General features: G+C 40.4%; 1 protein-coding gene and 1 long non-coding RNA gene across 3 annotated transcripts; one reads left to right on the plus strand and one right to left on the minus strand.

Annotated features, from left to right (window-relative positions):
• Window positions 1-11,639: 11,639 nt before the first annotated feature.
• On the minus strand, window positions 11,640-58,382 carry GPRC6A (G protein-coupled receptor class C group 6 member A). 2 transcript variants are annotated; one of them, XM_075202966.1, is made up of 7 exons: window positions 58,182-58,382; window positions 48,335-48,638; window positions 40,699-41,526; window positions 38,955-39,170; window positions 31,781-31,904; window positions 16,375-16,679; window positions 11,640-11,976 (listed from the first exon to the last, which is right to left on the minus strand). In XM_075202966.1, exons 1-7 carry the CDS (start codon window positions 58,373-58,375, stop codon window positions 11,839-11,841), a joined length of 2,109 nt encoding a protein of 702 aa, XP_075059067.1. In that variant the 5' UTR covers window positions 58,376-58,382; the 3' UTR covers window positions 11,640-11,838. The 2 variants fall into 2 exon arrangements, with proteins under 2 accessions (XP_075059067.1, XP_075059066.1); XM_075202965.1 differs by lacking the exon at window positions 11,640-11,976 and having other exon boundaries at window positions 13,096-16,679.
• Window positions 21,813-48,648, plus strand: LOC142144305 (uncharacterized). The gene is made up of 4 exons (XR_012689681.1): window positions 21,813-21,999; window positions 31,871-31,924; window positions 42,110-42,209; window positions 48,312-48,648. It is a non-coding gene; the product is annotated as an uncharacterized LOC142144305 (long non-coding RNA).
• Window positions 58,383-72,089: the final 13,707 nt, after the last annotated feature.

Below are 72,089 nucleotides of genomic sequence, written 5' to 3' on the forward strand. Positions count from 1 at the left end.
TTAATTTACAATTTCTGTCTACTTATTGTGGTTGAAATTTGAACTTAGCCATGGGCACAATTTGTACCTTCACACCCTACCCATAGAGCTACACTGAACTTCGGAAAAGGGGGTGGGGGGCTTTATTTACTTTAGGTTGCGGCTTGGCGCAGTCATGTCGGCCATGATTATGCTCAAGCTGCCACGATAATTAAAATGTCCCTGCTCTACGGGGTACTACAATTGTAATGTGCGAGGTGGGGGGAATATATGTTGCTTGTTGAATGAACCAGTCACATTTGCTAGTATGCACTAAGCATTTATTTTTCCTTATGATGTTGTATACCTGTTGCATTGACTATGTTCCTTTCTGATGTGATTATTTTCTAAACTAATTGAGATATGCAAAATGGGACAAGAAGAGGGATCCGCTACAAAATAAATAGGCCAGCAGATCTGTTATGTCTCTTCTGTGTATTATGTAGAGCAGTAGACTGAGCCTGTATCTGGTAGCTCACTCTATATGCCAGACATCAGGCAGAGCAGAAACAGAACGGACACTTATAATGCTTAGGCCAAATACATGGGTGCTGTAACGAGCAGCATTTAAAATCTCTACATTGCAGTATTGGGAAGGTGGTGGCAGGCTGATTCTTTTAAATGGGAAAAGTACAAGACTTTATGTTAGATAGTACAATTGCATTCATATTATACCTAATTTAAGATCTCAACTGATAATAATCAAGAAGGGAGTTATATATAGACTAGGGTTAAAGAAAATCCAGCATGTTAGCTAGTTAGCAGTAAATCACTTGGCCTACTGTGCTTTTGGTTGTGGTGTAAAATAGCTGTAGGCCATTTCTTCTATTTCTGTGTGTTTATAAATGATAGAAAGGTAAACAGTTTTGGGTTTTTTGCCTTGCTATGCAGTTGGTCCTCATCTTATCTGTAAATGTGGTTAATCAGTCTCTGTGACTACACTAACTTTAAACCCATATTAAGGAGTACATATTACTGTATTTTTACTTTCATAGAAAAGATGCAAATACAGTTGCTCCCTGAAAGAGAAATCCAATTTAGCATTTTTAAAAATGTGACAAGGCACAAGAAGTCCTTACTAACCAGTAACTTGTATTAGCTGTGTTAATGAACACTGATTAATATGAAGTGCATTTACAGTATGCAAATATCTTCCTTTACTAATTAATGTTATTCTATATATAAAAATGTACCTATACTTCTCTTGGGATGCAACTCTGCATACCTTGGCAGACATGATAGTAAATAGCTTGACTTCAACTTCTTCATGCAACATCATTTTGTTGTAAGGGACATCATCATTTGTTCCCTTAGGCATACATGTACTTAATTTCATTTGACCCTCTGTCCACATGCCTGAGTAGTATATACGACCTGAGTCACTTGCTGGACATGCTGTTTGTTCTGCATGCACACGTGCTGAGGAGTTGAGGCCGCAAAAAGCCAGTGTAGCTGGACCAAGCAGCAACATCACCATCTAATTTTGACACACATATGACCAAGCGGTTTTGGGTCACACATGCTGCAATATCAAGCCAGGTGCCTGATATAATTTACAGTATTGCAATATTGCAGAGTGTGTGACCATATTAATATATTGCTTAGCTTACAGAAAAGTTTATGCAACTATTGATAACATTCACACATATACAGTTATAGTAGTTACAGTATAGTGCAAAACCAGAAAAGGTAAAGGAAAATTATTGTTACTACTCAAGGATGATGTCATAGACACAGACATGATCAATGCCTCCAGCTACCGTTACCATATTATTATTATTATTACCATTTATTTGTTAGGCGCCACAAGATTTCCAAAGCGCCGTACACAGTACAAAAAGTAGACTATACAGGGTGAAACAGTACAGAACAATAAACAAAAATATCAATACTTCAGAAACTCCAGGCAGGCTGCTGCAATAAGCACAGAGCAGAAGAACAGGTGAGGAGACAGGAGGGAAGAGGGCCCTGCTCATGTGAGCTTACATCCTAAAGGAGGGTAGACAGAACCAGGCACAAGGGGAGCCAGAAGAGAGAAGGGAGAGAGAGTGAAGGAGGTGAGGTGGTTAAGTAGATGGTTGGTAGCCCATAAGGAGCACTTATTTAAAGGGAAAATTGCAGGGGTGTGTGAGAAACACAAAAGGGATTTTTAAATGTAATTTGTATATTGAATTCCTATATCCAGCATGCTGTTTAGCGGTAAATCACTTAGCTTACTGAATATTTGGCTGTGGCTGCAAAGTAGGTATTTTCCTGAGTTTTTTTGGTGATTACAGAGAAACAGTAGGTAGACAGTTTTTTGTTTATTTTGGCTATATAATTGGTCCTCTTCTGGCCCTCTCCTGTGAATAAGGATAATCAATCTCTGTAACCGCATAAAATTGAAACCCGTTCAAATTATACTAAATCCCGATCAATAAACTTTAGATCTCGATAAAAGTAGATCACACACGTGAAATATATGAAATGAAGACAGAAATAAGCTTATTTTACATTTGTTGTGTGTTATAGGCATATAGTTTCTCTAATTTCACCTATTAACATGTCTCTATGAAGTTAGCCATTTTCTGGGCCAGTAAAAAGACTCACTGCTTTGATAACAGCAAAAGGCTCTCCCACGAAGCATTAGTTATAGGGATGCGTATACTTTTGCAGCCAGGGTATCAGGTTTTTTACTTTCACTTATTTTCCTAAAAATGTTTTTTTTTTACTTGAAGTATGTTGGTTGCAGGGTCGCATTAAAGGTGAAATAAGTTCTGACATGATTTATATTGATTTCAGGCTTTACGTCACAAACACCTGCAATTTTTTTATATCCACTGTATATAATTATAATGCAATTATAATGTTGTAAATATTTCTTTAAATCAGGCTGTGCCATTAATGTTACATTTTTCAAAAACCTCTTGGTTTTACTAACCTTGGTTAGTAAATCAGGCAACATGTGTCCCAGGACACAACCCCCGATTAGCATTAAACGCTGCCCCTATGAAGACCATCCCATTTCATGTTGCTTAAAAACCTGTGTTCTGAAAGAACAAAGGGTCAGCTTCTTGGGGATCAATCTAATTGAAGGACTGTCCATCTTTTCTGCCTGCCCCAGGCATACAGATTATTATATGTAAGTAATTCTCTGTACTTTCATCCCATTTATTTTTTATTTGTATGTCAAATCTTTATCTAATTGTTTTTATTATCTGTAAGCATTGTACTTTTTGTATATTAAATCTAAAATTTAATAGTTCTGTCCTTATTGCTCTAAACGAATCCATTGCCTGTTTAGACAGATTGCTTGGATGGAATAATTCTTTAGATACCAAAGTGAGAAGAGTTAACTATTTAGCTACCAGTGCACAGTGGGTGCGCAATTGGGTGATTAAGTCATAGGCTTGCTACGGGCCTTATTTGTAGCTGGTGGCAGTTGCTGAGAGGTGTAAAGCCTGCATTTGTGTTGGGACGGGACCAGCGAAATCTGTAGCCTTAGAGAAAGAGGTGAGTGTTAGATTTGGGTCTGGAATCCTGTGTTCCCTTACAGTAAGCTTCCAAGTCACAAATGCGCAGAGTGCGGTTTGTGACTGATAAAGGGGTTCAGGAGCGGTTTCCTGACAGAATAGAGGTAATATATTGTATGACTGTTAGAATATAAGATAAGATATCTAATCAGGGAGTAGCTAGAGGGCTTATCCCTGACACCTCATGACATACTTTAATCTTGTACCACATCGGATGGTAAACATTAGTGTATAAATGTGAGAGAACATGCTTTCACAACATTACTTCATCCTCATTATATATTTATTTATATAGTGCCACTTATTCCGTAGCACTGCACAAAGAACTCTTTCACATCAGCCTCTGCCCCATTGGAGCTTACAATCTAAATCCCTTAACATACACAGACCGAGAGAGACTACAGGCAATTTAATAGCAGCCAATTAACCTACCAGTATGTTTTTGGAGTGTGGGAGGAAACCAGAGCACCCGGAGGAAACCCACGCAAACACAGGGAAGAACATACAAACTCCACACAGATAAGGCCATGGTCGGGAATTGAACTCATGACCCCAGTGCTGTGAGGCAGAAATGCTAACCACTAAGCCACCGTGCTGCCCACACACTGTAATATCTCTTATCCTTTTAAAAGGGTAATCCAAAGTGTTCTGCGCTTTATACGAAGGTAAATTAACTTGCAGGATTTATTAAACCTGTTGGTTATAATATACATTATAATACATTCAGGACCTTATGTAGAGTTGGACACAATTTCTCTCTAAAAGACAGGCGTAAATTGCGTCAGAAAAAAGACACATTCTATTTGCTATGCTGAGTCGGACGCATTTCAAGATGCGTCCAGGTCTGAATCACTTGTATATGCTTGGTTTACGTCTAAAGTAGGTAAAAACATATATATCTGCTCTATTTACAGGGTTACAAGCCTGCAGAAAAAGTGCAGAGATTGAACTTGACAGTGTTAGTATTAAATGCATTAGCATGTTTGTACACATAACACATTATATAGCAGCCACAGTAATGCTTTGTATTCAGACAGTGGGAAGGGTAAAAATGCATTAAGACAATCAGACATGCCAGACGATCGTCATCACCATCATTTTGTATCTTACACCAAGGGTAGAGCACCTGCAACAAATACGTTTCCTGACAGGCGTCTGCTTCTGTACTCGGCATAGAAATATATGTCACCAAACTTGACCGACTTGCTCCAGCACATACACAAACGTAAAGTGCCCATATTCTGGCACAAAATATATTTAACAACCTTCCCCTTCCTTTTAGTCTGTATGGGCATCATAATTTGTGATGAACACACATAACTATGCCTATTTGTTTATTTAAATGTTGCATGAGTACCTGTAAAGTATTATTGAGTTGTTGCTGCTATACTGTAGCAAAAGAAAAATAACAGAGTCCACATAAATGAAGGGAAAATAAATGTTTTCTCTCATATATTGTGTACATTTAGATACATACATTCTGTTATTAATGAATAAATTAGCATGTATATTACACAGTGACGGTTCTAGACCCAGGGTAAAAAATACTCTGTAAACAGGACACTGTTTTCAGTGTTCTAGTTATTATGTGTATTATGTATTGTAGTTCTAAACCCATACAATGACATCAAAATTCAAGTTTTAGGAGCAGCACATCCGCTTAAGGTTTCATCAACACTACTAATTGCAGTGCTATTAGTGCTTGCGGGGGAGAATGTTATGCTGTTTAGGGAAGCACTTGGGATTTCCCCAGGATTCCCCCTAGAGCCCAGGTACCAATGCAATTACCAGCTATGATGAAACAATAGGCAGAATATCCTGAGAGGAACAAGCTTGATTGACAGCAGGGGCATAGCAGTAAGATGACGAAACACAGCACCTGCATTAATGCCAGCACCTGTATTAAGTGCCTGAACGGAAAACAACGTTTTGTACCCTAAAATGTCTGTTTAATTGTTTTGTTTGAACCAGTGCCAGAAGTGAAGGTGAGAAAAAAGTAAAAAAATAACAAACTTCACATAAACCAAAAAAAAAAGTGCACATATCTTAATTAACAGTTGACCACAGTGTGTTTTATGTTACACAAATTATACCAACATATAAAATGGCCACACATAGTGAACAAAATGACAGTGAGGTAAAATTAAAAAATGTTAGCTTACAAGGGGGGAAACCTAACTTTCCCTAATCTGATCATACAGTCCTACATATCCTGTCCAGAGTATTATAATTATTATTTGTGTTTTTATAGCAGCATCATTTGGATAACACTAGTCTACACTTGTATTATCAAAATGGCCAGGGAGCTTAATGAATTTAATTTCTGTTAGAAGAAAAAGCGATCCAGTTCAAGGAAATAGGAGCCTATTTATCATATATAGTCCCTTTGTGGCGATATGTACGTTTTTTTTATCTCCAATTATAATTATAATTCCTTATAGTCGCAATTTTTAAAATAAAATATCACAGAGGCAGCTTAGCAATAATCAGCTGTCCTGTAGCGGTAATTGTTGTATGCATGCATGAGCTGGCCTGCCTGATTTGGGCTTTTGTGGACATTTTGTTTAAAAACTTTTAAAAATAGATCAACTTTCTAAGAATTTTTTTTTTTCTAAACCATTATACCTTAAAAAAAAAGGTTTTATTCAAAGTATCTGTTAAAAGAACCCTATGATGCCATAAACAGAACCAATATTATGATGTTATCGCTAGCGGTAACCCTTTCATATATATGGCAAAATGATATCAAGAGAAAATTCCAATCTCCCCTGATAATATAGTTTTTCGTCCTTTTATCAATCTGCCTCTTACTGCATGCAGTGTCTCAAAAGCCTATTAACGCGTGTGCTTGTGGCGTTTTGACCTCGATGAATAGGTATGTAATGTATATAAAAAGTTTACTTTTTAGTCAGTCAGCAAAAATTATTAAGATCAGAAGATTGTGCTTATCTGTCATCCTCAGGTTCAGCTATGTGGTATTGGACACGGCTGTGCCTCCGTTTGTCCACGTCGCTTCTGATCTGCAGCCATCAAGGCTGCATCATGAACTTTAGCAGAAGAGGAGGAAGGTATGGTGTGATAAAGGGACAAGTAGAAGAAGAAGAAGGGGGAGGCAGGACATTGAATTAGGCCCCTTATCTGTAAATGGGGTTAATCAGTCTCTGTGACTACACTAACTTCAAATCCATATTAAGGAGTACAGATTACTGTTTTTTACTTTCATAGAAAAGATTAGAATGCAGTTGTTCCTGGAAAGGGAAATCCAATCTAGCAGTTTTAAATCAGCAACTTGTATTAGCTGTGTTAATGAACACTGATTAATATGATTAATATGAAGTGCATTTAGAGTATGCAAATATCTTCCTTTACTAATTTATGTTATTCTATAAATAAATATTTACCTATACTTCTCTTGGGATGCAACTCTGCATAACTTGGCAGACATGTTAGTAAATTGCTAGACTTCAACTTCTTCATCCAAAATCATTTTGTTGTAAGGTACATCAGCATCTATGTGCCACATTTGTTCCCTTGGGCATACACGTACTTATTTTCATTTGGCCCTCTGTCCACATGCTTGAGTAGTATATACGACCTGAGTCACTTGCTGGACATGCTGTTTCTTCTGCATGCACACGTGCTGAGGAGTTGAGGCCGCACAAAGCCAGTGTTGCTGGACCAAGCAGTAAGATCACCATCCAATTTTGACACACATATGAACAAGCGATTTTGGGCCACACATGCTGCAATATCAAGCCAGGTGTCTGATATAATTTGCAGTATTGCAATATTGCAGAGTGTGTGACCATTTAAATATATTGCTTAACTTACAGAAAAGTTTATGTAACTATTGATAAGATTCACACATATACAGTTATAGTATAGTGAGAAACCAGAAAATGCAAAGGAAAATGATTGTTGCTATTTAAAGGTGATGTCATAGACACAGACATGATCAATGCCTCCTGCTACCGTTACCATAAGGAGCACTACTAAACTTATTTAAAGGGAAAATTCCAGGGGTGTGTGAGAAGCCTATGATGCCATAAACAGAACCAATATTATGATGTTATCACTAGCGGTAACCATTTTTATATATATGGCAATATGAAATCAAGAGAAAATTCCAATCTCCCCTGTTAATATAGTTTTTCGCCCTTTTATCAATCTGCCTCTTACTGCATGCAGTGTCTCAGAAGCCTATTAACGTGTGTGCTTGTGGCGTTTTGACCTTGATGAATAGGTATGTAATGTATAAAAAGTTTACTTTTTAGTCAGTCAGCAAAAATTATTAAGATCAGAAGATTGTGCTTATCTGCCATCCTCAGGTTCACTTATGAGGTATTGGACACGGCTGTGCCTCCGTTTGTCCACGTCGCTTCTGATCTGCAGCCATCAAGGCTGCATCATAAACTTTAGCAGAAGAGGAGGAAGGTAGGGTGTGAAAAAGGGACAAGTGGAAGAAGAAGAAGAAGAAGGGGGAGGCAGGACATGGGGCAGGGCAAGAGAAAAAGTTTGGAGGTGCACAGAGTAAAAGGTGGGGGCAAATGGTAGAATAAGGTGAAGGGACAGATATCATCAGAGGGGTTAAGAGAGACAAAGAAAAATACAAAGGGGAAGAAAGAAAGGAGAGACATCCACTATTATGGAGACAGATACAGAAGGGAGTGAGCAAAGGCTGACAAATGAGAAGACAGAGGTACACATACAGGGGAGGGCTGACAATTTTTGGCCCGGGGGAAAGACCCGACAGCCTATTTTAAAGTAAAAAAATGCAGGTGGCCCAGTGACCTAGCCCAAGGTAGCCCACTATTGGACCATCCCGGGGGGCAGATGCCCCCCAGCCCAACCAACCCCTGATGTCAATGTCCTTGGTCATTGTTAATGATATGTCTGCATGAGTTTTCTGTATTTCACATAATTTTATCTATATTGTTTGTGTTGTATATAGTGTCTTGTCTGAGTTACAATGGTAATGACATCTTTTCAAAAGCAGTGACTTTAATAAGGCGGACCTTGGCTAAAAAATGACATGGAACTTGCTGTCATTCTGATTTTTTTTATAAATATGGGTGACATAAATCTTTATTAAGTATATTAATCAAAGTGAGACGTTAAAACTTCTCATCCCACATCACCTCTCCTCCAGGAGAGAAAAAAAAGTTGTCAAGTATATACTATCCTAGTCCAACTGTGGGAAATGTATACATTGTAGATACCCACTTAGGGGCAAAAATATGCTGTCATACCCCATCCACACTATAGAATTACACTTTTTTTTCATTGCATTTTACATTTCAAGGTCTTGTAAAAAAAATTCATTGATGTCCACTATGCTTCTTCATCCCCTTCACACACTATTTATGATAATGAAACATAAATAGAGAGTTAAGTTACTTTGAGATTTCAAATATGGTCCAATATTTATTTTGTAATCTAGCGATAAAGAATCTATAGGATAACATACCCCAGCATTTTGGTATAGTTCTCTAACCACTTGAGTTTGATTTTTAATCATTATACTTTTTCCTATTTATAGAGCTCAAACATATCCTTCATAGCTGTATATTTAGTGCATTTTATTCAGGCATTTGACTATAATGAGCGCAAGAATATTGTAGTGATGAAAATGCTTTGCCTTGATTTATTCACATAAAAATGTAAACAGGAATACAGAGTTAGCTGCTGCATACTTTGTGGATAACAGTTGTCTATGCAATGATTAAATTGAGCTTCTACTAAAGGCGTCCATACACAGTGCAATTCAACTGAAAGGTCAGATCTTTGATCATCGTTCAGATCTGACAGGACATCATAAGTTTTCTGCATCTGCGAATACATATAGGTCTGCGTCAGATGCTGATTCGGTTTCGCAATCTTATACTCATACACGCAGTGACTTGTAATTAGGTCTAAAATTGCCTTATTGGCCATGAAAATCACAGTATATTCAGCCACTTTAAGGATGTGGAATGACCTTTTACAGAAATATGTTACCACTCATTTTCTGGTTAACCAAATCTGTTCTTACATATAAGGAAAGTTTACAGAATGTAATTCACCTGCCACTATAACATATCTAAATAGTGTTTCAGGTTTAATTTGTATACCAGACATGCAAACATCCACCTGGGTCTTTTAAGTCCGAAGCTAAGTAACGCTCTAGTATGTCTTTGGACTGTCGGAGAGAAGTGGAGTACCCAGGGGAAATCCTTGTGACCACAGGATAAACATACAAACCTAGTAGGCAGAGCTTACCTGTTTTTCTAGTGCTACATTGTGGTTAATATATAACATAATCATTTTCACATACATGCTCTGAAAATCTTTAAATGGATTTCAGATTATCTAAATGCACAGATAAAACCTAGATGGATACCTAATCCAGAACTATCAACACTATAAATCTATCAGCACTTCAGCAGTACCAGGTCATCTCAGGAGGTCTATTAAACCTTACAATTTCAGGTCTGAGGTTAATTGTTTCCACTAGAAGTTGTAGCCACCTTGTAGCTGCACCAGGGCCAGCGGAACACGGTAAGCAAGGTGGGGGCATGGCTGAAAGAGACGCACCGCTCCGCCAGCCCTCTTTTCCAGTATACCTGCTATGTAAAGAAAATATTTCTGGCTACATTCGCCTCCGATGGTGGCTCCCACCCTCCTCCCATCTCACTGTCTATCAGCGTTATGTCATATAGGTCATAGGTAAGTAAGGAAAGGAGGGGGAGCAGTGTGATGATGGGGGCACAGTGTGACGGAGTGGGGCACAGTGCGATGGAGGGGGCACAGTGTGATTAAGAAGGGGGGCAGTGTGATGAAAGGGGTACATTGTGATGAAAGAGGGTACAGTGTGATTGAGGGGACACAGTTGGATGAACGGGGCAGTTTGATAAAGGTGGCACAGTGTAATAAAGGGGAAAGAGTGTAATGGAGGAGCAAAGGTGTGATGAAGGAGGGGGCACAGTGTGATGAAGGAGGGGTAGATTAGGATTAAGGGGCAAAAGTGGGATCAACCAGGGCACAGTATGATTAAGGGGGTTCACTATGATGAAGGGGCCACAGTGTGATGAAGGAGGGGCACAGTGTGATAAAGGAGCGTAAAGTGTGATGAAGGGGAGTACAGTGTGATGAAGTGGCACAAGTGTGAAGAAGGAGAGCACAGTGTAATTAAGGAGGGGCATTTTTCTCTTCTATACTTCTCACCAACCAACAACTAATTTGCCAAAAATATAACATTTTAGTACAAATAATATATATTCTTTATTTATATTTTTCATATAGCAATAAATGTTTTACTGTATTTATATGTATTAGAACTTCCCTTCATCAGAACTTCCCCTAATCTGTCCAGTTTCAAACAGGCTTTAAAAACCCTCCTTTTTCTTAAAGCCTTCCAGTCTCCCACTTAACTTCCTACCTTTTCTTCTTCTTCCCCTCTTTCCCCTTCCCTTATCCTCCTTCTCTCCCCCGTGTCTTTCTGTCTGTCTACCCCACCCCTTAGATTGTACGCTCCTTTGAGCAGGGCCATCTCTTCTCCTGTCTTCACCACTTTTAACTCTGCTCTCCAGCTTCCTAGCCCTCCTCCTCGAGGACCCTCTTCCCCCCCCCCCGTCCCCTCTCACTCCTTCCTCTCCCCTCTGGGGGTCTCCCTGTCTTCCATGCCCTCCCTCTTGGACTTCGTCATTGGCAGACCTTCCCCTCTCCCCTTCCCCAGCCCCTTTAGCTGTGCCTTGAGCTTACTGAGTTACTGTGCTTATTGTTTACTGTACTGTGCTGTCTCACCTCGTATTGTAATTTTGTTTGTCCCTATACGGCGCTACGGACACCTAGTGGTGCCCTATAAATAAAAATTATTAATAATAATAATATTACTCTCTATAATAAAGTGTATGATATGATTTGTATTAAAAGAAGAAAAGCTTTAAAGAATGAACAAATAATTTAGAAAAGGGGAGGGCACAAATTTATTTTTTGCAGGAGTTTGAATTACATGCTAGCACTGGCCCTGGCTGCACCAATCTACGTAGAAGAAATTTAAAGCTCAGTAATGTCACTTCCTGAAAAAGGTGGATTGGAAATCTACATACAATAAATAAATCAGTTGCAAATTATTCCAGCTCAAGGCTTTAAATATTGCTATACATAAATAATTATCTCAGGAAACGTGTAATCTCTTCCTCTTTTTTAAAAACCCAGGAACATTTATTGTAAATTAGGTCATTGTGCTATCCGGAAAGGTACTTGAGATTTAATTTGTTGACAAAACAAAACACTGTTTAATGTGATGACATTCAAGTTTATGGACACTTTAGTTTGCATAAAGTTCATGTCGACATAACAAGTTGTTTCTATAACAATCATGGTGATTTAGAAACCAATATAACTCCACTGCTTTGGATATTCTACGCTCCCTCCTCAGACACCTGGAACATTTTTGTGTAGCTTCCTTATTGTGGAAAAAAATCAAATACAAACAGAATCAGATATAAAGATAAACAAGACATGAAAAACAAAAAGTAGACAATCCAGTTGAAAATACAGTGTATAAAATAGTAAACCAGAATATGTCAAAAGGCAGAATATCATGTTTATTCACACATTGTTATTAACATTTTCATTTTTGTAGGTCAGGGAGAAAAGGAAAGAAGTGGGGGATGACTGATCTTCCTGGAATTTTTTTTTAAAGCAGTTGTTAGTTTAACGTACACAACCAGACAAGAGTACGTTTTACCCTTAACATTAAAATAGAGTTCACGTATTGTTATATACTATGGGGCAGCACAGTGGCTTGGTGGTTAGCATTAAGCCACTGTGCTTAGTGGGATTCCCCTGGATCCCCACTCTAGAGCTACGAAAAAGATCACTTAACTTGCTCAATTTGAGGATCCTATATGGTTTTGCCATGCTTTTCAGAAAGTCATTGTTTATGTTTCTTTCCTTTTCCATGCAGTGCATCTCTACTCACTTTTGTCCATTCATTTATCCTAATTAATATTATTATAAATAATAGAAAAAAAAATAGAAAACCAAATCAAACTTGCAATATGCATTAATGATTTTTAAGGTTAATTTGTTAGGTTCTCCAGATGTTAGCAAATTCTACTGTACTGAGAAAGCGACACTTATCATATGCCTGTTTATTTCATGTATCATACACTTTACACTGGTTTGTTTGTGATATTTTGCTCAGAGCACTTCAAAGTCAAGGAAATACCAATGTGTAAACAACTAAGGACACAGAATGTAAACACTGCATACCATGTTCTTTTCTCATCACAACTAGTAATACTTTGCTGTTAATTGGGATATACTACTAAAGTATATTTCACTTTAAACCCACTGCCAGGAGGTATACTTTTCTGCAGATAGAAATGATTATATTTATAGTATACATTTCAGAACTTACAGTCTAACAGTGTTAAGAGCTGCAATGCTTGACCCTCCAAGATAGCTTCATTGGAGTGATCAAGGCCCTCTCTTCATGTGACACTACTAGATTTTAAGCAAGTCTGAGCTATGCTGACATCTACAAGTGCTGACTGGCTATCAGTCTAGAGGGAATTACAATAAACACTATGTTTTGCACTGTGAATGAAAATGTATCGTCTACATATATGGAAGGGAGACATTATACATTATCATATATGTGTGAGCTGGTTTTCATATGTGTCCATCCATCAATGGAGTGAATTTGAAAAGTAAATTTAGCTTGCAGATGCAATAGTACTTACTAATTTAACCTCCTAGTGCAGGGTGTATACCACATGTGGTCCACCGGTTGATTATGGTCCCCAATGACAATCTAACTGGTCCACTGGGTCAAATGAAGAACACTTAAGAGGCTGGCTCTTTGGCATATCCACTACCCTGCCTTGGGTCCACCAGAAGTAATCTTCCTGACGCTCACTGCTAGCCTTTTGCTTGCTGTGACAAGCATTCGCTTTCTAAGATGTGCACCAGAAAGATGAATGTCCCAAGATTATTACATGGTGTCTCTTTAGGTTCTGGAGACAATAAGGGGAGTGCATAGGAATCTCTTTGTAATATATGGCCAAAAATTTGGGGTAGTGGGAACTCTGCACAATATATGGCCTCCACATGTAGGGATCTTTGTATAATGTATATTTTTGTTGTTTGATATTACAAATAACACCACAAAACAACTTGTTGGATTCTTAAGTGAAAGCAGCAAAAACATTGGCAACCATTCACTATGTGGCACATTTTGGATCCCTTTGCAATCCAGATCTGAGTTGTGCACCTCAGTCCTAGTACAGGATTTGTGATATATTTCTCATAATGTTATGCTGGTGTCTGAGTTTGTTTAGACATATAAGAACTTGTTGTCCTAAATAATTCTTATTTCTTCATCAATCAGTACCACAAATCCTACAAAATTGAGACACTGTAAGAACCTAATGAATACAGAGGAAATAAAGACATACAGGCAACAAAAGTTGAATGAATTTTTGACAGAACAATATTGCTGTAGCAGTGTGGCGGGTGCTTGTATCATTGCCCTGTGCTAATGAAGAATCAGTCTATACCTCCGTTACCAATGCAGGATATGGAAACTTTCTCTCACCATAGTCAAAGTACCTTAAAAAAGTCACTACAAAATCTATTTAAAGTTCAGATTTTAATATTGTTTTCATAATTTATTTGTTTACATTTACCCTTTTAAAGACAACTCTGGTAACAATTTAAATATTTTTATTTAAATAAGTTAACTATTATTGTACTGCAAAACAATTATTAAAGAAATCAGAAATTGTGTACAACATTATTAGCACCACAGGAAATTAAGTAAACATTATAAGGACATCTGCGTTAGTTTAACATTGAACCCCTCAAACTGTAATGTTTTTCTTGTTGATGTAGATTTTTATTCAGACAGTGGAAAGTTTATTGCAATTGTCTACAATGGTTGTGAGTCTTCTATAGTGGAATGTGTTCACACTCCTCAGTGGCATAGACAAACACAGGAAAGGATCACAGGACCACCACCACTGTTTAAAATATGATAAATGCTCATTTACAGCACTGCACAGCCCCCTGACCTGTCCTCATGTTTTCCTAACTTTATATTCTATATGTATCATTTGTAGATTATTTATACACAGAATATTCTGACTCTGAACTGGCTCCATTAGCCTAACTTTGGCTCAAAGCTCGCCTCTCAAGCTGTACCAGGAATCCCTGCTCCAGCTCCTGAGCTACTGTAGAGCAGTTTCACACAGGTGCAGCAGCTATTTTTGACAAATTCCAGTTCTGTAGGAATTAATATTATTTTTGTAGTTTAGAGTCAATTTTAAGTAACTCTCTTGCATTTCATTTTACAATTTTAATTTAGCAGAATGAAGAGCAGCTGCAGAAGCTGTGTTCCAGCTCCAAGCTCTGAAGCCCTACTTTTTTCTGACTACACTTATGCTCCAGCTCCAAGCTCTGGCGTCCTACTCTATTCTGAATTCATCTGTGCTCCAGCACTAAGTTCTGAAACCCTACTCTATTTTGACTTCTTCTGTGCTCCAGCCTCAAGCTCTGGAGCCCTACTCTAGGTTCTGTGTTCTGTGTTTACAGGTTATTAGTGGCATATCTTGCTCTGTGGGCAATCCAAGCTATAGAAAGGGGTGTCCCTCAATCTCCTACACCTGCACCTTACAGTGCTATCTCCTGATGACCACCGTGCCACATTAATCACACATTTCCATGATCACAATACTAGTCCAGCATTTTTTTTCTTCAAGATCACACATTGGGTGAAATGACCATGCTTTGGCCAAACAAGCATAACCTATAAGTCTGAAAGACTCCATTACTTACATGGATTCAGCATGCACATCTCTAAAAACTTTGCAGATTTCCTCTCTTGTTGGGATAACAGATTTGGAAGCTATATACTTACACCACTAGAGATGTATGGGGGCGGTTATAGACCCATACAATTTTCACATCTGGGACACTGCACCAACCATCCTATTATAATCCACAGTTTTATGTTGTTTATATTTTATTATCGATTTCCTCATCAAATACTTGCTAACCTTTTCCTTGTGAGGGCTCTGATTTTTGTGGGGGTTATATCTGCTGCCGTAAGTCTCTCATGAAAAGAAAAGGTGTTACTTATACAACTGACAGATGTCTTTCCCGGTCTGCCAGGTATATCTGGTACAGGATCCCTGCTCTCAGTTAATGGGAGGGAATTGGATGAAGTCTGACTTATGGTAAGAGTGCTGGCACTTTTGGATGAATATTTATAGATCATTTTGAGGAAAGCAGATTTTGTATTGGTGTCTTGTTTATATAAGATAATGTAGCATTTTGGTAAGAATGTGCATGACAGAATACCATAATTTGATATTAGTATTACTATAATTTCAACAGCTGGTAAATATATACCAAAAGTTGTAGCATATATTGGAATAAACGTTATCCATGCTATGAAATAAATCAGCATACCAAATGTAATAAATTTGGCTTCATTGTAGTTTTCTGGCAGTTTCCTACCCCTAAATGCAAAAATGAAACATATAAATGCCAGGATAGCGATATATCCTAGTACAATACTGAATGCCACAGTGGAACCTTCGTCACACTCCATTATAATTGTCTGTGGAAGAGAGAAATTCTCCTTGATGAAGGGAGACCAGAATACCAACCATGTAGTGCAAATAATAACCTGAATCCCACTACATGCAAAAACTAAAGTAAATGGTTTGTAGAGACACTTTAAAATCCTATGCACTTTTGGCTCAAAAGTAAAAGCTAGCAATATTTTGATTGACTTTAGTAAAATGCATGCCACCACCACTGTAAAACTAATACCAAACATAGTTTGCCTTACTTTGCACTTGAAGTGTAATGGCTCCCCAATGAAGAACACAGCACTCACAAAACTGAAAAGTATGGAGAGGAGAATGACATAACACAGTATGCCTCCAGATGCCTTGACGACTGGTGTATCAAAGTTTTTTGCAAACAACAAAGCTATAGCAATGATAACAAAAACTCCAAAAAAAGTAATCGTAAGGAGAACAATCGCAAAGCCATCATCCCAGCGGAGATATTCAATTTTCTTTGGGTAGCATACAGAACTGTTAACTGGAGACCAGTGAGTCTTGTTGTTGCATTGAATGCAATAAACCATATCTAAAAAAAAAAGTAATAAAATATAAATGTAATTGAAACGACAATCTGATTTTGCATAATGTATAACAATATTAACAAGTCTAGTCTCTTACCATCCTCATTGGAAATAGAGAAGGGTGAATCAGTTCAGCTTATTTTGAAATTTGAACAAATTCCAGTGATTAGTGATTGGCTAATCAGTAGACAAATCAGTCCAGATTCATCCAAAATTAGCAGAATAATTTACGGACCCTGGAGAATTAAGACAATTACAGTGCACTCAATGTGAACAAACTGATCATGAGGATCAACAAATGTCATGTGTCTATAGCCTTATAAAAAGTGCTTACAGCATCCTGGCACTTTTTCATTCTGGAAAAACATCTGTGAATGCCACTATGTGTGGTTGTGACTTACACTGTGAACTATGACTTATCAGTAACCTGGCCTCTTACTATTCCAATCTTCATATTCACCTCTGTTCTGTGCATACTTGGTATATTTATATTACATCTTAGCTCTATAGAGACTCCCAATCTATTGCAGTCCAATTGATTTAGAAAGTTTTTTCCATTGTGAGTTTATGTCATTCAGTACTTTAGGAAATGCAATGCACATTTAAAAGTTCATTGTATTAACTGTCAGTTACTGTATAGAGAATAATGACTTGCATAAAGAAAAGGAAAAAAAAAACAAAAATGAAAAAAACAAAACAAAACATCAAACACATTAAATTATGAACTGGCTAACCCAGGTTGACCATACAGACGATAATGAATACTGTGAATCTCTATCAACCCCTTAACTACATTGTGACACAAAGCAGTTTTTATAGTTGTTATTCCTCTTTCTTATGTATCAGGTTTTCTCGAAATCTTTCATATTGTAAGCTCATTTGGGCAAGGCCATGTTTACCTTTTGCTTCATGTAATTGTATGTTATTTATTTATGCCATAATTCCTTCAGTCTACAGTGCTGCATAGTATGTCATCCCTTTATAAATAAAATATAATAATCACATATTTGGAAACTTTGAGGACAGTATGTCAAGTGCTATTAGTAGTATAAACAGAGTACATCTGAATTGCCAGAGGCTATCCGTAGCTGTTTGAGAATGATTAGATGAGATAGTTGTACTGCAATGTAATAGTCAAACTCAGAGTGATGATGAGGATAAACATTTATTTTCATCCAATGCTCAAAGGTGGCCAGATGAGGATGAAAATATACCAACAATTGATGACCCTAACTCTGACAAGGGCAAACTGGCACATGTGTAAGTGCAAACAACACCACTTCCATAATACTCTGTACAAGGATAGAAGCAAAGCTAGTGCCAGTGGCAATGAAGTAAAAGAAGAAAGTAATGTTGATGCATCCTCATCTAACATATTCAAATAAAAAAAAATGTAATGGGTCTTAAACATTTGTCAGTTTGCGTGATAAAATTATATGTTTTTGCAGATTCTAGTGACAGCGTCACTAAATGAAATTACATTAAATAATCTATTGTCAGAATTCGCCTGCAAAATTGTATTATGTGGTGATGAATAAACACAACTAGATGCATAGCCACATAAAAAGTGTTAAAAAATTGACTGTCCCACCAGCTACTTCTTAGAAGCACAATTCCCTCCATCTCACCTCCCTGATAAAAACATTGTACTTTGAAGAAACATGTACTTTATCATAGGATCTTTGTCACCTAGAGCTTTTAAGACAAGCACCAAGAAAGTACCTAATTCAAGAAATAAAAAACAGACATTATGTAAATGGCCAGATTGCCAGAATGTCATTGCACAGCAGAAATCGGTCTGGAAATTTTCTCAAAGTAACATGGATAACATAGTGATGGTCAAGGGTTTGTTATTTGCACAAAGGGTCAGCCATGGTCACCAGGGAACAAAACTCATAAAGACAGCCCCGATCCAAAATATTGAAAGGCATCATAGTCGATTTTTTAAATAAACACACAAAACATGACAAACCATATGGCAGATCCAAAGATAATATTATTATATTATTATACTTCTGGCATTGTTCTCCTTGAGGATGGTGATAAGGGGGATAATGATATACACGTTGATTGTTCTAGTATTGAAACTGCACCTGATAATACTCGGGAAGTACAAACTGTAAGTTCTGAGTCATCGTCACGTAATGTTTGTAATAATTTCATTGGAAAATTTCAAACCAGCTATGACTGTCACCACCAATCATCATCACTGCTAGAAATATTAGACAGAGGGAAAAATACATCAGGCAGCAGACACATTCTAAAGCACTTTCCCTAAATGAGCACTCAGCACAAATGACAGTTTTAGAAACAACTTCTTTCAATTTTGCTGAAACTGTACATTTTGGAAACTGATGGAGTACAGAACTGAGATTACAAGTACCTAATCAATACTACTTTCAAACATAGCTGTACCCAGTGTCGGACTGGGACATGAAGGGACCACCAGGGGGAAATGCAGCGGTAGGGGCCCACTACAATGGGGTGTGGCCAACTGTAAGAGGGGTTGTGGTCAGTCATTAAAGGGGATGGGGTCAGCCCATGGAGGACAACGTATAGCACCATAGTATGGTTTATAAAGAAAAAGTGGACATTTGCAGTTAGGAGCCGCGACGGACAAGACAGAAGAGAAGTAAGAAGTCAATAGGAAGGTAGGTGAAGGGGAGCAAATGCAGCATGAAGGGCACTGTGTGAAAAAGGGGAGACAGGGGAAGGTGAGGGATGAATTGAATACAATCAATCGTCATCAGCTATTAATATAGTGTCACTAATTCCGCAGGGCTGTACAGATAACTCACTCACATCAGTCCTTGCCCCATTGGAGCTAACAGTTTAAATTCCCTAACATACACACAGACTGACCAAAAGAAACTAAGGTCAATTTAATAGCAGCCAATTAACCTACTAGTTTGGGAGTGTGGGAGGAAACCGGAGCACCCGGAGGAAACCCACGCAAACACGGGGAGAACATACAAACTCCCCACAGATAAGGCCATGGTCGGCAATTGAACTCATGACCCCAGTGCTGTGAGGCAGAAGTGCTAACCACTGAGCCACAGTGCTGCCCAAAACAAGGCATTTCAACAAACTAGACAATAATAGACATCAATTGATACACAACACTCTTGTGCTTGCACCAACGCAACACAGGGCTAAAAGCAACTATCATACATATATGCCAGTATACACATGGCAAATATTGGCACACATGCACACAGACCTACACCTCCTAACATTTGTACATATCAATTGGAACAAAATAAGCCCCATCACTACTCCTCCTATCTGTCCAAGTCTCTTCCTGATTCAAACATGCACTGGTTACAGCAAAGTCACAAACTTTAGGGAACTGAACATTTCGACTGTCTCACCAAAAATGGGACTATGGAGAGGTACGTGGACGTTTTTTATAAAATCTGTAAGGGCCTAAGCAGAAAGTGGAAAGCCTCAGGAAGCCATACTCCAAATTAATAACAATGGGTCAGGGAGAAAATCCAGTCCTTTTGGGAGCGCTGCAGTGAATTGGATGACAGTGGGTGATGAAATGGCACTGCGCAGTTTTGCTAGGGCCATGGTTTATTTTCAGTTTATCATGACATTACACAAATATTTTTTCGCACATACATCAAATGTGGTAACCTTCATATACACTGTAGAAATCAGTTGTCAAAGTATAAATCAAGAAGTGTTGATATGGGAGATGTAAGTGAATGGTGTCCTGGTTTCTGCCAGGGCCCCCTGCAGCTTCTAGGAACTTGATAGTTTGAATTCATTTTAGATGCTTTTATCACTAGGGACAGATACATATTAAATGCAAGGCTATACCCTCTGTGTCCATCTGCTCACATTTCCCTTACACTCCCCCTCTGTGTGCTGTCCATTCTTTGTGGTTAGTGTTCTCTCCCATCATAGTGTACACAGAAAAGAAATGCTATAATACAGCACTAGAGATCAACCATTCATCATATGAAAACCACAATATAAGGGTATAGACTAAAAATTAATATATCCATGAAGCACTAAAGAAACCACAAATTTATTAGCATTAAAATATATGCACATTTAAAATATTACATAAAACTAATCACCCTCCCTACACTCTAGACACTGGCAAATAAAAACAGGACTCTAAAAAATGATCGACCCACAAAATGTACAATCAATAATAATCTAATGCCACTACAAAGGACAAAAGCAAAACATTAATATTAAATCATATAGCAGATGCATTCCTATATGGACCTAACTTTCTCAATGTGTTTTATTCTGATTAAGATATGCTTCTATAGGGAATAGAGTCCCAAAATTGATTGAAAACAAATAAACATGGAACATGATATAAACAGTGAATTTGGTACTAGTTTATTAGGAATCCATTCATTGGTCAGCTGCAATAGGATCCTTTTATAGAGGCACTGAAGATGTATATTGCCATGAAGCCATTCTAATTTATCTCCCTCCCTCCAAGGTCACACAATGGAGAGCTCTAGAAAAGTTTGCATGATTTATTACACTTACTGATTACACGGACTCACACTGCAGTTAGGATGGCAACTTTATGACTACAGGACACCTGCAACTACAGCAGAAGGAGTAATCTGAGATCTGTGTCACTGTGCAGCATTTCTGTCTCAGGAGCAGGAAGTGTTCTCACGTGCTGGCTGTAGGGAGGGATTTATTAGTTTGACAGTCTCTGTTTCATATGTAGACTGACGGCAACTCAGTAATTCTCTGCTCCGCCCCACCAACAAAGAGGGCGGGGTTATCAGGCAACAGGGCCTCCCGGGGGATACCCTGGCTCCCCAGCAGGCCAGTCCGACACTGGCTGTACCCTCTTTATATGCTGATGCAAAATGATCCCTAAATTTCAACTTTTACGAACCCTTTTTCATTTTGACTTGCTTTGTTGTGCTGCCTGTTTCTCTCATAGAGATTATAGATGGCTGATAGGAAGTGGATGGGGTGAATCAGAAGTGTGATCCTGAAAATCATAATGAATTGAAGTAAATCATGATTTGCAAGCACAAAAAATGAAAAAAAAATTGCAACATTTAGTGAGTTTCGCAATTGTCTAACACGTTATTAAAATTACCCTGGCATGCCATCAAGGGATGTAACTTATTAAGGATTACTGTGAGGGTTCACCACTAGCTCCAGATGACAGCTGTCAGAAAACAGTTCACAATAACAACTACAAACAACTTCCTCAATGTTTTGCAATCAGCACTCTGCTAAGAACACCAATCTATTCACTTCACATGGACTATTGCACAGCTTTCCTTACTCTGCTGTGATTCCTTCAATGAAAAGGTCAAGTCAGTCAGGGTAAGATAGTTTTTAGCAATAGGGCTAGTGTCCGGATCACTTTTCTTCCCTCTAACAAGCTCCGCTGTGCATACACTCTGCAAAAAACTATAAAAATTGTGCATATCCATTAACATTTCTTTTGCAATATATTTTATATATATATATATATATATATATATATATATTCCTGCCTATCATACTTTGTATTGTTTGCGCTTTTGTAACATATTACAACTCTAATTTAATTTGTTGAGTTCTAACATTTATAGTGATGTCAACTATGTGTTCTTTATTGTATTAATATTGCTATCCTATACTTGTAAAGCACTGACATATTATACAGCACTGCATATTGAGGAGATCATGATACAAACTTACATATAATGACATTAAATCGAACTTAAAAATGAAATATGGTCCTGGCCAAATTAGCTTGCAAACTAAAAGTTGCGGGGAACACTTTATAATTAGGATAATAGAATAACAATTGTAGCTGTTGGTAGAAAAACTTGTGAAGGGCTACTGTAAGACAGAAGTATTATCAGCCTCCAATATTACTGTAGCCTTTGGTGATTAGCGTTTTTGTGCAGTTTACAGTACAGTTAAAATGGGGTGAGACATGAAATGAAAGTTGTGGAGGGAGCTGCTGTCACCAAGGTGGACAAAAAGATGTCTTAAGATGGAGCTTGGCCAACGATCAGTGGTCTGCTCATCAAAGCCCCCAGAGACAGCAATTTAATCATATAGATATGGAACCATCTTTTCACAAACTGATGATGAATAAACACATAAATAAAGAATATTCCAGAATGAATTCTCTATCAAATACCTAAGCACATCTAGTACTTTCTTGGTGACAGCAGGTGGGTAAGAATTCACTAAAACCTAGACACCTTTACTGGTACTTGATAGCCCCCAGGACTTGTGCACAAATAGCATATGCGGAAGTATTAATTATTATTATTATTAATTTTTATTTATAGGGCGCCACTAGGTGTCCGTAGCGCCGTACAGGGACAAACTAAATTACAATACGAGGTGAGACAGCACACTACAGTAAACAATAATTACTCAGTGAGCTCAAAGCACAGCTAGAGGGGCGGAGGAGGGGAGAGGGGAAGGTCCGCCAACGACGTAGTCCAAGAGGGAAGGCAAGGATGACAGGGAGACCCCAAGGGGAGAGGAGTGAGCAAAACGGGATGGGGGAAAGAGGGTCCTCAAGGAGGAGGGCTAAGTAGCTGGAGAGCAGCGTTAACAGTGGTGAAGACAGGAGGAGAGAATACCCTGCTCAAAGGAGCGTACAATCTAAGGGGTGGGGTAGACAGACAGAGAGACACGGGGGAGAGATGGAGAAACGGAGGATAAAGATTAGGGGGGAGGAAGAGGCAGAAGAAAAGGTAGGAAGTTAAGTGGGAGACTGGAAGGCTTTAAGAAAAAGGTGGGTTTTTAAAGCCCGTTTAAAACTGGACAGATTAGGGGAAGTTCTGATGGAGGGAGGGAGCTTGTTCCAGTGGAGGGGGGCAGCGCAGGCGAAGTCTTGGATACGCGCGTGGGAGGAGGTGATCAGGGAGGAAGAGAGGCGATGGTCATAGGCAGAACGGAGAGGGCGGGATGGAGCATGAATAGAGAGGAGGGTGGAGATGTAGGGTGCAGTGGAGTTGGCGAGGGCCTTGTATGTAAGAGTGAGGAGCTTGAACAGGATTCTGTAGGGGAAGGGGAGCCAGTGAAGGGATTGGTAGAGGGGGGGAGACAGAAGAGGAGCGGCGAGAAAGGAAGATGAGCCTAGCGGCTGCTTTAAGTACAGATCGAAGGGGAGCGAGATGAGAGTGGGGGAAGCCAGTAAGGAGGAGGTTGCAGTAGTCCAAGCGGGTGATGATCAGAGAGTGAATAAGACATTTGGTGGCATCTTGGGAGAGGAAGGGCCGGATGCGAGCGATGTTGTGCAGCTGGAAGCGGCAGGATTTAGCAAGAGAGAGAATGTGGGGGCCAAAGGAGAGAGAGGAGTCGAGGATGACACTGAGGCAGCGAAGTTGGGGGACAGGGGAGATAGAGGTGTTGTGGACAGTGATAGAGAGGTCAGAAGGGGGCGAGGTGTGAGGGGGAGGAAAGACTATGAGTTCAGTTTTGGCGAGGTTAAGTTTGAGGAATCGAGAGGACATCCAGGAGGAGATGGCAGAGAGGCAGGCGGACACCCTAGAGAGGAGGGAGGGAGAGAGATCAGGAGAGGAGAGGTAAAGTTGAGTGTCGTCAGCGTAGAGGTGGTAATTGAGGCCGTAGGAGCTGATGAGTTCACCCAGGGAAGAGGTGTATAGAGAGGAGAGTAAGGGTCCTAAAACAGAGCCCTGAGGGACCCCGACTGGAAGGTTGGACGGGGGGGAGAGAGACCCAGAGGTGGTGACGGAGAAGGAATGGTCAGAAAGGTAAGAGGTGAACCAGGACAGGACAGAGCCGGAGAGGCCAAAGGACTGGAGGGTGTGGAGGAGGAGGGGGTGGTCAACGGTGTCGAAGGCTGCTGAGAGATCAAGGAGGATGAGAAGGGAGAAGTGGCCCCTGGCTTTAGCAGAGAGGAGATCATTGGTGACTTTAGCCAGGGCAGTTTCAGTGGAGTGAAGGGGGCGGAAACCAGACTGGAAAAGGATCAAGGAGGGAGTGTTCAGAAAGGTAGGAGGAGAGACGGCTGCAGACGAGCCTCTCGAGAATTTTGGAGGCAAAGGGGAGAAGAGATATGGGGCGATAGTTAGAGGGAGAAGTTTCGTCAAGATTAGGTTTCTTGAGAATGGGGGATACGAGAGCATGTTTGAAGGAGGAGGGGAAGATGCCGGTGGAGAGGGAAAGATTAAAGAGGTGAGAGAGGTGGGAGCAGGTGGTGGGGAAAAGGAAGCGAAGAAGGTGGGGGGGGTGGGATTCAGGGGACAGGTAGAGGGGGGGGGGCAGGATGAAATGAGAGAGTGGACTTCCTCGCCCGTGGTGGGGCGGAAGGAGTGGAGGGGAAGGTAGCTAGGGGGGAGGACGGAAAAGTGGGGGGGGTGGATGAGAGAGTGGAGGAGGAGATTTCAAGTCGGAGGGCCTCAATTTTAGAGGAGAAAAAGGAGGTGAAGTCAGAGGCGGTCAGGGAGGATGGGGTGGGGCCAGGAGAGTGCTGAAGGTGGCGAGGAGACGGCGGGAGTTAGAGGATTGGGAAAAGATGAGGGACTTAAAGAAAGATTGTTTAGCAAGTGAGAGGGCAGAGCTGTAGGAGGAAAGGATGAATTTAAAGTGGAGGAAGTCAGCCAGGGAGCGGGATTTTCTTCAGTGGTATTCAGCGGTACGGGAGCATTTTTGGAGGAAGCGGGTAAATTTGAAGTGCCAGGGTTGGGGTTTGGAGCAGCGAGGGTGGACATAGTGGGCAGGGGCGACCTCGTCCAGAGCAGAGGTGAGGGTGTGATTGTAGTAGAAGTAGTAGAAGACTACAAAAATGTAGTTAGGGATGTAATTCAAAAGGTCAAAACTATAGATGGTAGCCAGTGAAGCCAAATTCCTACACAGGGAGTCAGACAGAAAACAATGCTAAATTAAAGGTATATAAAGCACAATAATCTTTGTGAGTATGCCAGGTACTGGACCATCATATAGAAGAGGGGATACGTCCTCTGCAGGAACTTTGTGCGCCAATTCGGATGCAGGTGCAGTGCTAGTTTGCTTGTACTTTATTGTCGGATCCATGTATTGGTGGCAAGATTATTTGAGTTCAACGATAGATGTACGAACATATGGTCGAAAAATTGTTTTGAATGGACACAAATGTGACATTGTATCTGCCTATGTCTCCTGCATTACAAAATCTGCACTGATGTCACTGATTGTGCCAACATGGAATAAGTTCTGTGATTATATAGCTTGCATTTTTGCAATAATCTATGACAGGAGTGTGGTCGTAGTGAAATATTTTACCTAGGTGGTAGCGAAGCTTAAAATGTAATTTAAAAAAGATGTATATTGGTATTTTTGCAGCAGACAGTTATTTAATTGTTTTCATTCATTATTGATTGAGCAGGTTGCCTCTTATTGTTGTAGCATTGCTTTGAGAAATTACCATTAAAACAACTATGGAAAGTCCAGGGTAGCTAAAGGATGGCTCTGGTCCTCTTAAACAGCAGTTTGGAGTAGCCTCCAATTGAGTTTTACATTCCATTTATAAATACATGTGAATTGTAAATGTCTATTTGTTGGTGTTTATTGTTTATATTTATTGTTGGTGCTCTTATTAATTAGAGACCACTAAGGTCTCTGCTTGTTCGATTCTTAAATGCCAATTTTACTGTTCTGTGAAATGAGTTCAGGTGTATCTAATTGTTTATTGGTCATATTTGTAATTGTCTTAGCCTCCCTTCATCGACACATGTTGTGAGTTAAAAAGGATAAGCCAGCAATTGGTAATTGGACATACCTGCACTAATGGATGAAGACTAGAAGGAGTTTGTAGACATGTATGTGGAAATAGTAATTTCCTCCTGCTGAAAAGGCCATCTTGCAAATGGGATAGAGGCTTGATTGTCATGACTCTTCTTAATGTCCAGTCTTTTAGAATAATCCTGTCTTTATATACTTCTCTGCTACTTCTCTTTGTGTATTTGTTGTTGCATTTTATGGACATTATGGACCTCATTTAGAGTCAGACGCAAAGAAGTGTAGAAGTGGGAGTGTGCCGCAGCTTGGTAGGGTATTACGAGTAAGGGTGTGCACCGGCCACTTTTGGTGTTTTGGGTTTTGGGTTTTGGGTTCTGATTAGCTTGAGGTTTTGGGTTCTGATTTGTTTTGCCAAAACACCCCACGAAAGGTTTTGGTTCTGATTTTGGGTTCTGATTTTTTTTTAAAAAGCATAAAAAGTGCTAAAATCCATATTTTGGTTTTTTTTCCACTCCTACACTATTATTAACCTCAATAACATTCATTTCCACTAATTTCCAGTCTATTCTGAACACCTCACAATATTATTTTTAGTCCAAAAGGTTGCACCGAGGTAGCTGGATGTCTAAGCTAAGCGACACAAGTGGGCGGCACAAACACGTGGCCCATCGTAGGTGGCTGTGTAGGCTTGAATGGCCTTTTTCTGCTCCTCCATCCTCTGCAGCATATAGAGGGTGGAGTTCAAGTGCGTCAATACCTCTTATTTTAGTTGATGGCAGGGCAGGTTCATGCTTTTTTGATGTAGCAGGAACAGTGAACGTAGTTTAATATCTGATACTAATATTTCTGCACTGCAGGAACAGTGAATGTAGTTTAATATCTGATAGTTATATTTCTGCACTGCAGGAACAGTGAACGTACTTTAATATCTGATACTAATATTTCTGCACTGCAGGAACAGTGAACGTACTTTAATATCTGATACTAATATTTCTGGACTGCCTATTGAAGTGGAATCTCGACGGGATTTGGACTAAATTCCACTGCACAGATGGCGGACACCGGATGCACGTCTAACACCAACATAGCTGTTACAGCCGCAGTTATCCGCTTTGCCATAGGATGACTATATAGGAGTGGCACTGCAGTGGCAGACAGGATGGCAGTTTGAAAAACTAGGCCACAAAGAGCACATAATGGCCAAAAAACAGGTGCAAGCTGGAATTGTCCTTGGGCCCTCCCACCCACCCTGATGTTGTTGAAATAGTACATGTGCACTTTAACAAACCAATAATTTCAGCGATAGGGCCTACAAAACTGTGGCTGAAATAATTGGTTTGTTTGGACCCCCACAAAACGAGCTGGCAAAGAAAAAAAAGAGGTGCAAGCTGGAATTGTCCTTGGGCCCTCCCACCCACCCATATGTTGTTGAAATAGGACATGCACACTTTAACAAACCAATAATTTCAGCGACAGGGCCTACAAAACTGTGGCTGAAATGATTGGTTTGTTTGGGCCCCCACACAAAAAACGCTATTCATCTCTCCCTGTACAAACTAAACTGGCTCTACTGAGGCAAGATGTCGTCTTCATCCTCATCCTCTGATTCCTCTCCCCCTTCAGTGTGTACTTCCTCATCCTCACACATTATCAATTCGTCCCCACTGGACTCCACAACCACAGGTCCCTCTGTAGTGTCTGGAGGCCATTGCTGTTCTTGATTGAGGAATTGATAATTCATTTTTATGAACATCATTTTTTCAACGTTTTGCGGAAGCAACCTCCTTTGCCGCTCACTGACCAGGTTCCCCGCTGCACTAAAAACTCTTTCCGAGTACACACTGGGGGGGGGACAACTCAGGTAAAATATAGCCAGTTTGTACAGGGGCTTCCAAACTGCCTTTTTTTCCTGCCAGCAAAAATAAGGACTGTCTGACATGTCTACTTGGATGGTGTCAACAAAGTAATCCTCCACCATTTTTTCAATAGTGACAGCATCCAATGCAGCGACAGTAGACATGTCTGCAATGGTTGGCAGGTCCTTCAGTCAGGACCAGATGTTCTCAGCATCCCCGCCAGCGGGTTTTTTAGGAAAACTGAGCTTTTTCCTCGCAGCCACAGGTGTTGAAGAAAATGAAGGAGGAGCTGTTGGCATGTCACAGTCCTCTTCAGAGGTCAATCTCCTAACCAGCAGGTCTTTGCACCACTGTAGACTTGTGTCCGCTGGAAACAGAGACACAACATACGCTTTAAACTGAGGATCCAGCACGGTGGCCAGAATGTATTCCTCTGACTTTAAAAGAGTGACCACCCTCGGATCCTGGCAAAGTGTACGAAGGGCTTCATCCACAAGAGCTACATGCTTTGTTGAATCGCAATGCTTTACCAGCTTGTCCCTCACTTTCTCCAGCTGCTTCTGCAACAGCCTGATCAGGGGAATCACCTGACTCAAGCTGGCAGTGTCGGAACTGACTACTCGTGTGGCAAGTTCAAACAGCTGGAGAACCTTGCACAACACGAAAATCAGTCTCCACTGCGCTTGACTCAGGCGCATCCCCACTCCTTTGCCTATGTCATAGGTGGCTGTGTAGGCTTGAATGGCCTTTTGCTGCTCCTCCATCCTCTGCAGCATATAGAGGGTGGAGTTCCAGCGCATCACAACCTCTTGTTTGAGGTGATGGCATGGCAGGTTCAGCCTTTTTTGATGTTGCTCGAGTCTGCAGTAGGCACTGGCAGAATGCCGAAAGTGTCCAGCAATTTTGCGGGCCACCGCAAGCATCTTCTGCACACCCCTGGCACTCTTCAGGTAATGCTGCACCACCAAATTAACGGTGTGGGCAAAACATGGGACGTGCTGGAAATTGCCCATATGTAATGTCCGCACAATGTTACTGGCGTTATCTGACACCACAAATCCTCAGGAGAGTCTAAGTGGGGTAAGCCACTGCAAGATTATTTCCCTCAGTTTCTCTAAGAGGTTGTCAGCGTTGTGCCTCTTATTAAAACCTGTGATACACCACGTTGCCTGCCTTGGAACGAGCAGCCGTTGTGGAGATGCTGCTACTGATGCAGCTGCTGCTGTTGCTGCGGAAGGCGATGCATCTACCCAGTGGGCTGTCACAGTCATATAGTCCTTCGTTTGCCCTGAACCACTTGTCCACATGTCCGTGGTTAAGTGGACAGTGGGTACAGCCGCATTTTTCAGAGCACTGAGGACACTTGTTCATACTTCTCTGTACATCCCGGGTATCGCCTGCCTAGTGAAGTGGAATCTAGACGGGATTTAGTACCGGGGACACAATACCTCCATCAACCGTCTAAATCCCACTCCACTGATGGCGGACACCGGACACACGTCTAACACCAACATAGCTGTTACAGCCGCAGTTATCCGCTTTGCAATAGGGTGACTACTGTCGTACTTTGTGCTCATGGCAAACGACTGTTAGACGGTCAACTGTTTGGTAAAAGAAGTAGCGTTCTTACGACTTCCCCTCTGAGAAGATGACCGACTACCAGCAGCAACAGCAGCAGTAGTAGGCGTACCGCTGCAGGATTCCTCGGATGAATCCCGGATTGAAGAGGACTCAGTCATGCTGGTGACATGGCCTGCAGGACTATATCTTATGGAGATTGTGGAGGAAGTTGACGAGGAGGGTGTTGGTGGTTTGTATCCAACAGGACCAAGGGATTTAGGTGTCCCTGGACTGCTGACGGTCCTAGCCACAGGTCCTGAACTAAACACTGAATTATGAAGGTTCTTTAGGTGACGTATAAGGGAGGATGTCCCTAGGTGGCCAAGATCCTTACCCCTACTTATCTGAGCTTTACATAAGCTACATATGGCCATACATTTGTTGCCCGGATTGGGATAAAAATAACTCCAGACCAAAGAGGTGGATTTTTTGGTCTTCTGACCAGGCATGACGATGGGCTTTTTCATCCCATGGACAACAACTGTTTCCCCCCCTGGTGCCTTATTTAAAGATAACCACATCAGCATCCTCCTCGTCAAGTTCCTCCTCAGCGCCAGCTACATCAATATCCTCCTCCCGGTGTACAACATTGACACCTTCATTAGCCAAATCTGTAACTGGACTGTGGGTGATCCTTCCAGCATATGCAGAGGGCGTGCTGCAAATGGTGGAAGAAGCCACCTCTTCCCGTACAGTGATGGGAAGGTCAGGCTTCGCAACCACCAACACCCTTGGTCTCGCCTTGGGGATTTGTGATGCCATCTCTTTAGAAGGCAAGGTTGTTTGCTGTGTTGTTGATGACAGTTTAAGTCTCTTAAATTTTTTAGAGGGGTGGGGAGGAGGAGGGCTTAGATCCTTGGGTGAAGCTGAACCACTAGTCATGAACACGGGCCAGGGCCTAAGCCGTTCCTTGCCACTCCGTGACGTAAATGGCATATTGGCAAGTTTACGTTTCTCCTCAGATGATTTGAATTTTCTTTTTTTGCTACTTTTTCTTAACTTGGGCTTTTTGGATTTTACAAGCCCTCTACTTGGAGATTGGGCATCGCCCTTGGCCGACGATGTTGATGGCATTTCATCGTCTATGTCATGACTAGTGGCAGCAGCTTCAGCATTAGGAGGAAGTGGGTCTTGATCTTTCCCTACTTTATCCTCCAAATTTTTGTACTCCTTTATATGCAGCACAAGAGATCGTACCCCTAAACCACACACACTTTGGGACTGCAGAAACAGAATCACACAGGAGCAGGAGCACCACTACCCTACAACCTCCCTCTTCCCTGATCACAGCCCAAATGAAGATGGCGGCCGCAAGCGGCGTATTTATGACATCCGAGTCTCGCGAGATCCAACGCGAGACTTGGATGTCATAGCCTCTTTTCGGGATTTTTTCCCGGGCGGAAGTACCCGAACAGTGCTTGGATCCCATCGGATCCTCACTGTTCGGGTGGGCTCGGATTAGCGGAATCCGAGCCCGCTCATCCTTAATTACGAGTGGCAAGTAACCCCAGTTGCGTCCCACTCTTAATACTCTACCGAGCTGCGAGCAGTTTCTGCAGCTAGCTAACCGCTTGTGCCACCTAATTCCTGCCACACAGCTTTAGCCCTGTTTTGACGTGTTTTGCATCTGCGCCTCACTGCGACTAGGATTTATTTACATGGTCACACCTTCACAATTCCGTGTTCCTCCCATTCTCTCGTAGTGAGCCGCAAGCTGTCGCAAGTGTTAATTGCGTCCAAGATGCAGGTGGATTTGGAGCTTTCTGCACATGTGTGGTAGTGTTTTTTGGTTAGATGCGCCTAAAACAGACTTTGCGTCCAACTCTAAATGAGGTCCTATATGTTTACCAATTTTACCATAAGCCAAGGTTATTTTGCTGTTTAATTTTGTTCAATTTTACTGCATAAATAAAACATTCCTATTTCTCTTACTGTACCTGCACTATTGGTGTAGTGATTTTCGGGACAGGCGACGCATTCATAACAACATGTGTGCTGACTTGCAGATGTTTTTTTCATTTGCCCAGGTTTACATTCATCTGAACATCGGGAATGGATCTTCTGTAATGCAAAAGAAAAAGGTATGTAATTAAGCAAGTAATCATGAATAATAATGTAAAACTCTTGAAAAATAAAAACAGTACATAACTATATTTCATATTTACTGCATTACAAAACAGTAATGTTTCTTTCATACTGATTTTTTTCATGATATGGAGATTCAGTGACAGGAGCCATTGCTGGTCCATCAAGTATTCATGAGTATGTGTTCCTCCAATTGATTGGGAAAATATCTATACACCTAATGTATGATATAAGTCAACATTCTGTCACATGACATATAGGCCATGTTTTTCAAATCCCTTTTACATATTAATTGGATTAGATGAACACACAAAGAAACGTGATTATTGTGACAAGCATTCATGCTATATAGAAGATAAAGAGCATACATTTCATTTTGTACTAATATGTAAGGCAGGTGCAATTTTAAGACAATTGAATACAGCTTTTCCTGGTCTTTCTTAAATGTCATGCGTGCCATGAGACCTTTAAAGAATAAATAACTAATATAATGTATAACTAATAATAATCTAACAATAGTAGGAAAAACAGTGTATGGTGTATGACTACTCAGGAGTGCTTGGAACTAGTGCTTTGCAAGCTCTAGTCCACCTTTAGGCCCCTCCATATTCCCTTGTAATGTCATGCCCAGTACTGTTAGCTGTTTGAAGTTGCCCTCTGCACTATCCTACATTACAGAATAGCACATTGGGGGACATACCTCTCAACTATCTCATACTTGCCAACTGTCTCGGAATGTCCGGGAGACTCCTGTATTTCGCGTGAGTCTCACAGACTCCCGGGAAAGTGTGGCAATCTCCCGCATCTGCCCACTTCCTAGTGAAGTGGGCAGAATTAGGTCCAAAACGCCGCGATTCACCAGGAATCGCATAGTTTGGCCCCGCCCCCTGCTGTAAAATGATGCGTTTGCGTCATTACGTCACTGGGGCGGCTCCAAAATGACGCAAATTTTGGAGCCCCGCTCCCCATCATGCCAACCTCCCCTGGCAGGCTCCCGGAAGCCAACTTTAGAAAGTTGGCAATTATGAACTATCTACACCATGGTTGTCCAACCCGTGGCCCGCGGACTGCATGTGGCCCAGCATGCCTGTAAATGTGGCCCAGCAGGAGTTTTGGTTATGGCAAGGGGGCAGCACTGGAAAAAAAAAATCCTGGAAAAAAAAAAAGAAAATACTTACCTTGCGGTCACGTCAGCTGGCGCTCCGGCTCCCTCCCTGGTCTCCTCCTCCGTGTGGCGCTCGCAGTGAATGTCGGGGGTGACGTCATCACACCTGACATCCATTGCGTAGCGCAGCACAGGGGAGTCACCTGCGCGAACTATCAGCAGCAGTGAAAGATTATCCAGTATCTTATTGTTGTTACTCTGAATTTGGACTTTCTGCACCATGCAATTATGAACTAGCTGTGTTCTCTGTATGTATCTAATATAAATATTAAGAGATGATTGTATTTTTAATATTTTAAACCATTTTAAATGTGCAGTGCTGAGTAGGGTGAAAATATCACCCGCTGTTACCCTCATCGGAGGCTGCTCCATGAGCCATTTTTCCCACCACCCTATTTTAAATCTCTGTAGATTTCTATTAGTCCTCCTGATGCTACCTATATCGGTGACAATTTCAAACTGGTCAATAAAAAAATGATTCATGGGTGCAGAAAGAGAGGAAAAAAAGTTTTTGGCATTTAATTCCCCGAACCCCACTAAGGGGCAGATGCAGGTAAGTTAAATTGTAGCTGGTAATGGGACTACTGCTTTAATCATGATTCTGCAACAGGTTTCCTAACTCTTACTAACTTCATTTCCAAGTAAGTTTAATAAGTTAACTATGTTTTCTATGGTTTTTTCGATGATCAGCTATCGTTAGTGTTAGTGTATTTTATGTGCGGCCCAAACCAACTCGTCGTCTTCCAATGTGGCCCAGGGAAGTTAAAAGGTTGGACACCCCTGATCTACACAGTTGGGACAAAGTCATGGCTGTGCGAGACAACAGGACCATGTCAAAAAATCCCCACAGCCCTGTAATTTATTTCCCAACTTCCCTCTCCCCTACAGTTTTTGTTATCACTATCTTCTAGTGCCTCCTCCAATGTATTTCCTTCCTCTTCCTGATAATCATTTCCCACTCTCTATCACCCCACTCTAGTTTATTTCCCATCTTCCCACTCCCTGGCAATTTATTTGCCAATTTCACACCCTGCCTCACACCAATACTCCTGTAGTTAATCCCGACATGCAATGCATTTCCCATCTTCCCTCTCCCCCTTTACAAAAAATGGATTCCACATTGCATACCACCCAACTGTCCAGATGTTAGGGCTCTGTCCCTCTGATCCACTCAGGTACATGTTTGTCCCATGGGTGGCAATGTTGGGAGGCATCTTACGTTCACTGGTACATAGTAGAGCAGCAGTGAATGGGTCCCACACACCTATTTTTTGTGTGTTCTGCAGTGCTTGGAGGGGAAGGGAGGTTTCTAAGGGACAGCTTAAGGCTTTAGAACACTAGGCAGCCCTCTGTGGGGAGTGACCACTCCACCACTTTCCCTGTCCTGATGTCAGGAATGTTGGGAAGTAAGCATTGCAATTCAGTATAGATTCAACTGATATTACCTTCTTTAGGCATCCTTCATATCTACTTATATATTTCTCTTGGCTGTATTGTTTGATGCAGTTTTAAAATACTGTAGTCCTGCCAGAACAGAAGCTTGAAGCAACACAACAAGGTGTATGATAAATTACATATAACATAATAATCAAAAGTTTAAATTCAACCACTCCAGCCACTGACACCATATTTGTGTATATACCTTCTTCAGAGATCCTCAGTGTATTCAAAGGTTTTCATAAAAATGGTGAGCAGTGATTATCAATGTGGATGCCTGTTGTTTTTCAAACCGGCTCAATGAATTGTTTACAAATTTATCAGAATTTCTCCCTTTTTTGACTGATTAAGCAATCTGAGCTAAATTTGAGAAAGTGGAATAAATTCAACCATGTTTGAACAAGATTGAGCTTAAATTAACTCTTTTTTCTAAACAGCAATCCTGCTGACCTCGAATAAGAATAGTGAACATGGACCACAGTGGTGTTCGCAGTTAGAATTAAAACAAAAAAATGTAGATAGTTTTTTGTTATTTAAACATCTTATTTATATAGTGCCTAAAAATAGAAAATATTTTAAATACAAATTTTAACGTGAATAGCAAGCTTCGAATGTAAACAGTACACCTTGAACGAGAACCGCGCTTCCAATTAACGCGAATTGCAAATTTTTAGCCACTAATTAGAAACAGGGTAAATTGGTGATTATATCGTAAACATGTTCCTGGCCATCAAATTGGTGAAAATGTATTGTATTTTGAATCAATTCAAAATTTTTGAGCATGTCTACTGGTGAATATTCTTTTTTTCAGAAATGTCAAAAAGTTAAAGGTAAATGTAAAATGTTTTTTTGCATCTAGTAAGCTAAGAAAAAATGGTTATTTATCCCTTCCATCCATGTGGGGATAGCTACTGGCAACGCAACTTGAGTCAGGCTGATCTGAGTAGTGACAGGCAGTCACGTACAGTGCTCATAGCCTGCTAATCGCTTCAGACGGGGAGTCACCAAATTCTCCCTGTGCTCCATGCACTTACACAGAACTTAACCCTGTTATTTTCTTACAGCAGGCAGCACAGTGCTCACATGACTGTCCCCAGCTTCTCTCAGAGCCTCTGTGCATATATATTTTCTGTTCCAAGGAAGAGCAGACTCCTTGTAGCTTTGAATAATTATATGTTTTTGTACAAGGTTAATCAGATTAAGTAATGTAGATTATACTTTGTAAACTTCTTAACCTTAAGTAGACCTTACAAATGTTGTTAATAATATTGTCATAATACTCGTGTGGGTTCCAGCATTTACCCTAAGGCTAGCGGTCAAGATTACACGGATGCAACCTGTCTGGGCTGACAGCAGCAGTGGTGAAACCAGTGACTTTGGCTCCTTTAGAAACATGGTTAATTATATATGTATGGAGGGGTGATTCTAGGGGGTATATTTATCAAGCTGCGGGTTTGAAAAATGGAGATGTTACCTAAAGCAACCAATTAGATTCTAGTTATCATTTATTTAGTACAGTCTACAAAATGGCAGCTAGAATGTGATTGGCAGCTTGATAAATATACCCCTAGGTCTTCTAAGAAAAGATTGGCACAGTCATACACTATTAAACATATGGCTATTTAAAAGCTTGAGTAATTTTCATCTGCTATCAACATGAGGGTGTACTAAAAGGGTTTAACCTTTATTATTAGTGCCTGATATCCACCTCTTGTTAGAAATATCTTCAAAGTTTGCACATTTTTTCTAGAGTACCAGTCATTATTTATTAGTATTTTCTGATTCGATTGTATAAAAAATATCTATCTCTACTTTGTTACTGTTCCAGATTGCTGCCATTTTTAATTATTAAATTTCATATATTTTTTTTTAATCAATCTCCATTCCATTTAGGAATTTCTTGTCCAATAGCAATAGCTCAAGCATGTAAATGAGAGGTGGAAAGATTAAAAAAATGCTCTAGTACACCCCTTTCAAAGGGATGTCCTATCATCCTACAGCAGTGTTTCTTAACTCCAGTCCTCACTGAACCTCAACAGCTCATTTTTTGAGGATTTCTGTCTGTGGAACAGGTAGGATAATTACTGACCCAGCCAAGTAGACTAAGCCACCTGTGCATGATTAAAGAAATCCTGAAAACATGAGCTGTTGGGGTGCAGTGAGGACTGGAGTTAAGAAACACTCTCCTAGAGCATGGCTCAACGGTCTTATTGACTGTTTGGCTCCAGTATCCAAAATCATGGCAATAAATGGTTTTCATTACTTAAAACCATTGTTACCATTTTATTCATGGAATAAATGACAGAGCTTCTTCTCAATTAGCTCTCCTTGTTCTCATCCCTGCTAATATATAGTAACCACTAACTAAGATAGGAGAGTTAAGGGTGAAGGGTCGGTGATTCTATCAGTATGGAGCTGTGGTGGCCATTATGTTGTGCTTGGCACACGAAGTATACGGGTGGAATGAGGGTATGGCGGACAAGTCTATACAATATTTTACAGGTTACTATATAGTGGGCATATAACTTTAGTGGGCATCAGATTGTTATGCTGGATACAGGGCAGTGCATTGTAAGAATGGGATTGTGTTGAACATGGCACTGTGCTAGGTAAGCATATGGTGACTAATATGCTTGCCTTTAGGCTGATAATAGTGGACACAAGAATCCGAGTGTCACAGAGCTGTTATGCTGGGCATAGGGCAGTGTATGGTAGGTACAGGGCTCATTAATGGGGGCATGGACCTGAAGGACATTAGAGTCTTATGATGGGTTTAGGACTGTATTTTGATAATTGGACTGTGATATATCTCATGGTTATATCTGGTTCAAATAGATCTGCTGATTTTGTTTGGCTGTAGTTCTATCTGCTTTCACTGTATAGTGCGCACTATTTATTAACTCAATACACTGCATCACTGCATATTGGAATACATTCAGCTGCTTGACTGACTGAGAGCAGTCACGTCTTGTGACCTCCTCTGAACAAGGCAGGGAGGGCACAGTGTCACAGACAATCCAATCAGGAAAGGAGGAGGACAGATTGTAATGTGCTCTTCCTCCTTCCTCTGCAGGGGCAAATAAGGGGCATGTGAGATCTGATAGCATGTGAGGAGGCTGATGGACATGTAAGGGGCATGTGGTGAAATCTGGTGGTAGGTGGTGAGGTCTGATTTGTGTATGGAGAGGTATAATGGCATGTAGGGAGGTCTGATGGGTATGTAAGGGGCATGTGGAGAGGTCTGATGGCATGTAAGAGGCATGTGACAAAGTCAGGTGGCAATTGAGATGGTCTGATTTGCATTTGGAGAGGTATAATAGCATGTGGGGAGGTCTGATGGGCATGTAAAGGGCATGTGTGTAGGTCTGATGGGCATGTAAGGGACATGTGGGGAGGACTGATGGGCATGTAACGGACATGTGGGGAGGTCTGATGGGCATGTAACGGACATGTGGGGAGGTCTGATGACAATTGGGGAGCTCTGATGGACATGTGGGAATATCTGACGGGCATGTGGCTAGATTTTATGGCATGTAGAAAGGTCTGATATTATGTGGGGAGGCTGATTTGCATGTAAGGGGAATGTTGGATATTTTCTTTTTTGCACAGCAAGATATTGTAAATTATATTTTCTATGTATGTATGGTATGCATGCGCAAAATTATGTTGGGTTTATGTATATGCACACACATATAAAAGGTGACTCTTTGCAGTACCTATAGATATTTTTGGCTCTTGGTTTCTGACTGGTTGACCACACCTATTCTATTAAATTAAGTAAAAAAAATAAATGGTCCCTGTGCTTTGGGAAGAAGAGGCAATTTGTGTTTTCATCAGTTTCTTTCCATTTGATGCTTCAAAGAAAAATCAATATATTTCTATTTGTGGGTGACAAACTACTTCAGGAAGACAATGTACAATGGGCCCGATTCATTCAATAAAGTAAAGCAAAAAAAGCAGTAACTTTGCACCTCTGTAAAACCATGTTGCATTGAAGGGGGAGGTAAATTTAAAATGTGGGGACAGATTTATAGTTGTGTTAGGGCATGTCCTAGATAAACTTTAAATTTCAGTGTAAAAATAAAGCTATCAAGTATTTGTGTGCTACATAATAAAACAGGCAGTATTTAACTTATGTGCAAAACAATAAACTAATTTTCATTCATTGCATTGTATCATGGCATGTCCAGGTGAAAATGTACTCCTTTTTGCCTTACTTTTCTTATTGAATTAGGCCAAATGACTTATAGAACACATAATACTAGATGGGGTTGATTTCTTTTCATGTTAAAATAAACAAAAAAAGCTGGAAAATCATTCTTATTCATTCAATTATGTTAGCATATCCTAAAAAGAGATGCTATTTTGACCTGTTAACATTATGCTATGTGCTATGATTCACATTGAAATGTAATGTTTGCTACCTTCAAATGTTTGAACTCATTTTCTTTCTCCATATTATCGAATATAAAGATGTCCTTCTGTGTGTCATACTCAGCAAACTTGGTTACGTTTATCCTTCCATCAACGCCCTCTTTCCAGATCAGCACATCATACCCAGTATTGGCATCTCCTCTCGAGTCAAAATAAATAGTCTTACCATTGTAGGTGAAGTTTACATTCTTCAGTGATCGTAGAAGCTGGAGCAAGCAGAAATATAAATAATAATTTAACAAGGGAATAACCTTTCTATTGTGAATATTCAGAAGGGTCAAATGTTGAAATAGATACATAACACATGGTGCAAAAATAAAGACAGATTATTCCAACCTGAAGTTTTCAAAAGCTGTAACCCGTGTAACGAGAAATGCTGTTTCCCTGCTTTTGGGGTTCTACCAAGTGTTCTTGTGTAATGGGTAAAAATGTAATATGGATATAATTTGTCATCATGGGGGCATTTCACAGTCTCAGAATGCCATGTTTTCTGGCTAGAAAATGACAGCATACAATGTGCTTGTATGGTATCAACCAGTGACGGAACTACCATTGCTGCGCAGGTGCAGTGCACCGGGCCCCATCGAGGTAATGGGGACCTCTGCATGGTAGATGCAGAGGGGCGGGGGCCTCAATTCCCCTCTTCCCGACTCCCTGCATCGGGGCCCAGAGCTCGCTAGTTCCACCTCTGGTATCAACCTACAGTGTAAAAGCATCCTTGTTGATCACCTGGGGGTAAATGTATCCAGCTGTGGGCTTTAAAAAGTGGAGATGTTGCCTATAGCAACCAATCAGATTCTAGCTGTCATTTTGTAGAATGCACTAAATAAATGATAACTAGAATCTGATTGCTTGCTATAAGCAACATCTCCACTTTTTCAAACCCGCAGCTTGATACATTTACCCCCTGGACTCATTTTCTTTCTAAACGGATTAACCTAACTGGAGATCCAAATGCTTGCCTTATTTCCTACATGTGGCAACACAATACAAACCATAAAGTTCTTAAACTACATTCTATATTGTTCAATCCTGACAAATTGCTATGCCACTTTCACATAAGTAAAGCATGTACAGTGTATAACAAATTTAGCAAGAATGTTTAAAAAAAACAATGACAAATATAATTGAGTTAACTTATGAGAAAAGGAAACATCAACAACATAATGGGCATTATAATAATAGTAATACTAATACTACTTCTAATAATAATAATAATACTTTTAAAAGAGTTGCCCATTTTTCACAGGAGGTGAAGTATAGGGAAGCTATGTATCACAGAGGTTAGAGAAATCATCAAGTCACTATTTAGGTGTAGTAAGCAAATGATGGAAGGTGAATCCCACCAAGTAATGTACTCAGATAGGCGTGTGAAAAGTATCGTGATACCATCCCACCTGTCCAAATTACAAAAGTAATAAGAATAAACGACAGATATATCCAGATTATTACTGAATGGTCACAATTTATAATGAAATGAAAATAAGGTGGGTTTACTAAGTGACACATTCATGAAATTATGCAGTCCAAAGACTTTGATCTTGCATTTTCAAATCATAATGGACTTTCCACCTAACACATATCAGGTTGGTTACATTCCAGTTTATTTGGTTAGAAAGGTAATGCAATTTATAATTCTAAGCATCATGGCACAAAGTCTCTCCCAAAACTATGGGGACATGCTAGTATTCACAACATTAATAGCAGTAGTCTTAATGTGATTTGTAATTATACCTCCCATGGTGCAAAAGCATTTGGATCCTTGCAGTTTCGATAAAGACAGAGATTTCGAATTGCATGGGCTATAGCAATCACTGCCAGCTGAGTACTATAGACAAATCCTGGCTGTATTGTGGCCAAAAGAAAATCCAGTCTGAGAAATTTGCTTTTGATCTTGCTTGGTTTAAATATGGCCTCCTTGGAATAGTTGGTAACACAGCCATACAGTTCACTGTATTTCCTCTTTGGACAGTCGGACAGAAGAAATGTATATTGGTCTAATAGACGATTCATCTCAAAGTCCTGCGGACTTAAATTTTTTAAATAATCCTTAAATGATGTAGTATCTCCACTTCTAAACATAAACCCTATCACTGGCCCAATCCTTTGAATATTAGGAATACTGCTAATTCCTGAGGATGTAGACCAGCTATCACTTGCTATCCAGGTCTTTTGTATTTTCATTTCCATGACTTTTCTAAATAGTTTTACTAAAAGTGAAGGTTTCAAAAAAGCAACAATGACATTCACTCTGGTTTCTTTCAGTATTGTGTGAATGGTGTCATCTATCCGGGACTGTACTGTATTGTCAGATAAGTGAGCAGGTATGACTTCTTTAAAAGCAATGCAGACATTGATTTTAACAGCTTGAGCTCCAAAGCTCTCTAGAGCTGATCGACCATAGTCATCATCCATGGCGATAAGTCCAATCCAATTCCAGCCAGAGTTATGTATGAGTTTTGCCATCGCTCTAGTTTGATAAGAGTCATTTGGTATTGTCCGCAGGAAAGCAGGAAAGCGAAATCTGTCACTCAATATTTCAGCAGATGATGAATGACTAACCTGAAGAAAGAAAGAATTGAATATATTTATCTTATAATGAAAATGTGCAAAAAAACCTATACATAATTTAAATTAAAAAGTATTATTTTTAATATTGGGAATTTCTTTTTTAGGCATCTTTATGGGCTTTCCTACTCATTCCCAGGTTGTCCGCTCCATCAAAAATTTCCAACTGTTCATCAAAATGAATCTTCTTTACCTCCTATAAACTCAGCCCTCTATACCCTTTCTATGCCACCTGTTGCCTTCTGTTTGTTTATGTAAACAGAAAAATTCTTACCACAACTCACTCTTCACCAACTAGCAACATGTAGTACAATTACAAATATCTATTTTATACAGATGCATATTTATAGCTGCAGAAAATGTACCATAAAAGTAAATAAAAATAGCATTGATAATATATATGTCATCTCTGTGGGTGGGCTATCTGAGCTATGGCTACCTAAGCTATGTCCTGGTTTGTTGCTGGGGGCCAAGCGGGGGGGTTGGAGGATGGTAGTGGTGGCAGTATAGTGTCACTTGTTTTCTTTTTTGTTTTTATTTAATGACTGATACTCCATTCATCCTCTGTTTACCATAGGTGCCCATCTGAAGTATCTTATTCCTTCCTCTTCCAGAAGAGTTATAGAAGACCAGTTATGCAGTCACCAGACCGTGATGTCATTGCATAGCATTCCCAGGTATATATGATGTGAAAGTCTTTTATTGAGTGTAAATAACACCCTTGCTTTGTATAGTAAAGAGAAGTAAAATACTAAGGGGCAAATACAATTAGGATTCACTGCCGTGATTACACGCGGCTGCATGTGTAAAGTGTCATTACGGTACCGCAACATTGCGGATTTCTGTTTTTTATTTATTATTCCTTTGTTTATGCTCCCATATTCTATGTGTAACACCCCCTTTTCCGGTTTGGGTGTATGTATCAATTTGTGCATCCTGTCTGCTACACAATAAGGATTGCATACACTTTGCACTCTTGTTACATTCTCTCTCCCTTTGACATAACAATGTAGTTGCTTCAATAACTTAGACTCCTCCCCCAGCAGGTACATGAGCTTCTCTTACATGTGGTAAAGAATAGTAAGGCAATTGGTGCAGTTTCTCACAAATTAAATTCAGTCTCAGGGGCGGGCTGGGCCAGGGGGCAGGGGGGCATCGGCCCCCCAGGTCGCTCAGACCACTGATAGGGCCGGCGGCCGCATCTCGTGCGCACAGGCGGCCGCATCACATGACACGCGATGCGGCCGTGTCATCAATGACGCGGTCGCATCCCGTGTCATGCAATGCGGCCGCCTGTGCGCCCCCCAGGCTGGTATCTGCCAGCCCGCGCCTGCTCAGTCTCTGTGTCCTAACTAACTTTCTCTACACTTCACCCTTGTTATTATATCTCAGTTCTGAAAAAGGGTATAATACAATATTCTTCAGGTCTCCCCACCTGTTTCCTACCAGACTAGTAACACAATGCACAGTCCAAGTAAATTAACAGTAAATAAACATGGGTTACTTATCCCCACTAATCGATCAGCATCTGGCTCCTCTCAGTTCAGCTTGCTGGTAAGCTATCTCACTCATCACTGTGAAGTCTTATCCAATCTTTCAGGGTCTCTCTCTCTCTCTCTCTCTCTCTCTCTTTAATACCTCCTTCCCTCAGATCTCTCAGACTCCTGTTTTCCTTTCTCTGACAGAGTGCAGGAGACTCTCCCAGGATGTATGTCCCTCTGAGTGCCTCTCAGAAGCCCAACTGTCGTTTGTAATTGCTCCTTCACAAGCTCCTCCTCCCCACTGAATGTTGGGAGATGTAGTTTTCTGCCTGCAGCCTCACTCAGGGCGTCGGCACTACACTATGTAGACTACAAACCAATTTAAAGCTGCTGATTTTGGGTAGGGATGTTCAAGGACCCCTGTGTTTTAATTTTGGATCTGTATTAACTTCGTGTTTTGGTTTTGCCAAAACCCCCCTCACGTGTTTTGGGTTTGGATCTGTATTTTTTTGCAAAAAATGCTAAAAAAATGCTAAAATCGTTTCATTTGCTCTTCTTCTGTACCTACATTATTATTAACCTAAATAACGTTAACTTCCAGTTATTCCCACTCAATTATGAACACCTCACAGGTTACAATATTATTTTCATTCAGTTTAGGCCAAAGACTGCAGCGAGCTGGCTGGTTACTAAGCAATAGGGTAACGGCACAAACACATAGCATTTTTATAGCAGATCTAGTAAACATTGCCACACAGCAGTGTCAGAAAAGAAAAGTGATGCAAGATGTAATTGTCCTTCGGTCCTTCAACCCACCCTTATGTTGCTTATTATAAAGGGCATGTACAGTTTAACAAACCAAGCCCTTCAGCGACGAGGAGTGCCACATTTGATCACATGGCAGTCAATGAACTTTACAGTGGCAAGATGTTGTTGTTATTGTCCTCACCCTTAAGCTCACACTCATCAGTGTGTACATCATCCTCACACAATAGCAATTCATCCCCCGCTGGAATCCACCATTACAGAAGTCTCTGTACTTTGATATAATTGCCTGCCACATTTTTAGGAAGTAGCCTCCTACGAAGCCTCTCTACGAAGTAGTTCTCCCCCTGTTTGCGTGGGTTTCCTCCGGGTGCTCTGGTTTCCTCCCACAATTCAAAAACATACTAGGTTAATTGGCTGCTATACAAATTTACCATAGTTTGTGTTTCTGTCTGTCTGTGTGTGTATGTTGGGGAATTTAGACTGTAAGCTCCAATGGGGCAGGGACTGATGTGAATGTGTTCTCTATACAGCGCTACAGAATTAGTGGCACTATATAAATAAATGATGATGATGATTTCTAGGTGCAATAAGTTTCTTACAGAAGCTGCTTAATTTCAACCAATTGTTAAAGGAACTATAGCCTGTTCCACATTACTTTAATATCAAGAAAAAAATTGAAATATTGTGAAGAACTATTATTGAAAATGTGTGAGAGGATAAACCTCAGAGAGTTTCTTTTTGCTAAGAGAGTATTGTACACTTGCGAGCGGGACTATTTAATGCACCAGGATCAAGAACTACCACCTTGCTATTGTGCTTAGGGATTTAGCCACATCTGTGCCAGAAAGTAGATCCAGAACTCGACTGAGGCAGCACTGTGATTTCATGTGTAGGAAATTTCACTCTTTGCTCCCCCTAGTTTGATCACTGGACCATCTGTTTATTGAAGTGTTAGTTACCTGCAGCGCCGGACTGGCCATTGGGCCCTTCAGGCAAATGCCAGAAGGGCCGATGGCTAGTTGGGCCGATCTGGTGGGGCACCATGCCTGTCCGAGCAGCGCAGCTCACTGAGCGCTGCTCGGCGGAGAGATTTTCAATGTGATGTGCGGCATGTAATATTAATCACATGGAACGGCACCTGTCATACGTGCGCGTGATTACTGACATCAGCCGCACATCGCATTGAAACTCTGTTCGCCGAGCAACAAGGTAAGTGTGTCTCACTGACTGGGGCTGGGGGGCTGTGTTTGTTTCACTGAGAGGGGCTGTTTTTGTTTCACTGAGGGGGCTGTGTTTGCTTCACTGAGGGGGCTGTGTTTCACTGACTGGGGGGGCTGTGTTTCTTTGACTGGGGGGGCTGTGTTTCACTGAGGGGGCTGTGTTTCTCTGAGGGGGCTGTGTTTCACTGACTGGGGCTGGGGGCTGCGTTTCACTGAGGGAGCTGTGTTTGTTTCACTGAGGGGGCTGTGTTTCACTGACTGGGGGGCTGTTTCACTGAGGGGGCTGTGTTTCTTTGACTGGGGGGGCTGTGTTTCTTTGACTGGTGGGGGTATGTTTCACTGACAGTGGGGGTGCTGTGTTTCACTGACAGTGGGGGTGCTGTGTTTCACTGACTGTGGGGGGGGGCTGTGTTTCACTGACTGAGGGGGGCTGTGTTTCTCTGTGGGGCCTGTGTCTGGGGGGCTGTGTGTGTCTCTCTCTGGGGGGCTGTGTGTATGTCTCTCTCTCTCTGGGGGGGCTGTGTGTGTGTCTCTCTCTCTCTCTCTGGGTGGGCTGTGTGTCTCTGGGGGGGCTGTGTGTGGCTGGCAATTGTGTGTGTATCAGTACATTGTATGGAGTCTGGACATTATATATATATATTTATATATATATATATATATATATGTGTGTGTGTGTGTGTGTGTGTGTGTGTGTGTGGCCATGTTCATATTGTGTGCGTGTGGGCGCAGTATTTTAGTGAGGGAAGGGAGGATCTTAATATAGTGTTTGAGGTAGGCTATTTAATGGTGGAGTGTAGGTGGGGCTAAATTTTTAAAGTAAGGTGAAGGAACCTTTAATTTCATGCTGTGGTGGTTTAGGGCTATTAATTGAATATGGGGTTGATTTGGAGGAGGAAGGCTATTTATTTAATGTGAATATGAATTATTTATTGCTGGGGATGGTTGTGGAAAATGTCTAAATTTATTAAACTTTAATGTTGGGACTGTTTGGATTGAGGGAAATATGTTTTGAGTAAATGGGTATATTGTTAATTTAATGTTGGGGCTAGTTGGAGGGAAATAAGTATACTTATTAAATGTGAATATTATTATTGTAGGGACTGGAAGAAGGCCTAATTATAAAACGTGAGTGCTATTGTTTGAACACCATGGCTGGTTGGAGTTATCTAAATCTCATGTACTCCATTTTTTTCAAAATAGGGCATTCAATATTCCAGGATCAAGACAAGAAAGAACTGAGCTAAAGAAACCAGCTGCTACAAGTGGTGAAAGTGAGCAAGACAACTAGGAGAGAGCAGGACAGTCTGCCAACTGTCCTGAATCTGGTGGGGTAGTCTTGAATTTGGGTGACTGTCTCACTTAGTCAGAATTTGGTCCGACTGCAAGGACAGTTGGGAGGTATGTCCCGCTTCACAACGTACTGCTTGTGAAGGCAGAGCTGTGTGCTTCTAACAGTAGTGCACACAGTATTGCCTGTGTATTTGTCTAAAATGATAACCATGTTACATAATAGGGGCCCTGCTGTCTTAAATAACCCGGGCCCCCTGAGCTTTAATCCAGCTCTGGTTAGGGGAAGGGAACTGATAGCTGTTCTCAGTTCCCGGACAGGACACAGCCTGCAGAGCAAGCCGAGGAGCTCTAAGTATCACAAGATTTGGTAATCTCCTGAGACACAGAACTTTTCTGCTCACTCTGCAGGAAGTTCCCACCCTTATGGATGTCAGCAGCACCAGAAGCATAGATATGTACAGTGGGCTGGTGATGGCGTGATGTGGCTGGGAAGGCGTGATAAATGTAATATTTTATTATAATGTATGTATCAATGCCCCATGTTGGGCACACCCAAAACACAATGTGGTCACGCCCTTTTCGGCGCCGCCGCTGTGCGGTAGCACACAGTTTCTATCATGCTTGAACTGAGGTGGGTCTGTGTATTTTAAATGCCAGGGCTGATTTTTAGTCACAGTCCGGCCCTGTTACCTGCTATATGAAGTGTACAATTGCTTATCTATGGAAGTGTCTATTTAATTGTCCACAAACTTCTTAGGGAATTGTCTATGCTAATTTCTTTGTCTAACCAATGTGTTTCGAAGGTAATATTTTCAAGTTGCCTTTCCCGCTTTAACCTGTTTGCTCTAGAAATAAAAGGTTAAAGGTTCATGCTGTTGGTTATTAAGTTGGGAGCAAGTAAGACTTGTCAGTACCATTGCCCTTCTGTCACCAATATGCAAGAAGAAATATATCCTTGCATTGATGTCCCTCCAACTGCATTTCCAAGGAAGCACTCTCATCAGCCAATGCAAACTTTTATATCCCTGCCTACACTGCCATCTTGCCCACAGATATTTGTGCTTCTCAGCAAACATAATCTCACTTGCCCAAAAAGTAATATTATTTGTGCAGCAGTTTTCCAAACTTGCAGTTGGAAATGACCCTTTATGAGAAACTATGCCAGCGAAAGTGGATTATCTATCAAAGTTCTCTATATTGGAAACCCGACTATGTAAACCCCATCACTTGTTATGCAGTTGCAGATTGTAATAGAAAACCTATTATAATATGCATCTAGTCTATATCTACACTGTACATCTGTAAATGTGCATAATATACATATACTGCATGCTCATATTGAAAATATAGGGAAGGTGAACGTGAGTAAAACAAAGAAAGCAGGAGATAGTAAGATGAGGTACTCAGACTATTGGAAACATATGCCTAATTTGAGAAAGTTCTAACCAGGAAAAACCCATACTATGCATCACAATTAGATTTTTTTATCCCCTCAACATTTCTAAACATATTTAAAAATAATTTTGAGATATTATTTAGTTATCCTTTAATTAAATACAAGATCAGATGATTACCGTTTCATGATAAAATACTAGGGGCTAGATTTACTAAGCTGCGGGTTTGAAAAAGTGGGATTGTTGCCTATAGCAACCAATCAGATTCTAGCTGTCATTTTGTAGAAAATACTAAATAAATGAAAGCTAGAATCTGATTGGTTGCTATAGGCAACATCTCCACTTTTTCAAACCCGCAGCTTAGTAAATCTATCCCTAGGAGTCATGTTGTAATTTTCTATATATTTTATACATACTAAAACATCAAATAATCTATTTATATGCTTAATGGTTCTGTCATTCCTAAATTAATCTAAAAAGCAAGGTAATATTATCACATTGCTCATTGTTGGACAATTGTTTTTACAAGTAAATATTTATTTTCAAATCTCAAATAACATTGATTTGAACTGTCATATATAATAATAGAATAAAATAGTAGGTATAAACATGTTCTCATATTTCAGAAGGACTGTTCCTGACCACCTACCTGTGGGATGAGCTGTGTGTTTAGTAACCTTGCAACAGCGATAGACACTTCCGAATAACTGTCTCCGATGACGGCCTTAACCTTGGGTGTATAGTCTGAATAGTTGCACTTGAATGCCAAGATATCATCGGTAGTATTGTATGCAGAAAGAAATCTTAGTGCTGCTGATATGGCCAATGTGGTGTCAGAACAAGTGTCATAAATTTCATATCCAAGTTTGATTCCAGGTATGAGTGAGGAATTGTTTATCGTCTCAATAGCATGGGTCATGGCCAGTATTTGCAAGAATCCCTGCATCTCAAATCTGTCAAATACAACCAATATTGATATTACATATAATTGAATTAAATGCAGTGAGAATTTTATACACGTCCATTTTTTTTATTTCCTGCCTATGGGCTGTGTACACCAAAATACAGGTTTTCTTTTTGCAGAGAAGAGACAGGCATCCCAAGTAAAGTGACGGGAGCCCAGGTGTTTGTGAAATAAGTGGTCCACCTGGACAAAGAGACAGAAATCAGTTGACAGGGAGACTGCCAAATTAATTTTTTCACTCGAACAAAGCAAAGTCCTGGAGAAGTAAATAAAGGATTGTGCATACAAGCCAACTTTTAAGATTCCCTTCATTAAGGGAAGTTAAGTAAAAAAATGTGTATGTAGTCTCCTGGGCAAAAGCATGTTACAATGCAAGACAGTAATTAACTTATGTGCAAAATAGAAAACTAATTTGCACCCCTAGCATTGTAACATGGTTTTGTTCAGGAGACTACTTACCCAATTTTTTTTACTAAACTTCCCTTAATGAATCAGGCCCATGGTTATTAAACTTGTATGTACAAAAGCCTTTTTACTTTTTAATCCCCACAGAGCCTGAGAAGAAGGGAAAAGAGGAGGAATCTAGTCTGAGAGAACTCAGAGCAAGTTTTTATGTCTGAGAAGCACCTACACCATCCCACACCAATGTAAAAGGGGTGGCATATACAATCACGTTTATTACATATTTTCTTTGCAATAATGTTCTTGGTTGCATTAATCACAGTAGAGGTAACACATATATCATTCACAGAGTTGACACTCTGTCTCTCAATTTCCTGCCTCTGCACTACTATGTCGCTCCATCTGCCCTTCTCACTTCTGGGTATCTCTTGCACCTTAGCACCATACCTCTCAATTTACTTATCATTGTTAATCTTCATACTTTCAAAGAGAACTCACCTCCAACTTCCAACGCATCACCTGTCTCCCCTCTCTTCCAAAGTCCTTTAAATGTGCCCTTTGGAATGCACGCTCTGTTTGCAACAAACTTACCTCCATACGTGACCTCTTCCTCTCAAACAACCTCACCCTTATGGCAATAACAGAAACATGGCTCACGCAATCAGACACTGTCTCACCTGCAGCCCTTTCACATGGTGGCCTCCATTTTACCCACACTCCCAGACCTGAAGGCAGACAAGGAAGTGGGGTTGGACTACTTCTCTCCCCACTGTGCACATTCACAGTTCTATCAAATCTCCCATCACTCAGATTCTTATCTTTTAATGTACATACGGTTAGGATTTTAACTCTATGCCTGTTGCTGTCTTCTATTGCCCCCCTGGGCCCCACCAACAATTTCTTGAACACTTCTCTACATGACTCCTTCACTTCTTATCTTCTGACATCCCCACCATCATCATGGTTGATTTCAACATCCATATTGCTAATCCGCGTTCCAGTGCTGCTTCAAAACGGCTCTCTCTAACCTCCTCACTTGACCTCTCCCAGTGGATTGCATCCGCTACTCATCAGGATGGCCACTGTCTTGATCTTGTTTTTTCTAGCCTATGCTCAGTTTTTAATTTCCTGAACACTCCTTTCCCCCTCTCGGATCATCACCTTATTAGTTACTCGCTCACTACCAGTTCTTAACCTCCCTGCTGTCAATCTCTTTCAAGCCTCCTCATACCCGCAGGAATATTAACTCTATTGATTTTCAACAGTTTTCTACCTCTCTCCAACAACTTCTCTCCCCAATTTCTAATTTTTTCACCCCTGATATGGCAGTTCCTCATTTTCACTATACCCTAGCAACTGCATTTGATCAAGTGGCTCCAGCGACTCTTCATCCTCTGCGTAGAGTTCGTTGTCAACTGTGGCACACTATTAACACAAAATCTAAAAAGACTTTCTCGTAAAGCTGAATGTCACTGGCGTAAGTATTGTACCTCTAATGATTTCAGCACATATACTACTATCTACCACTCCTATCGAAGTGCTCTGGACACTGCTAAACAAGCATACTTCTAATCTCTCATCTATGCTCAGGCTTCTAACCCCAAACGGCTTTTTAACACATTTAAATCTTGTGACGAAACGATCGTGATAACACTGTAACCATCCTGTTCTCGTTTCTCACATAATGTGGATTATAGCAAGTACTTTTTATAGCCCTTGCTTTTGTTCCCCAGCTAACCAGACTACAACTGCAATGTCTAATTACATGTGGGTAAGGGGACATTGTAGCTCAGTGTAAATATGTATATTGTGTTTTGTATATTGTTGATGTGGCAGTTAGGTTGTAATTCATTGTCTTTAAAGTGTAGCCAGGGGGTTATGGGTAGGGATCAGGTTGAAAAATACTGGCGGGACTAAACTAATTAGTGTCCATTGTTCTCAGAGGACTATTCCAGACAGGCCATCTAGCAGGGGAGGTTCTGTGGAAGGACAACTCATCTTCACTCCCCTCGCCAATCCTCCCTAGTCCAGCACTGACCAATGGTTAAGAAGATTAGACCCAGGGGTTTGCCTAGGGAGGGGAAAACACTGTGGACATTTGACCCTAGATATAAAGAGTCACTCCAGGGGTGGAGGTGGTGTTCATTCTGGGATTTCAATTATGAAAAGTGCAAGATCTGGTTTTGAGTTGTTGTTCTCTACTAGAGTCTACATATGCAGCTGAGAGAGATCCATGGGTCGTCAAGTCTGGACAGCCAGACTACTGTAACTCCATAAGCTGGTGGGGTACGGGACAGATGATGTGGTAAATCTGTCTGGCATTTATTTACTGTATGTACATAATAATCTAGTGATTGTTTTTATTACAATAGTTGTATTGCTGTACTTTCTAACTGCATTTGCCTGAGTTACTATACAAATCCTAGAAGGTACTGGGTTGACTTCCCTGGCTTGGAAAGGCATCCGTGAGTGGCCAGCCAGAGTGAAGTGGGTAGCATTGGGTCAGAAAACCCGGTATCGTCACAATCCTCCCACCCCAAACCCTCCAACTACCATCAGTGCCCAGGATCTTGCTTCCTATTTCAAGGACAAGATTGATAAGGTCAGACTTGAATTGATATCATCTCCCTCGACTAGCAATCAGCTCAATTCTTTCCCAGCATCCTCTGACACCCTCTCTTCATTTCATCCCACAAATGAAGAGGAAGTTTCTATTCTCTTCTTATCTTCTTACTCTACATCCTGTCCTCTTGGTCCCATGCCCTCACAAATTGGTAGGCCCCTGTCTCATGTGCTCATTCCACCTCTAACTAAAATCTGTAATCTATCTACTGGTAAATTTCCATCACTATTAGAGCATGCAGTATTTACTCCTATTCTAAAAAAACAAAATTCTGACCCAAACTCTCTCTCAAATTACTGCCCCATCTCTCAGCTCCCGTGCCCCTCGAAACTACTCAATCAAATTGCCTACACTCGCCTCACATGTTTCCTTTCTGCAAACAACCTATTGGATCCTCTTCAATCAGGCTTTTGCTCTCAACACACCACAGAGACTGCGCTGACCAAGGTTGTAAATGATCTGATCATAGGTAAAACTAAAATTTATTATTCGCTTCCAATTCTCCTGGATCTCTCAGCTGCATTCGACACTGTTGACCACTCTCTCCTCATACAGACACTACAATAATCCCTAGGTCTTCAAGACACTGACCTATCCTGGTTCTCATCCTACCTATCTAATCACTCTTTCGGGGGTAAATGTATGAATCTCCGGATTCTTCATCTCCGGCGTGTTCAGCCTCTTCAGCGCTTAAATTTAAAGCGGCGCTGCATTGTAAAGGTAAACTTCCCTTTACATTTACCCCTCGGTGTTCATTTTTCTGTAATAACTCCACTTCGCTTCCTTTATCAGTTGGAGTACCACAAGGCTCAGTCCTAGGTCCTCTACTATTCTCTATCTACACCACTTCTCTAGGAAAACTAATAAGCTCCTTTGGATTTCAGTATCATCTCTTTGCAGATGATACACAAATTTATCTATCTTCTCCTGATCTCTCACCATCTGTGTTGTCTTGCATTACTGACTGTCTTTCTGCCATTTAATCTTGGATGTCCACTCCCCAACTCAAACTCAATCTTTCAAAAACAGAATTAATAATATTCCCACCCAACAATAGAAGCTTACTGCCTGACATTTCTATTTCTATTGACAACATGACCATAAATCCCACTCCGCAAGCTCGCTGCCTAGGTGTAATCCTTGACTCGCAAATATCCTTTGTTCCCATATCAACTGTATATTTACATCATGCTGCATACATCTAAAAAACATTTCCAGAATACGTACATAAATCACATAAGACACTGCAAAAACTTCAATTCATGCACTCATCATCTCCCGCATCGACTATTGTAATTCCCATCTTACTGGCCTTCCCAAAATCAGACTCAAGCCCCTACAATCTATTTTGCATGCAGCGGCTAGATTGATTTTCCTTGCAATTCGGTTTACATCTGCTAAGTCACTTTGTCAGTCTCTACATTGGTTGCCTGTTTTTCAACAAATCCAATATAAAATTCTTCTACTAACATACAAGGCCATCAACAAAATTGCACCGACATACATCTCCTCACTTGTCTCAAAATATCTCCTGACTTGACACCTCCTTTCTGAACAAGATCTGAATCTTTCTTCCACTCTCATCACTTCCTCCCATTCTTGGTTGCAGGACTTTTTTAGGGTTGCACCCAATTTATGGAATTCACTCCCTCACACCACAAGACTTTCCTCTAGTCTTCAAACCTTCAAACGTTTTCTGAAAACCCACCTCTTCAGACAAGCTTATACTATTCCTCTACCACCCTCTTAATCTCCCTATGTTACACTATTGCCATCCTCTACACAGTTAACACAAGACAACAACCCTCTGACCAACATAGTTGTGTGACTGAGCATACAGCCCACGAAATACTTTGTAACCTTTGCATTTGATCTGGACAAATATTCAATACGATGTAGCACTTACCCTTGTGTATCAAACCATTGTCCCATAGATTGTAGACTTGCGAGCAGGGCCTTCTTACCTCTATGTATGTATGTATTAGCCAGTATTGTTTTATTACTGTTTGTTCCCAATTGTAAAGCGCTACGGAATCTGCTGGCGCTATATAAATATACAAATAAATGATGATGGTGATGGGGCTTGTAGTCACACAACAACTATAGCACAACCATGCTACCCATCGTTTTCTTAAAAATATGAAATGAATATTAAAAATACTCTACTTGCAGGAACTGTCTCTATCCTGCAGTGCCAAACTCTGGTCTGAGGTGGTCCTATTGATCAGATGCTGATGATCTGATGTTCGCTCAGCTCACTATCACTGTACATCACTCAGCCTCAGTCATGTTAAGCTGAGCACCAAAGGTCAGACGGCGTGTTCTGAACCCTGATTGGAGAAGCTCAGCACACTTATTAAGAGGCATAGGGATCTGCAGTATATTTCCCCAACAGCATTGAGGAAGCCTAATTTTCATAACATTATTTGAAATGTTTTGCAAATGAGTATGCAACAATATGATGTAAAGTAACGACACCAGACTGATCAGGCACTCTGTGTTCTTCTGAGTGGGAGAGAGACACCTCAGTCCTGGGACTCTTAGGTTGCTGGGAGGGCAAGGAAGGCCTTTAGGCAACTGGGATAGACCAGGGCAGGGTGTGTTCACACTCACTGCAGAGCTGAGTACACACTCACAGGGAGATAACACACTTAGTGCAGAGGCTCAAGGAGGCAGCACTCACTGCAGAGCTAAGTGTACACTAATGATGAATAGATAGGAAAGGCTAGGATGGTTAATTCAGGTGTCAGGCATCAGGAGGGCCCACTACTGCTGAGTGGACCCTACATTACCTAGTGGATGATTGTTACCTAGTACACCACACATCTCTTGTCATGAATAAATTCCAAAGGAATCTTATCTTCTTTCCGGAAGTAATTTTTCTCATGTTCTAGCCAATCTGAGGAATGCTTTGATTGGATACCCACAGAAAGGCTCCTTTGCTGTCAATCTTGTCCTAACAGAGCAGGTTATTCAGCATATTACATTGCTTTTTATTTTTTAACCATGGATTTCTGATGGATGACATTAGTAAGAAGATTCCTTTGGATTTTGGAGAGCAATACTGATGGCAATAAATGGGTGATCATTTACTTATAACAAAAGATTTTTTACAAGGTGTCAGTGTTCTTATTTACTGTTACCCTATGATGTGGAACTACTGGTCCTAGCAGGCCATGTCTGCCAGGTCATGTTGATATTTGTAGTTCTCCAACACCAGCACGCTCGGGCAGCCACTTTCAACCATGGGTATGCTGGTATCAATGCTTGCTAGGACTATTTTTTTTTTATAAAACTGTCACTTATTACACCAAACGCCACTGGTTAGGTGGGTTTAGAAGAGCCGCAGTGCTATCAGAATGGAGTTGATTTTCCTTAGGAGGGTGGCCTAATTTTTCCCGCTCTGCATTTTTTTTGCCTGTGCTGAATAGAATGGGAATGGTTCCCTCTATTACAGGGAACTCCTTGCTGTGAGTGTCATTGCTATAGTGGGACCAGCTCAGATTGGCATAGCCTATTGCTGGTTGTGGCTTCTGCATATTGTTTGTCCTACCACATTAGCTGTTAACAGACCAGGCTATAAGTGCTGGTTTCATGTTTGAAGAGTTCATTTAATAATTCATTCTTTTTTACAATAAAACACCAGTGACCATCATCAAATTTATGTTATGATGACAAACACTTATCTGGTATTGTCCAATTTGCACAGTCATATCTGCTGCCAAGTATAATATGCATAGCCATAGCTGGTGTCAAATTTAGTTTACTGAATCATATCCTGCCCCAACCTTAATTAACAGAGCCATATCTGGGGCCACGTTATATATGTAGACCCATATCTGACACCAACTTTAATTTACAGATAATATCTAGTGCCTAGTCTAATTTCACAGAGCTTTATTTGTTGCCACATATAATTAACAGTCATATCTGGTACATGCACACTCAAATCTGGTGGCAAGCTTAATTTACAGAGCCATATCTGGTGGCAAGCCTAAATTATAGAGCAAGACTAATTCATAGAGCCATATCTCGTGCCAAGTATAATATGCAGAGCCATATCTGGTGCTAAGTCTAATGTGCATAGCCATGTCTGGTGCCAAGTTAAGAATACAGTCAAGCGTTATATACAGATCGATATGCCAAGTCTAATTTATAATCCCATATCTGTTGCCAAACATAATATACAGAGCCATATCTTGCACAAAATTTATATTACAGAGCCACATCTAGTACCAAATTTAATTTATAGAGCCATGCCTGGTGCTAAGTCTAATGTGTATACGCATATCTTGTGTCAAGCCTAATGTTCAGAGCCTTTAGCTTGTCCCAAATCTAATTTATATATCTGCTCCAAACCTAACATGCAAAACTATATCTGCTGCCAGGTAAAATGTGCAGAGCCATATCTGGTGTCAACTTTAATATGCAGAGTCATACCAGGTACCAAAGCTAATCTGGTGCCAAGTATAGGTATTTACATACTCTCAGCTCTCTCCCACTGGCTTGCACTTTGTCTTCATTCAGCAAAATGTTCTTCCTGCTAGATGCTGCTCACTACAGCAATCAGCCTGTTGGGTGACAGAGCCACTTTCTGTACTACACTGAAGTAATAATAGAAATGTGGTGGTTGTGAGGGGTTTGGGCATGCAGTTGCATGAACACTAAATAAAGTGCAGTTCAAACTGCTCTAGAAGATAACATAATATTTATTGGTGATTTCGAACCACTTAGTGACCACCTTACGCTTGCTAAATTGTAATTTTTACAGAGAAACAGAATTTACTGGAGAATTGAAGCAAGGGGTCCATTTTATCTGTCCATTATAATGTGTACATCTCTTTTGTTTTTGTTTCTATGCAATGTTTTTTTATTTATTTTTATCTTTAGATTTTCGCCAAATGTACTGGGAGACTTCTTTGGATTTTCTGCCCTACCTGTAAAATAATGTGCTTCCATATGTTACTTTCCTGTCTTCTTGAAATGTTTATAAGTCATCTTGTAGCAATCCATTTTTCCTTAACTCCCCTTGATATAGAGCTACATCCTAATGTACAGGTCCTTAATATTGGTAGAGCTATGTCCTGCTATACTGAGCCCTTATGCATCTACATCATGTGCATGTGGAGAGCAGGATGTCTACTGTTCTCTTTTTCTGGATCTGAACTATCAGTAATAATGTGTAGTTCCAGTACTGCAGACAAGATTAATTTGATGAAGTTTCTTGTTATTAGGTCAGGTATAATGAGTGTTCAATACAAGTGCTGTATTTCAAATGTGAAAACTTCACATTTGCTTACTAAGAATACTGTCACAGGGAACTGCATGTGCAGAGGGATTCCATACTAGAAAAGAGGTGGCCTTATTCCATACTTACCTACTTTTTGGACCTCTCCTTCTGGAGGTCCCAGAGGAGAGGTCCAAGGCACAAGTGTAGAGGTATGATGATGTATTTTGCGTCATCATGGTCTTGCCCCCACTGCACAATAATGCGATTCACAGCGGGAGAGAACAGATGACACGATCTGCATACATCATCAAGGCCCCACCCACTTCAGAAGAAAGTGAAGCAGGATCCAACCTACTCTGTTGGTAGTTCGAGGGGACTCCACAAAATTTGTCAGTCTCCCAGACATCCCAGGAGTATACACCTGAGTTATGATAGATGACTTTAAACAATGGCTTAATGCTAGCTGGAATGCCATGTAGGACTAGATCATTATTACATATGAAGTACTGTAAAAACGCTGAGGTGTATTTGTGACATGGATCAGGTTCCAAGTCACCCATCTTGCCTCCCTTGTGTATGAAAAAGTGATAGTAATTAAAGAATAAAATGTAAATACAATTGTAAATGAATGCAAAACAAATGAGAATAAATATATTATGGGTGTAACATGAAACATTCATAAAAACCATGCATAATAAATAATATTAAATAATAATAGTACTAATAATACTAATAATACATAATAAAAGGAATAAACCAACAAAAAAGGCATCAGCCCACTCCAGTTTTATTTTTCCACCACTGGGTGTATCTGTGTACTTAAGACCAATAATTAAGTGGCCACAGTGCTTTGTGATGAGGGAGAATGCTTAGAAAATGAAGGTTGGTTAAACCCTTTGGCGAATGCTCACACTGTACACAAGGGCACTTAATATGAGCGTTGGGCAAAAGGCAATGCTACAACGCCTGTAACCTTTGACCTTACTTTTCTTAAATGTACAACTGGGACTATCACTTCCTGTAATTACATAGTCCATAGAAAATACTCCATTAGTGTTCACTAAACAGTTACAATAAATAATACCCAATACTTTAATCTGTATTAAGTCTAACTTGTGGGAAAATATGAATACCAGTTTAAACACTTTCAATTGCAAAACCTCTGGGATAGATTAGCACACTTGGGAATACTATCACATGTCCAATTATGTTTCCCTTCTATTATATAACTTTGTTGTATTTTCCTAATCAGCATATTGTTAAGTTACAATACTCACCCTACACAGTTCTGAATAGCTGGTTGTTGTGGGTATCCCTTAGTTGAGTCCATCATTTTACCATGTACTGCGAAAAGACCGCCAATAATAACGTCACCATGAGCCTTAGCTCCCACGAAATCATCAGGAATCAAACAGCAGCGTAATCCACTGATCAGTATCCCAATGGTGATAGACAGCCCATATAGTGCCATGTCTCCAGATCACACTCCTGCTTCTGAATGTGAAGCCAGGTTAACAACTAGAGAGCTTGAACACACTTTCTCTCAGCTGCTAACAAGCAGTACAAGCCGGATGCACCTTGCTTAAATTAATCTCTGTTATGGGCACAGCTGCTTCTGTGTTTCTGTAAAGCTTCTACATGCACAGATAACAAATCTAGATTAAGATAACACCCAACATAAATTACATTATTTACAAATAACAGTAGTACAAAAACGTTATAATGGCTATTGAACACGAGGGCATCTGTTCCATTACCTCTCCTGAACATTACAGACAGTACAATGAACAAGATCATTTATCCTGTTATCTTTTTTACATTGATTATTTTGGGGGATTTTGATGCATGTCTTATTTCTAAGCATTAGGTAAATCTAGTGCTATAAAACTACATCTGTTTAATCTCATGATGCTGACACAATGTCAATAACCTTCAAGAGTTGATAGTTGAAGCAGAAATGAATATAGCTTAATGATGATATCCATGCTTATGAAATATGTGATGCTCCATTTTGTACCTAGCCCTAAAAATATATGGACAAATATAAATTGGTCTTGTGCCATTGTTATGGTTTATGACCTATACTTTCTTCTAGGAGGGTTGTCACTTATTCCCTTTGTAAATCCGAAATGATAGTGTAAATGATGCACACTGCATGGTTGTAATAGATTTCAATGTAAGGAGGGTCCAGTCATCTTTATAATGGTATTGGTTAACTAACTTAGCTCCTCAATAAATTAAAATAAACTATGTAAAAATAACAAAAAAAACTATAACATGCGAAATAATGAATGCAAATAATCTAGAGATCTTTTCAATATGCTGTGTGAAGCTTGCTCTCTGCTATGTTTTAATTATTTTAATGCTGGAGATAATGTCTTAGTAAATCAGGGTGATGTAAAATATCAAGATGAGCATCAATCAATGTCTTTCCCACAGACCTTGTGAAATAACTGGCATCTAGTTTTCTTCATCTTCATCATCATCAGCTATTTACTGTATATAGCACCACTAATTCTGCAGCGCTGTACAGAGAACACACTCACATCAGTACTTGCCCCATTGGAGCTTACAATCTAAATTCCATACACAGACCGAGAAAGACTAGGGTCAATTTTGATAGCAGCCAATTAACCTACCAGTATGTTTTTGTAGTGTGGGAGGAAACCAAAAACACCTGGAAGAAACCCATGCAAACACAATGAGAACATACAAACTCCACTTACCCATGGTCGGGAATCAAACTCATGACCCCAGCGCTGTGAAGCAGAAGTGCTAACCTTGACACCCTTTTTTTCCTGTGGTGTCCAATAATCTCCCTGCCTTCATGATACATATGGACTACTCACTAGGAGTCCCTAGCGCAAATGAGTTAAAGTCTGGTAAGCCCGCTTACTCGATAGACAGGCAAACAATCATGCTCTTTTGCCTGTCACAACCACCTCTCTCTCTCTCTCTCTTTATATATATATATATATATATATATATATATATATATATATAAAATGTATAGACTTAATTGACCTATTTTGAAAAAGTCCTCCAGATAGGACGAAACGCATTGGTAGAATTACACATTGATAACAGGAAACTGGAATGAAACCAAATATGCTTCTGCAGCTTCGCACCCAACACAGATTTCAACATTGTGACAGAGGCAATCATGAGTCATTTCTCATCTGGACACAGAACATCCATAACAGAAGAACACCATCATCAGACGAATCATGGAAATTATGTAGTGTAAGTTTTCAGCCTGCACGACTGTTTCATTCCATATCTTCACTGGCTGTGTTATTGTTTTATTGCTCCAGTCTCTCCAAACCATCTCCCCAGAATGGCTATAATCATTGTACTGGTCTCATTGTTTTAAAACTGCCTAACACAAACACCCCAAGACATTATATATATATATATATATCATCATCATCATCATCAACATTTATTTATATAGCACCAGCAAATTCCGTAGCACTTTACAATTGGGAACAAACATTAATAAGACAATACTGGGTAATACATACAGACAGAGAGGTAAGAGAACCCTGCTCGCAAGCTTACAATCTATAGGACAATGGGAGTTTTTAACACAAGGGCATGTGCTACATCATATTGCACAATGGACCAGCTAGAATGCAAAGGTAAAAGTATTGAGTGTGCTGTGTGTGTGTTGCAAAGTTGGTCAGAGGGTTGTTGTCTTGCGTTAGCAGTGTAGAGGATGGTAATAGGGTAATCTAGGGAAATTAAGATGGTGGTTGAGGAATATCATAACCTTGTCTGAAGAGGTGGGTTTTCAGTGCAACATTATACTGAATGCAGGATAACACCACATAAACAGTGAGCTTTGACATAAATACATTTTAATAAGTATACACAGTTGTTACGCTTGATATATGAATGGTGTAAATGCTACTGTGTTTGACCTGGACACATATTGAGATGCATCCAGCTCAGGAAATGCATTTAAATACGCTTTTAAGTACTTCTTTTCCTAAGTACGTTCACAAACTCTAATGCTTTCACCTCTAAATGAGTCCCGATCTGTCTATTTTCTGTAATATCATTATCAAGCTGCATATAGCCTGGTTGTATCAGTTAGTGATTGAATCATGCACAGAGCTAACTTCTTGTGTCACATTCTCTACAGGTGTTAGTTTGAAGCAGGAGAGATAGACCTGAGGCTGTATATATTACTCCAATGAGAAAAGGTATTGTTGGTTCTTCTAAACTAAAATTCACATATACCATGTTGTAATGGCAAATACGAATGTTTGGTCCTAATTTATTTAATAGAAGCCACATTGTCGGAAGTTGAATTGTATTTGATGATGAAGTTAAATCGGGAAAATGAGCTTGTCTGGAGTTTAACATTTTGGCGAATTCAAATTGTAAATTTTTGTGATCCTTAGTCCTTACATAGTTAGCTTCCCAGCTTCCCAACATCTTTGGGAATCAAAAAAACATCAATTGGATTCAGCAGTGCAAAATTTAAGAGAAAAGAAGGCACAGTACCCACATCATAGGCGTCCACCTTGATAAAGAAAGGTAAGATTGTATTGGGATGACAGACCATCAATCCAGTAATGAAGTTTTTCTTCAGAGTATCATACATTTAATTATTTTGGTCATGGCAATTATAGGGGTAGGTAAAGCAGAAAAGGCAAAACCGAGTAAACTCTGAATAATCCTGAGACAAGTAGTTTGAACTCAGTCAAGAATAGCCTGGAACTTGCTTGAATCCATAAAGAATCCCCCAGGGGAAATAATGTAACCCAAAAAAGAAGTCTTATACACCTTGAATTTACACTTGTCAAGCTTGGTGAATAAACTGTGCTCTCTGAGTTTTTGCAGCACCATTTTAACATGAATCCGGTGTTGTTATAAAGAGGGAGTACATGAGGATGTCATCAAGATGCATCACAACAAATTTGCCAAGGACTTCATGCAGGACGTCATTAATCAGAGCTTGAAAAACTGCAGGGGCATTGCATTAACCAAATGACATGATGATGTATTTGTATATACAGTCAAGACTGTATATTAACAGCAGTTTTCTACTGATTCCATTTCGGATTTGGATTAATTTATAAGCCCCACGAAGATCTATTTTGAAGTATATCATAGCTCCCTTCAGCTGATCAAAAAGTTCAGAAATAAGAGGTGGTGGATATTTAAATTTCACTGTGATTTTATTTAAACCCCTGTAATCGATACATGGCCATAGACTCTTTTTTTAAAACAAAGAAGAACCGTTCTCCAATGGTTATCATTAATGGTGTAATTAATGCCTTCTGAAGATTCTCTTTAATATACTCCTTCAAGGCTTTTGATTTGGGAGGCGATCAGTCATAGAGTCTTGCTTTAGGCAACCTTGTTCCAGGAATTAAATCGATGCCACAATCATAACTTGTGTGAGGAGGCAGGGTGTTAGCGGCCTTATTAGAAAATGCATCAATGAAATCACAATAGGGAGAAGTAAGTTTGGGTCAGTGGAACAAAATAGGTATAACTGTTTTTAATGCATGCTCCCTATAGACAAAGCTACTGATAGTATCTTCTTGAGAATCTGGCCATTAATAAAAGGATTACAATCCAAACTACACACTGTGATGACAAGATCCATGGAAAGAAAAGGAGTCTGTACAGTTTCAGCTAGGTCAATTTCTAAGAAATATACTGCAGTCCCACCGTCAATAAAGGTTAGAACATCAAGAGAAGAAATTTGAGCAGGTAATAGAAGGGAGACCTTCGAAGAAATTAGTTACAAGACTAGATGGATCTCTTAGGCTTTGTCATTTCTGGGCTTATATGGCCTTTACCGCCATGATACAAACAAAGACCTTGGCTGCGCCTTCCGAGACTTTTCTAACAAAGGAAGCCTGAAAGAACAAAACTGCATTGGTCCAACAGAATCAGGTATAACTGGAAAGGTGACCAAATGTGAATTTAAGGAAGACAGATCTCTCTCCTGCTTTCATTCTTAATCCACCTTTCAAACTTGATGGATAAATCTTGGTGAATAATTCCATCAGTTTTTTCCAGAATACCGGGAAAGGAATGTTGTGCTAAGCCATCTTTGATCTGCTTGGCAAGACCCATCCTGAATTGGCTGCAAAGTAGTGGATCGTTCCATTTATTGTCAGTTGACCAATTCCAGAAATCAGCACAATATTCCTTTGCCATCCGGTGGCCTTTTTTTTAACAATTGTAAGTGCGCCTCAGCAGAAGCTACCCTATCAGGGTAATCATATAGCAATCTGAGAGCATCAAAGAATGCGTCAACGCTTAATAAAGCAGGACTGAGTCCAAAGGCTCATGTTTAGTGGTCTCCCTGTAATAATGATGTAATAATTCCCACTCTTTGTTGTTCTGAGCCAGAGGAGTCTCAGTCTAAAGTATAGTTTGCAATTTTCTTTAAAATTGCTGAGTAATTTCCATTCCTCTGACGGGAAATTTATATTTATCATGAGTCTAACAGAAAGTACTGTACCACTTATGATAGTTTCTGAATTTGACTTGCCAGGACTTAAGCAGGGATGGGCAATCGAATGTCCAAGGAAACTCTCCCAACTGGCTGGTGATAATGTATAAGGTATTCACCTATAGCAAGCCACCTTTCCTGTAGAGCTCAATAGGCTCACAGGTACTTGGATGCCCCAAGGACTTGAACTCATGGTAGTAGGAAGTTTTTAAGTATCAGCTAGTGTAGGGTTATGGAGACCTTAGCAAGATATATACTTACTGTGATCTGAGAGGTGCCCCGCTATGAGGATGACTGTAAAGAACAGAATAAACAAGGAAGTCGAAAAATGGTATTCAGTAGGACAAGCCAAAAAGTTGTGGGCTGGCAGGGCCGCCATCAGGGGGGTACAGGGGGTACCTGTGTACCGGGCCCAGGCTCATCATGGGGCCCACTATCTTCAGCCTAGCTGTCACTGTGACAGCCAGACTGAAGACAGCAGCGAAGACGCTTCAGCAGTAGAACGCATCCACCAAGAGGAAGTTCCAAATGCCGAACTTCCGGTTGGTGGAACACATATGCGTTCCACCAACAGGAAGTTCCAAATACTGGACTTCCTGTTGGTGGATCACATATGCGTTCCACTGCGGGAGTTAAGGTTAGAAGTATCTCTCCCTCCCTCTCCCCTAATACTAATAATTATATATATATATATATATATATATATATATATATATATTATATACACATAATCACTTTTTTTTTACATAAAATATATATTATATAATATAATATATATTTTATGTAAAAAAAAAAGTGAATATATGTATGTGTGTATATAACTATGTATATATATATACACACACATACATATACACATACACATACATATACACATACACATATACACACATATACATATACGCACATATAGATATATATATATATATATATATATATATATATATATATATATATATATATATATATTTATTAGGGGCCCCCTTAACTTACCTTTCAATCGCCTAAGTCTGACCCCCTTCATGGAAGAGAGGACCAGGGAGGGAGCTGGATCGTGACCACAAAAGGTAATTTTTTTTTATTTTTTTTTCTACAGAATTTTTTTTTTCATTGCCTTGGGCCCCCTTTCCTTCTGGGCCCCCAGGCACCTGCCCAGTCGGAAAGATGGCCCTGGATCATGAGGGGGGGAAAGGGTCATCGGGCGGGGTCATGGGGGGTGTGGGTCATTGGGGGGGGGCCCTGCCTGCTTCATTGTACTGGGCCCCACGATTTCTGATGGCTGCCCTGTGGGCTGGCATCAAGTAAGTGTAACCCAGAAAATATAGTCAAAGGTCATGACAGGTAGCAGACAGCAGGCAAGGCAGAAATCTAACAGCAAATCACCAGGAATGATTGCACAGTGTGCAGGAGTAGGAAAGAAAGTAGCAAGAAACCTCTAACACAGACAGTTTGGGTCTGCACTCTCTGACATTTAAATCCTCAACAACTAATCAGAGCGTTAATTAGAAGTTAGCCTCCAAGAATCATAAGGTATTGAGGTCATAAGACCGCCCTTGAGTCCAGAAAGATTCCAGGTTAAGCAGCCAGAATGAAGACGAAGATGGTGGTGGCTCCCTGCATGCAAGCCAATCAGAGCTATTATTATTATTATTATCCTTTATTTGTTAGGCGCCACAAGAGTTCTGCAGCGCCGTACACTGCACAAACAGTAGACTATACAGGGTGACACATAACTGAACAGTAAACAATAAATACCAAAACTTCAGAGGTTCCAGGCAGGCCAATGCAATACAGATGAAGCAGAAGAACAGGTATGGAGACAGGAGGGAAGAGGGCCCTGCTCAGATGAGCTTACATCCTAAGGGACGAAGGATGTAAGCTCCTTACTGTTAGGAGCTATGGCTCCTAACAGTAAGAATTTACTATTTCTTCAGTAGAAAAATAATACAATATCTGCTGCTGAGCAATACTGTCATACACAGACATGATCACCAACTAATGGTCGCCACAGTAACCACAGATAATTGCAAAAATGCATTGAAATTACTATTTTATACCTATTTTTGTGCAAATGCATCTACTTTTTTTCTAGAAGGAAGCACATGGATTTGTGCACCAAGATGACAGTCTGTGGAGGTTTTTACACCTTCACAGATGTAGTTGATTGGATCCAGGTTCTTCTTGTTGAGAGTGGGTTAGGCATATGAATACATTTACTTATGCAATCAAATGCTAAAACAAGATTTTGTTTTATAGGTGAAATTATTTCAATGATGTAAGGGGGTGGGGAATGTACATTTTGGGTGTTGTTAGCTGTTATCCAGACAGTGCACATAATTTTGCTTACTGCTACCCCTCCTCTTTCTTTTCTACCTATGACGTTACCTAGCTGCACTAGAGACCGCCAAGAACTGTGCTACCCCTTCTGTGTCCCTCTGTGAAATGGCGCTGGATCGCTGTGGAGGGCGGTACTTATAGAAGCCAAAGCTTGCGAGATCCAAAGACGTAACAATGATGTTTTCATACACTTTCAAACTGTGCCCTGGGTAACACACATAAATTAACTAGAGATGTTCACTGACCCTTGTGTTCTGGGTTTGGTTTTGGTTTTGGATCTGGATTAACTTCGTGTTTTGGTTTTGGCAAACCGCCCTTGCGCGTTTTGGTTTTAGTTTTGGAATCTGACTTTTTTTTAAAATCCCTATTATTTTCATACACTTTCAAACAAAGCCTGCGGATTTAGAAGACCTAGCCTGCCAGACCTATTATTTATATTTCAGTAATGACAAATCGATAAGCAATGGAGCTCTCCTGAATGTCACTGGAGACTTTGAAGAACACTGCTACCCCTCCTCTTTCTTTTCTACCTATGACGTTACCTAGCTGCACTAGAGACCGCCAAGAACTGTGCTACCCCTTCTGTGTCCCTCTGTGAAATGGCGCTGGATTGCTGTGGAGGGCGGTACTTATAGAAGCCAAAGCTTGCGAGATCCAAAGACGTAACAATGATGTTTTGCTTCATTTTCAATTCCGTGGGCACGGAAAGTAACGAGCCGGCTCGGATCTGCTAAGTTCAGGTGTGTTCAGTTCTCTAGGAATCGAGCCTGAGCATCTCTAAAGTTAACATGCACAAATAAGTCATGACAAATGATAGGCACTAGATAGGATGCTTCTCAGATGAGCCATCCAGATGATGAACATTTAATATCTTCTTAAATGGCATTGTAAGCACTTCAATGTGGTCTGAAATGATCATCTGTAATAATTCAGACATGATGCCTGTTTTACCTCCCATTTGTAAATTGTGTTATTGTTGTTAGTGTCCTGACTGATTTGCAATAAACGTATGAATTACTGTAAACCATAAACAAACACTCAAATCAAAATAACTGTAAAAGCACTTCAAATGAAATGCACACACACTGCTAATTGCAATTGTATTGCAGCTTGTGGGGGGATTTCAACCTTTTGGGGAAGTTCTTGGGATTTCCCAGAGACCACTACTATTAGCAGTGATTAGGAAACATTAACCAGATGACCTACTCCAAAAGTGTGTTGCAGCACAGTGAAACCAAATCTTCCTTCACACAAAGAGGAACTAGTCGTTACAAAAACAATGATTGACAGCATGAGAGGGCATTAATATGTATTTTTCAAAAAAAATTCTGTGAAACTGTACCAAGAAGTATAAAATTAGATAAGAATCTAAAAACACTTCACATTAAGACTTCACATATAAAATGACATTCACATATTTAAAAAGAAAATACAAACAAGACCACAGTGGGATTTATTTGTGCTAAACAGTTAATACCATCATGTAAAATGGCCACACACAGGGGCTCATGCTGAGTTTGGAATACGGCCATTTGTAAAATATGCATATAGGTATGCCTACATCCCTATGTTTTGGTAATTGAGGCTTCATAGCCAGGGGGAGGGAAGAGCCGTGTAAATGCAGAGTGAGTACAGTAAGGGCATGTTCGCTTCAAACACCTGCATAAAGACACTCATATGCCTTATAGGTGCTTTCTTCCCTGCTCTAGCCTCTATTATATGATTTCATGGGAGTATTTTAGAATGATTGCTTTTCTTTTGCTTATGATTTGTTTGGGTCTAAGAATATTTGGATGTAAGTACGTCTGACATAAACCTGTTGCATATATGAGTGGGTAACAAAGAGAGAAAAGAACAGTTTCTGGTTGGGGGCACTCTTTATTACAGACCAAATTGTATTAAAATTATACTTTAATTGAATTTATTTAAAACCTTCTTTTCCTCATGTTCTGAACTATTTATTAAAGTTTGTTAGCGAAATATAAAATGTAAAGTGACAAGGTGACAATTGTGTTGTGCTCTGTGTTTACTAAAATAAAGTAATAATTAATCCACCCATTGCTGCCTTCTCAATTATTCCTCTATTAAATTATAGATTCCTATATCTTATATAACAAAATATGACCACTTATGTATTAATTGTGATCAGGTCTGTTAGCTGGGTTGTTATTTTTTGACCAATATGATCGACATGATCTTGTTAGCCTTCAATAGTAGCTACAATGTCCCCCAGAATATTACTTGGTTAGGCATGAAGGTGTTAGGAACCCCAACAGCCAGCAACACAAAACCCAGAGTCTACTCAGAAGTCTGGTTTTCGCTTGAGCCCCTAGTGGTGGGGACAGACTTGGCCGCAGATAGCTGAGGGTCGGGAATTGTGCGCCGACTGGGGGAACCCAGCGACAGATGAAATAGCAGAGTGAGGTCCAGGCAAGGGTCGAGGCCGGCAGCAGACAGAATAACCAGTACACAAACCGGGGTCAGAGGTCACAGGCAAATCAGCAGCGTAGGAGTCCAGGCAATAAGGTCAATGGGCACAGGCAATCAAACGAAGTCAGGAAACAGGCAAAAGGTCGGCAACAAGTATTCAATCCAATGGTACAGAATCCAGGAACACAGCAGGCTAGTCAGCAGGAAAGCAAGAACAATAACCGGCAGGGAGGGCTTGCCCCTTCCTGCCTAATATACTAGTGTGGTCCAATAGAAAACCGCCCTGGGAGGACAAGAGAAAAGAGCCCAGCTGGGCAATAATTAATTAATATCCTTTTCGCACGCACCCGGCTGACCTAGGAGCCACGGCGGCGCTCGTTACAGAAGGTATGTAATGTCACCGATTATTAGGTGTCTATCAGTTACCAGTCTATTGTCGCCAAATATATAGGAAATGTAATAGCCCTCTTTCACCACTTTCGGGGCAAAAATGCTTATTAATGTACTGCAGCTTATGTCTTATATATATAAAATCATTGGTCTGTTTGTTTGCCTGTCCCGGTTAAGCATTCTGACACCCCTACATTGATTGGGATGAAACCAACTCGAGGTGGTCCAGTTGGATCCTAGCCAGGTTTTAGGGGGCTTAGGGTCCCGGTCAGACCTCCCATTGGTGCATGCTTGGCAGAACTTTGACCCGGGGAGCTTGTTCAGAGCCTGCATTCAGACACCCCTGCACTGATTGGGATGAAACCAATGCAAGGTAGTCCAATTGGATCCTGGTCAGGTTCCAGGAGGCTTAGGGTCCCGGTCAGATCTCCCGTTGGTGTGCACTGGGCAGAACTTTGACCTGGGGAGCCTGTTCTGAGCCTGTATTTGGGCACCTCTGCACCGATTGGGATGAAACCAATGCGAGGTGGTCCAGTTGGATCCTAGCCAGTTTTTTGAGGGGTTAGGGACCTCCCATTGCTGTGCGCTGGGCAGAACTCTGACCCAGGGAGCCTGTTCTAAGCCTTCCACCGGATGGATTTGGATGACATTTAATATAAAAACAAAAATGACACTGGGCAGCCACCCCATGGGTGTGTTGGAAGAGCTATTAAGCAGCTAATTATTTTTAAAAGGTTGACAGTTACATCCAACTCATTCATAACTTCATAACTTGAAGATTGAAACCCGGGCAATGACAGGTACTTCGGCTAGTATATTATATTGCTGTACCCAGTGACCGAAGTGGAAATTTAGAAGTACTGATATGGAACTTCCACTGTGAAATGAAAGGCTGGGGGCCTAGAAGTTTAGGGATTTTGATAAAGTGAAATTTATTTTAGATGCACTTTAACACTATATAGTATAATATAAAACATATTAAAACAACATATTAAATAAAACATATTAAATTATGCAAGGCTATGCACCCTGTGTCCCCCACCGCTACTGTGTTCCTTCTCATCTCCCTCATGGCAGAAAATGTGGGGACGGCGGGGAAATATGTCTATTTATTAAATGTGAATGCTATTAATTTAATGTTGGGTCTGTTTAGGGGGACTGAGGCTTAGCAGATTCACTCATTGCTAGACTTTCCATATTTTATGTACCTATCCCTTTTTCCAAACAGGGTCACAGCATTCTGGGTTCCAGACAAACAACAATTCAGCTTAAGACACAAGCAACATTAGCTGGTAGTGAAAACTGCAAACCAGATAGGAGAGAGCAGGACAGTCTACCAACTGCCCTGGTTCTGGTGGAGCAGTCCTGATTTTGGGTTACTGTCCTGCTCAGTTAGGACATTGTACCAACTATAGGGACAGTTGGACGATATGTTCAGCTCCACAATGCTCTGCTTGTGAAGGGGAAAACTGCGTATACCTAACAAAAGTGCACACAGCATTGCTTGTGTATTTGAAGGATAGGAAGTGGTTGGAGAGCAACTTAGCATTGTCTAAAGTTATAGCCACACCCTTGTAAGCTGGTCATGCCCACTTTGGAGGCATATGCCGTGGAAACCCCGCTATAGAGAGTTAGCTATATAATATTTAGATTATAACATGCTGCTACCATGTGATGGAGCTGCAAATTGTGGTACTATATTAAAAAGGATTAAACATAAATTTGTTAATCACAGTATACCCACCAATAGTATGGTGGAGCTGAGCTGTTACTGTTGAAAGCACCAGCATACTGTAAAGCATGTGTCCAAAAAGCTTTTTAATTGTAGGCAATTGTTAAATAAAGTGTACTGTAGATGTAAGTTAACATTTTTAAAAAAAAATTCTTTTTTACAGGATTTTTGCAAATAGAAAAACAGTTTTTTTTAATTTTAAGATAATAAAAATGACCCCCTCCACACACACACACAGACTGTGTCTTCATTCTCTAATACTGTATTTTGTAAACAAATTGGCTACTGTTTTCTGTTTACTCTGGTAATATGATCTCCCAGTGGTCACTTTGTGTATAAAAGCACAATAAATATTAAAAAATATCTATTTTTCTAAATTGATTTGGAGGGGAGACATTATCCTACCTCTACCACTGCTGACTCCTCACTTCATGCACTAGGTTGTTTAGTTTGTCAAATGGTTTGTCTTCCTAACATTTCCATTTTTTTGTGCATCTATAATCTTTACCATCAATAATTTTTATTGACATTTTTATATAACTATATAAAAATGTAAGGTATATAACTGGGTAGAGAAAAAAAAGGGAATAATAAGGGCGCGGACACAAAAGGGGATTGCAAAAAGAGGGAGGGGAAGTTACACAACCGGCAAAGTACAGTCCAAATATCAAGAGGAAAGTTATACACAGTGTAAAAGAAGGATTAAAAATGCACGTCAAAACACCAAGCCAAATCCTTTTCGCTTAGCCAGGTCTTGATGGGCGACAAACCATTAATGTTGAGGGAATTTAATTAAATCAAAGTGTGAGGGATCCGGGGGAGAGTTGGAGGCTCCTTGACACAAGCCCGTACCTTCTGTAATATACCGTATTTTTCGCTTCATAAGACGCACCTTACCAAAAGACGCACCTAGTTTTTAGAGGAGGAAAACAGGGAAAAAAAATATTCTGAACCAAATCTCAAAGCCAGATGTGGAAGCTGGTAATCGGACTTACCCTTTGGTAGAGCAGAGCTACAGCTAGGCTGCAATAGTCTTCCGTATACCTGGTTCGCGCCCGTCTGTGTAAGGCTTGTTGCCGTGGGGACGCTCAAGCGTCCTGCTCCTCCAGCTGAATGAGGAGCAGTCGGTGCGAACATCATGTTGATTCTGTTTGCTATACAGAATGCAGCTGGGATTAACGTCACCTGCTGGATGCACAGATATGACACAGGCCACCAGGGAGAAGCTGGTATTCAGTAAAACCACATGGTCCTTCTTCAGCTTGATCGCCGGATGGAAGGTGGGGAAAGGATAGACCACCTGATACTTGACGTTAATCCCAGCCGCATTCTGTATAGCAAACAGAATCAACATGATGTTCGCACTGACTGCTCCTCATTCAGCTGAATAAGGACCACTTACCACTGAATCGAGACATCCGCCCAGCAGCAGGATGCTTGAGCATCCCCACGGCAACCAGGTATTCTCGATTAAGGATCTGTACAAGGCTTTTTTTTAGTATTCGCTCCATAAGACACACACATTTCCCCCCACTTTTTGGGGGGGGAAAAGTGCGTCTTATGGAGCGCAAAATACGGTACTCATGCCATTTAAACTATTTCATAATGAGGCTGTAGCAGAAGAGAAATAAGGCACATCAATTGTTTCCTTACCAAAACTAAATTGGATCTTCAATATAATGTTGGACAAGGTGGGAGGAGAGGTGTTCTTCCAATTTCAAACTATCGCAGCTCTAACAGCTATCAAAATATGTCCCAAGACATATCTATCATGTTTTGGGACAGACACTGGGTAGATATGGAGAAGTGCCATGG

The sequence above is a fragment of the Mixophyes fleayi genome, chromosome 3 (assembly GCF_038048845.1).
Source record: "Mixophyes fleayi isolate aMixFle1 chromosome 3, aMixFle1.hap1, whole genome shotgun sequence".
Lineage (NCBI taxonomy): Eukaryota > Metazoa > Chordata > Amphibia > Anura > Limnodynastidae > Mixophyes > Mixophyes fleayi.

Excerpts from the sequence above, each read along its gene's own strand:
- GPRC6A (XM_075202965.1), bottom strand. The coding sequence starts at position 58,375 with ATGGCACTATATGGGCTGTCTATCACCATTGGGATACTGATCAGTGGA. Across the intron at positions 39,171-40,698 it reads ATGCTTTTGCACCATGGGAG|CTTCTACGATCACTGAAGAA; the intron begins GTATAATTACAA and ends TGCTTGCTCCAG. Across the intron at positions 31,905-38,954 it reads ATGAGTTCAAACATTTGAAG|AAGATCCATTCCCGATGTTC; the intron begins GTAGCAAACATT and ends TTTGCATTACAG.